At 47.2% G+C, this 68,061-nt stretch overlaps 10 protein-coding genes and 1 pseudogene across 13 annotated transcripts; 5 read left to right on the top strand and 6 right to left on the bottom strand.

Moving 5' to 3' along the window:
* Window positions 1–3,493: 3,493 nt before the first annotated feature.
* On the bottom strand, window positions 3,494–4,302 carry LOC120642728 (14 kDa proline-rich protein DC2.15-like). The gene has a single exon (XM_039919299.1). The coding sequence runs from the start codon at window positions 4,207–4,209 to the stop codon at window positions 3,811–3,813; it is 399 nt and encodes a 132-aa protein (XP_039775233.1). The 5' UTR covers window positions 4,210–4,302; the 3' UTR covers window positions 3,494–3,810.
* A 3,526-nt stretch (window positions 4,303–7,828) lies between these two features.
* On the bottom strand, window positions 7,829–13,459 carry LOC120642731 (14 kDa proline-rich protein DC2.15-like). The gene is made up of 2 exons (XM_039919301.1): window positions 13,391–13,459; window positions 7,829–8,454 (listed from the first exon to the last, which is right to left on the bottom strand). Exons 1-2 carry the CDS (start codon window positions 13,402–13,404, stop codon window positions 8,076–8,078), a joined length of 393 nt encoding a protein of 130 aa, XP_039775235.1. The 5' UTR covers window positions 13,405–13,459; the 3' UTR covers window positions 7,829–8,075.
* LOC120642729 (14 kDa proline-rich protein DC2.15-like) lies at window positions 12,767–13,478 on the bottom strand. The gene has a single exon (XM_039919300.1). It carries the CDS (start codon window positions 13,402–13,404, stop codon window positions 13,012–13,014), a length of 393 nt encoding a protein of 130 aa, XP_039775234.1. The 5' UTR covers window positions 13,405–13,478; the 3' UTR covers window positions 12,767–13,011.
* Window positions 13,479–18,272: 4,794 nt separating this feature from the next.
* Window positions 18,273–18,976, bottom strand: LOC120642726 (14 kDa proline-rich protein DC2.15-like). Its single transcript, XM_039919297.1, has one exon. It carries the CDS (start codon window positions 18,897–18,899, stop codon window positions 18,507–18,509), a length of 393 nt encoding a protein of 130 aa, XP_039775231.1. The 5' UTR covers window positions 18,900–18,976; the 3' UTR covers window positions 18,273–18,506.
* Window positions 18,977–23,004: 4,028 nt separating this feature from the next.
* LOC120642725 (14 kDa proline-rich protein DC2.15-like) lies at window positions 23,005–23,742 on the bottom strand. The gene has a single exon (XM_039919296.1). It carries the CDS (start codon window positions 23,641–23,643, stop codon window positions 23,245–23,247), a length of 399 nt encoding a protein of 132 aa, XP_039775230.1. The 5' UTR covers window positions 23,644–23,742; the 3' UTR covers window positions 23,005–23,244.
* A 3,166-nt stretch (window positions 23,743–26,908) lies between these two features.
* On the top strand, window positions 26,909–27,633 carry LOC120642724 (annotated as a pseudogene).
* Window positions 27,634–28,067: 434 nt separating this feature from the next.
* On the bottom strand, window positions 28,068–31,066 carry LOC120642723 (vesicle-associated protein 1-3-like). 4 transcript variants are annotated; one of them, XR_005662716.1, is made up of 8 exons: window positions 30,930–31,066; window positions 30,145–30,808; window positions 29,994–30,064; window positions 29,817–29,898; window positions 29,619–29,734; window positions 29,384–29,533; window positions 28,882–29,263; window positions 28,068–28,482 (listed from the first exon to the last, which is right to left on the bottom strand). XR_005662716.1 is itself a non-coding variant. In XM_039919294.1 (8 exons), the coding sequence occupies exons 1-8, from the start codon at window positions 30,191–30,193 to the stop codon at window positions 28,369–28,371; spliced, it is 681 nt and encodes a 226-aa protein (XP_039775228.1). In that variant the 5' UTR covers window positions 30,194–30,794; the 3' UTR covers window positions 28,068–28,368. The 4 variants fall into 4 exon arrangements, 3 of the variants coding, with proteins under 3 accessions (XP_039775228.1, XP_039775226.1, XP_039775229.1); XM_039919294.1 differs by lacking the exon at window positions 30,930–31,066 and having other exon boundaries at window positions 28,882–28,959; window positions 29,216–29,263; window positions 29,411–29,533; window positions 30,145–30,794; XM_039919292.1 differs by lacking the exon at window positions 30,930–31,066 and having other exon boundaries at window positions 28,882–28,959; window positions 29,216–29,263; window positions 30,145–30,777.
* Window positions 31,067–31,642: 576 nt separating this feature from the next.
* On the top strand, window positions 31,643–36,407 carry LOC120642722 (putative glucuronosyltransferase PGSIP8). Its single transcript, XM_039919291.1, has 5 exons — window positions 31,643–32,328; window positions 34,033–34,288; window positions 34,625–34,826; window positions 34,911–35,058; window positions 35,496–36,407. Exons 1-5 carry the CDS (start codon window positions 32,054–32,056, stop codon window positions 36,031–36,033), a joined length of 1,419 nt encoding a protein of 472 aa, XP_039775225.1. The 5' UTR covers window positions 31,643–32,053; the 3' UTR covers window positions 36,034–36,407.
* A 4,005-nt stretch (window positions 36,408–40,412) lies between these two features.
* LOC120642720 (probable pectinesterase 68) lies at window positions 40,413–42,806 on the top strand. Its single transcript, XM_039919289.1, has 4 exons — window positions 40,413–40,903; window positions 41,039–41,228; window positions 41,715–42,160; window positions 42,269–42,806. The coding sequence occupies exons 1-4, from the start codon at window positions 40,644–40,646 to the stop codon at window positions 42,420–42,422; spliced, it is 1,050 nt and encodes a 349-aa protein (XP_039775223.1). The 5' UTR covers window positions 40,413–40,643; the 3' UTR covers window positions 42,423–42,806.
* A 1,468-nt stretch (window positions 42,807–44,274) lies between these two features.
* On the top strand, window positions 44,275–47,361 carry LOC120642721 (acyl-acyl carrier protein thioesterase ATL3, chloroplastic-like). Its single transcript, XM_039919290.1, has 5 exons — window positions 44,275–44,593; window positions 45,961–46,064; window positions 46,243–46,352; window positions 46,488–46,583; window positions 46,797–47,361. Exons 1-5 carry the CDS (start codon window positions 44,394–44,396, stop codon window positions 46,953–46,955), a joined length of 669 nt encoding a protein of 222 aa, XP_039775224.1. The 5' UTR covers window positions 44,275–44,393; the 3' UTR covers window positions 46,956–47,361.
* Window positions 47,362–49,859: 2,498 nt separating this feature from the next.
* On the top strand, window positions 49,860–51,009 carry LOC120640272 (acyl-acyl carrier protein thioesterase ATL1, chloroplastic-like). Its single transcript, XM_039916125.1, has 5 exons — window positions 49,860–50,170; window positions 50,262–50,362; window positions 50,504–50,613; window positions 50,714–50,809; window positions 50,893–51,009. The coding sequence occupies exons 1-5, from the start codon at window positions 49,860–49,862 to the stop codon at window positions 51,007–51,009; spliced, it is 735 nt and encodes a 244-aa protein (XP_039772059.1).
* The last annotated feature ends 17,052 nt before the right edge of the window (window positions 51,010–68,061 follow it).

Genomic DNA, 68,061 nt, shown 5'->3' with positions numbered 1-68,061 from the left:
GAAAAGTGAAAGCGTCGGTTAAACCGGTGTTAAAGACTTTTTCTGATTTTGCCTTTTCTGATTTGAGTCTTGAATGAAATCTAAATATTCTTGAGATATAAGTTGAAAACCACTTATTTGTACTTCTAGGAACCTGAGTGACCATAGTGTGCATCCATTTTTGATTGACCATGTCCATGCTCAAGTTACTTGACCTTAACCCCTCTTAATAGTGCGATCACTACAAAACTATAAAACCTATAATAACCTAAGTGTCCTTCTCAACTTTATGACACTTAGGACTAGAAAGATCCTTAGTCTTGACATATAATTGAGTTGAATACCGAGATCGAATTTTTGAATAAAGAAATTGAGGGGCCTCTTTTGACATATGACCAAATGAGCGATAATGATCTATTAAGCTGCACAATTCATTAGTCACAATAATGGTTGTCATTAATCACCGAAACATACCTTGATGGCCTAGATGCTTACAGCAGTCCTGACCGATTGACCAGATGTGGCGGCGGCCGGTCGTCGGCGCCCAGCTCATCGTGTTGCGAGGCGTTGACAGGTGCTGGTGCGGGCGGTAACTCTAGCGCCAGCCGTCGGGGAACTGCTAGTTCGCTGCACAAGCTAGGCCCCTTGGGTGCACAAGCCAGGCCCACCAACGAGCACGCGGAGGCTCCAGCAAGCCTGCATAACTAGAAACGCAGATGAGACTCGTTTCCAGCTATGCAGGCCGTACACCCTCCAGTGCACAGCGTAAGCCTGGCTAAGAGCATCTCCAGCCGGGCCTGAAAAATAAAGCCCCTACATTCGATTTTAGGAGCTGGCCTGCAAGAAATGAGGGCCCAAAATGAGCCTCAACTCCAGCCGGGCCTGCAAGTGAGGCATGCAGATGAAACCCACCAGGGCACCAGGCCACCAACGCGCGCACCAATCCGGCGAGCTCGGGTGGCCGATCCAATCCCCACACTCCTTCCTTCCTACTCTTTCCCTGTGCCTGGCCGATCCAATCCAGCGAGCTCGGGGTGGCGGCCGGTTGGGTCGGGCGGCACAAAGGACGGTGACCTCGGGCGGAGGAGCGAGGACGTGGTGGCAGGCTCGTGCGGCGGCGCCACGAGCTTCGGCGGTGGGCATGTGCGGCCTCACGGAGGAGCGGGCCAGCGTGGCTGTGCGGCGGAGCGAAGGAGAGGAGCGGGGACTTGGCGAACGGCCCATGCGGCGGGCAACTGCGGCCGCGCGGAGGAGTAGGGGCGCCGCCGCCGTCCCGGTCCATGGCGGCGGCCCGGAGGAGCAGCCGAGGAGGCGCGGTGCGCCAGGCCAGTTCTTGGCGGCGGCCGCATCCCGCTCGCCAGTGATGGCCTCAAGCGCCGCATTCCTCAGCTTCAGGAGGCGGCCTCCGCCGTGCTCGCCGTCGCGGCTGCCGCGCGCCGGACGGTGGCGGTGCTAGAGCTTGGTTCTTGTCGCGGCGGCGGACCGATTCCACGGCGTTGACGGTGCGGTTCCACGGTGGCGACACCCCCCCACCCAGTTCCGCGGCGCGGTGGCGAGTTGGAGCGGTGGCGCCGCCGGCCCGGTCCACTGCGGCGGCGTGCAGGAGCAGGGGCAACACGGCCAGCCCAGGTTGCGGCGGTTCGGCGGCGGGGAAGAAGAAGAAGGGATGGGAGGCTGGATTGGACCCTCATAGGGACTTAGGGTGCTAATTTGAGAGCCCATTTAAAATAGGAGCCCATTTAGAAGCTCTGCTGGAGTTTATTTTCTCCCTAAACTCTCAAAATTTAGAGTAGGGGTTCAAATGAGGGCCTGGGCTGGAGATGCTCTAAGGCCTATATACACCCTACCAAACACTGCTAGCCTGCATTACATAAGCTTGGATAGCCCATATGCATCCTACCAATCACTCCATATATAACTAGGTGATTCCCCGCGCGTTGCTGCGGGATTTGATAGAGATTGCTGGGCGCCTTTTATAGTTGAAGGAAAGGAGTAGAGAAGTCAGATGATGAGCTGAAAAGCCATAGGTAGTGGCCCTCGAGTTATAATCATTATGGGTGATGCTAGTGGAGGATTATGATAATTATGGTTGATGCTAGTGGAGGATGTGGGAGATAATACATGGACGGATGGATTTTAGAGGACACCAATGATCTAACGGTATTGAAAATAAAAATGATGTGGCTTAATGTGGTTGCAGAGAAATAGGAGTAAATGACCATTAGTGGGTTCCGTCTATATAAGTTATATAGATAAATACGGCTGGGAACAAATACCGAATCTAAATCTAACCTCCATTTGTTTGGGGCGGCTAAGCTCGCTGATGAACCGATGTTATTATATATGGCGTCTCGTCGGAATAGCGGACGGGGCAGATGGGGGAGTGTGTCGCGTGGAGGAAGACGGAATGATCGGCCATGGCGTACGCCTGAGACCTCTGTTAACAACCGGATATGTAATTGCGCTTTGGACCTAGAGCGGTGGAGCATGGTGAAGCTAGAGCCGTTTTAAAAAAAATATTTGGCAAAATAACTCTATTAGCAATTTAATGTACATAGAAAATATCAAATGAGCATAATATCTTTATTTTTTTCCTTCTTTATTTTTTCTTCCCTTTCTTCTCTCTCCTTGTCCGCTCCCAGCTCCCGGCCGCCGATGCCCCCTCCTTCCCCTTCGCGCCTCCTCTGCTCAAGCCCGGCATCTCTGCTCCCGCTCACTGACACCGCCTCCTTCCCCGCCATCGCCGCTCCACCGGAGCTCGCCGCCATGGCCGGCCGCCTCAAGCTCCCGCCATCCGCCACCGAATTGAGCTCCCACGTCCGCTCGGCTTCCTGCCATAGTTCACCGTTGCCAAGCCGTACGAAGCTACGATATGTGGCTCCTCGCCTCCCTCCGACTCCAGTCACCGGGTTTTACGGGGCTTCTGCGCCGGAGCCGAACCCAAAAGCACCATTTCCATTTGGCAGGGCTGTGAAGTCGATTTTGGAGTCGTACGAGAAGCCCTGTCAAACGGGCTCTGAGGCTCTGAGAGTGCAGGCTTCTGCAAGAGCGAATATTTTCTGGACTCCGATGGCCCCCCTCTCTCTTCTCTGGTGGTGTGGTCATGGTGCGTCGATGGATTGTACTCCGTGCTTTTCGTGGCTGAAGCTGAAGCTGGACGGATACCGTTTTTTTTTTTTAAACGAGCTTCAAGGAACTGTGACCAGATATGCTCGCAATTTTTTTTCCTTAAGTTTTCTCCATTTCATACAGCACTTGCCCGTGGGCCGTGGCAAGGCTCGGCGGGCGAAAAGGCCAACCCACCAAGCCCCAGTGCCACCGGCCCATCGTACTGCGATCGCCCACCATCACGCTCTCTATAGGCCGCAGGCCCAGAAAGATAACCCCCCGTCCCCGCCAAAAAAAAAGTAATCTGCTACTGTTTTGGGCAATGGAGAATAGAATTTTTGCATGCAGTTATTACGAGCAAACTAACTTAGCAAACTTTTGACACAGTACATCTGCACCTGCTCCGTTGAGAAAACTGTGCAATCTGAAGACGAATACAGAGACATAACAGATGAACAGAGAAACTTCATGCACACATACATAACGAATACAAAACGGAAACTGGATAGATAGTAAACTGGAAACGAACAATAGATCAAGCAATGGAAACAAAATAGAGCTGATCGAACGAGAGATCGATCGGTACATGCGGCGACCGCGCATGCATGAGCACGTGCAGAGTGCAGACCACCACGAATGCAGATTAACCAAACACACCAGGATTCAAACGATCAACGCACGCGTGTGCATAATAAACTCGTGACCCCGCGGCCGGACGCATGCTTAGAGGCACTTGAAGCCAGTGGGCACGGTCTTGCCGCAGTAGTTGAGGATGAGGCTGAGGTCGATGGGCAGGTTCAGGTTGATGCCGAGGATGTTGCCCTTGATGGCGGTGCAGAGGCACAGGGCGGCCTCGAGGTCGACGAGCCCCTCCAGCAGCGGGCAGCAGGGCTCCGCCGGCGGCACGCCGACCTTGGCCTTGATCAGGCCCAGCACGTTGGCGCACACGCCCAGCTTCAGCGCGTCGCGGGGGCACCTGCCTCTCGACGCCGGCGTCGGGGTCGGCGTGGATGGGGTGGACGGGGTCGACGGCGTGGGGCAGTCGCCACCGCAGGCGCTGGCCATGGCGAACACGACCATGTTGACGGCCAGGAACAGCGCGACCGAGGCCTTGCCTGCCATTTCGCTCTGCGGAAATTACTGGGCCACAGGTGCACAGAGCAGAAGTGATCAATAAACTCAATTGCTGAGTTCCTGTGATGGTTTATGGTACGATGTCACCCGATCACTGCATTTATAGGAGGAAGATTGGTGCAACGCTGGCTAGTTTTTTTTTTAAAAAAATGGATGGCTAGTTAGGTGGTGTGTTAACGGTTCCCGTGACCCTGAATGAACGTGGCAGTGATTGGATGGGTGATCTGGACTTGCTGCAGGTATAATGCTCCACAGTACTAGCGATCAAGATTCCTGAATTGGTCGATGCCTGTTGACGTTTGTTCTCGCTCCATGGTGGATCATAGTTTAGTTTAGTAAATTGGCATATGGGCTGGCTGTTTTGTACCTTGTAACATGCGCAAACGCCAAGGAAGTGGCGGGTTTAAGAATGTTGTATTGATAAGGGAGGATAGCAGAAGTACGACCGTATGAGAAAACGCCATACGGCCCATGTTCTCGGTACTTATTGAGGAACGGTACGTGATTTTTGTGTTTAGTTTGGCCATTGTAAGTGTGGAGTTGCTCAATTCTGAATAGTTCGAATTGGGTTGGTGACAAAGCCACAAATTTGCAAGGTGAGTGTCTTGAAGGTTTTGCACTAAAAAGAACATGGCACTTTTTTCAGAAAAAAAGGAACATTTACACCTATGGAATTTGAGCTTCTTTAGAAAAAGAATCTTGTAGGCTTCGTGATAGAACAATATTATTATATCTTGTTACATTGTTGTGAAATATAGTATCACCGAAATTTCTTCCACGCAGACCATTATGGATTATGACAAGCTACTTTCATTACTTATCTGAGTAGTGAAAGTTCCCATTTTGGACGAAGGGAAATAGACTTGGCTTCACAAATCGATTCCCAAAGACACTGTGATAGTTGTCACAAAATTTGTTTACTTTTGACCAAAAAGATCAGTTTAGTTTGAAGCCTCAAGTTCCAGAGTAAAATACATGGACGGTCCACAAACTTATCTCGAAATGTAATCTAGGTCTCTAAACTCTCAAAATGCATTTTTAGATTCCTAAACCTATCCGGAGGTACCATTCGGTCCCTAAACTCTCTAGATGCATCTTCAGGTTCTGAAATTTGTCTCAATGGTGTCACTTTGGTCCCTAAACTCTCAAGGTGAATTTTCGTATCCCTAAAAATTGTCATTAATTAATTGTATTCAAAATGGACCGTTCATTAAACTTATTTCCAGCCGATTCATTTAACTTAACACTAAGACCATTTTAATTTTGAATTAGCTGCTTATTAATCATGCATCATGGGTTAACCTTGATCATTTGATATCAATGGTGAATATTATAGCTTTCTCGTTTAACATGGAGATATCAATGCTAACCCTAAATATATCCTACTAACTATTTATATTTTGCATGTGCTTTATATAAATTTATTAAGATAATTTGTTCTCATTCTCAATAAAAATCAAAATAGCAATTTTATTAAATTAGAGTACAAAAGAAATTCTCATTAACTTAAAGTAGCGAAACAACATTTATTGAAAATAGCTAGTTGATTTCTGCTAATTCAATAGTGTTTTGTGAGAGAGAATAAGCTGGAATAAGCCAAAATAAGCTGAAAGCAGACAAGCTGAACATAGGGATTTATATTAAGTTGAAAATAGAATTCTGTTAGGAACCTGCATGACACCGTGGGATAAGTTTATGGATCTAAAAATACATTTTGAGATATTAGGAACCTATGTGACACCTTGGAACAAGGTTAGGGATCTAAAAATATATTTTAAGAGTTTAAGAACCCAAATGACACACCAAAACAAATTTAGAGGCCGTTGGTGTACTTTACTCCGAGTTCTGTGATATTGTTTGTGCAGAACATACACGCGAGTGGTTTGCAGTAGTTATCCCACACCCCCACCCCGACTTTGCCCTTTGCAAATTATTACCACCTCACTGGCCATACCGATTGCTAATGGCGATGCATGCATTTAGGGCTGGGCATTCTGTTTTTCGGGTACGTTTGGTTCGGCTTTTCGGGTGTAAAAAAACTTCGGTGTACCAAAAATAGGAACCGATCGGTGCTACACAAAATAAAAAACCGACGTGTTCGGTCATCATTTTTTCGGTTGAGAGAATTATTTTCATGGCCCTAAAAAGAGTTGTGCTTAGGTTTTTGGCCCTTTTTCTTTTGAATTTGACTATTTGGCCCAAAAAACGAATTTCGTTTAGTTTTTTGGCCCTTCTGTAACTTACAATTAGATTTACAGTCTAATTATATTCAAACGCATTTGTTTAGTTTTTTATCCAAGATAATGATAACATAAAGAAACTTTTCATGAATTTTTGGTATTTTTCCCACTTGTAAAATAATTTATAGGCATTTATAAATCTATTTTCAGTTTTAAATCACAAAAAATCGCAGGAACATGATAAAATAGTGAAAAATTCACTGGAGTCATATCTAAGCATATTGGATCCAACAAAAATCACTAAGATACCATTTGAGCTACCAAAAAAAGATATTTCTATGAAACTTATTTTGGGCCCAAATAGCTAAGTTGAAGAGAAAAAAGGCCAAGAAACTAATCACAACTTTTTTTTAGGGCCAATGAAATAATTCTCTCTTTTCGGTTCGGCGTTCGGTTTTTACCGAAGTTCACCGAACTTTCAGCAACCAGTGCAGATCTGCTCAGTTAAGAAGTCAGCAACGATCAAGCAAACAGCAGCAGGAAACCACGAAGCAGTAGATGCAAACTGCGTGTATCAGGCACACGCATAACAAGCAAGTAGCACAAGATAGGGATGCAAGCAGCCGTAGCAACAAGCAAATAGCAACAAGCACACGCTATCTTCCGCTGCTTGGGGCCAATCTACTGTGTGCCGCCGCTTGACCGCTCCTGCTGCTCGCCCGACGCGACGCCTGCACCCGCTGGCCGCTGCGCGCAGCCGCTCGCTGCCTCGCTCCCGCACGCCAGCGCGGCGCGTGCCTGCGCTCTGCGCTGCTCGCCCCCGCGTGATGCTGGAGCGCCGAAACGGGGAGGCTGGAGGCGGCGCGTGAATGCGCGTGATGCAGGAGCTGAAGCCCGAGCCGCCGCCTGGGATGCGCGTGATAAGGTTAGGGTTTGGCAGTGGAGGTGTTATATGTCTAGCGTCGTAACATGGGCTGGGCCGTCGGAGACCTGGGGTGGTCTGCCTAATCGTGGCAATTTTTCGCGTGCAGTACTGTATATTCGGTGTTTTCGGCTGTTCGGTTCAGTTTAACCTCAAAACCGACCCCGAAACCGACCACCGAATTCCATAAAATTGAAAACCGACGCCGAACCGAAAAAACTGAAAAACCGACAATTCGGTGCGGTGACCGGTTTTCGGTTAAAAAATGCCCAGTCCTACATGCATTTTCTTTCTTAAAAAACTTTGTTAATTAAAAATTGTAAATTCCATTGATAGCTAGAACTTTTATATAATTTTTGTCTCCATCCCTGGATTTGCTTGAAAATGTTTACAATTTCGGAAGGCAAGCTGTATGAATCGACACTTGGTATCGGTATCATTTTTTTCCTAATGACCTAAAACAAATGCACACAAATGAGAAATATCCATAGCTCAAAAGCAGTACAGCACAAGTAGCAAAGAAATTTTATTCATGCAGGCAAATCGACGGATACAAATGAATAGCCCAAAGAGTTCAGGGACACGTCCACGCATGGACAGGAATAACAGGAAACACGGAAATGCAAAATCTGATCAAACCAGCTACACACATACGTACTTTGCCTATGCAATGCATGCATGCATGCATGCAACTAGTAGCTAGCAAAAGAATCTTGGCAGACACATTGCAAATGCATCGATCGGTTCGCTTATCAGAGGCACTTGAAGCCGGTGGGCACGGTCTTGCCGCAGTAGTTGAGGATGAGGCTGAGGTCGACGGGCAGGTTGAGGTTGATGCCGAGGATGTTGCCCTTGATGGCGGTGCACAGGCACACGGCAGCCTCGAGGTCGACGAGCCCCTCCAGCAGCGGGCAGCAGGGCTCCGCCGGCGGCACGCCCACCTTGGCCTTGATCAGGTTCAGCACGTTGGCGCACACGCCCAGCTTCAGCGCGTCGCGGGGGCACTTGCCTTTCGAGGCCGGCGTCGGGGTAGGAGTCGACGGGGTCGACGGCGTGGGGCAGCCGCCACCGCAGGTGGCGCTGGCCACGGCGAACACGACCATGTTGACGGCCAGGAACAGCGCGACCGAGGCCTTGCCTGCCATTGCTACTACACACTAGCAGGTCGCTTGACCACAAGCACGAAGCAGAGTGATTAAGCTGGTGTGCCTTAATAACTCGATTGCTAAGCGTCTGTGATGGTTTGTGTCACCGTCCGTGGATGACGTCGGCTTTGAGCACCTTTTCGTGCTACCACATATCCAATATAATGGAACGGATAAGCCAATTACTTTCCTTGACTTGATCATTGATGTACAGTCCTACGTGGCCAAGGGCTATGCAGAGAGGCTTAGAGGTGTCCCCGGGTGGACCTGTGAGTAGGAAAGTTTAGAGATGTCCCCGGTGGAAACTAAGTCTCTACGCGTAAGCTAGGTGTGAAGATTTCAATGATCGAGCCATATTGGGAACGGTTGACGCGAGTACCCTCTTATCCAACTTTAGCGGGTTGGGTGAGTCGCATGGTCCTTGCGTCGTGTGGGTAAAGTAGTACACCCTTGCAAGGTTATAATCAATTCGAATTGCCGCGCTCTCGGTTATGAGCAAGCTCTTTGTCCGTTGAACTCTTCGTAGAATTTCGGCTTGGTGGAAATGGTTCATGGCACCTCTGTGACTCATTATTCTGTATACTCTTAATATACTAAAATTGTTTAGGGGTTTGGGCAACATTAATCAATTCTGATAGGTGAAAGTATATAGAGCTAATGCTTATGCAATAATTACTTAACCTTAAAGCTTTTACTTGAGCCATTGCATGATCCTTGTTTATTTAATCGCGTAAGTCTTGCGGAGTACCTTTTGTACTCAGGGTGCTTTCTAAATCTAGTTGCAGGTGAGCCAGAAGTGGTGTTCGGCCACTTCTACCCTGCTGATCCAAACGCGGGGGAAGAGTAGGTCGTGGTGGCAGTAATGATGTCCTTGAGCAAGCCGTCATTACTTTAGTAAGTCTTTATCGTAATCGAGCTTCGTGAGAGTATGTAAATACAATAAACTTTACATTTCTGTTTAATATGACTTTCGTGAGCCCAAGGCTTGTAAGTGGAGTTTGAAACCCACCTATGTTGAACTTGTAATATTAAGTGTGTAAAATTGCTCTTTGTGGAATATTGGCGATGTATTCGATTGTAAACGGTATGTGCATATGCTGATCCTGGGTGTATGTTGGAGCACATACCGGGACTACCGGATTTGATATTATTTTGGATGAATGACGTGTCGGTTATTCGTGTCTCTAGATGTGGGATAACACGTGGCACGCTCTTAGGCAAGCACGTGTTAACTCTCATCTGGATGATAATGACCGGCGATTCGTTTAAAATAGTATCAAATTGGGCAGTTCTCACAGTTTGGGATGGTGCTTGGGTGTGGTATTTATAGGACCAAACTAAAGAATAAAGATTGGTGCAGCGATCGCTGAATTATTAGAGCATTAGCGCTCCCGTGAGCATGGACCGATACATATGCATGTGAGGGTGAGAAGATGGGGTGATCTGGATTTGTTTCAGGAAAATCTGGATGCCACGCATGGAATATGGTATAATTTGTAGTGGCGCGCTAGCAACCAAGATTGCTGCGCAGATGGATACATGTTGACGTTTGTTCTCGCTTGATGGCTGATCATAGTTTAATTTAGCATCTTGGCATTAGGGTTGGCCCTAACATGCAGAAAGACCAGCAGTATATGGACTTAAGATTTAAGAATGTCATATGGTGATGATTGAAAAGGAGGGCAGCAGTCGTGTGCATCGTGCGAGACAGCAGGCAGGACGTGGATGTTTCAGGCTGCTTCAAGTTCTAACAGTGCTCAATGAAGTTATCAATGTTTTTTTTTCTAGGAAAAAATTGAACAGTAAGAGACCAAAGTTGGCTGTTGTTGATCTGTGTGAGCGTTCCAGTACAACAGTTACACATGACGCCTTTCTTTTCACAAATCTGGATAATCCATGTGGTTATTCTGCAATAATCTTACTACCGATTTTTCAGACTAATGCACGATATAACGTGGAATTCGTGAACAAACATATGCATCAGCTCTTTGTGCTAAAAGCTGCCTACTGAAACTTGATGAATTTTAGCGAATTCTTAGAAGAAACAACATATATATGTTGAGCTGTATGTTGTCCAGTTAGATTCAATTCTCTCCGACTTTGCTCGAGTGCTCATATATACTTTTGACTAATTATTCTTTCAGTGATTGTGTACATGAATTCCTAGGGGCAGATAACTATGCAGGGTATCTGGGTGTCTGTGTTTGTATAGGGAAACCTATTTTGTAGGGTGCAAGTGGATAACCCTTAGGTTCTCTTTAGTTCAAAATATTGTACTAGTTTAGTACAATATTTTGAACTAAAAAGAGTTGGAGGTGCCTATAAGGGTCACCCATTGACACCCCTACTATTTTGTTCGACGAAGAAAAGAATGTGTGTATATAGAGAGTGGATACGTTAGCCACTTTCTTCTCAGGCAAACTGATGATTCACGCGGGTGCTGCACACGCTACGAATTTTGCAAAGGCCTAATAGGTGGATGAAGGTGGTAGGTGGGCAAATACTCTTGACCTAATACAAGAACACTAGCCTAACTCTTGATTGAGTTATTCTAAAATTCTACGAAATTCATGTGGGACTATTCATGTTATTATTACTTTTGCTTCCCAAATTGGTCCTTATTCCCTATTCACTGTACGTGATGCATGTACCCTCTTCTTGGGAGTGGTCGTAAATATTTGTGCAGTGAAGAATACAATATATTTTTTTATAAAAAATAATGGTAGGAGCTATGCCTTTCTATTAAGACGAAAGGAATTATGTACAAGAAAAAGCAACCAAAGAAAGCTTCCACACTAGGCATCCGAAGATTAATCCAGACACACGACGCAACAGATCACACAACAACCCTAGATCATCGTTGCCGAGCATGGTTGCAAAAGCAGCCAGCAGCTCCGACTCCCAATGTCCGTCCCTAGACGAATATAGCGATGCCAAAAACAAGTGATTCCGAAGCAAGAGGTCGCGATAGGTCATCGTTGCCAAGCTCAAGGAAGAGTAGCTCCGACTTCCTACAAAAGGACTCACTCCCTGCCTCCGGCATTTGCCAGACCTCCCAAGCGAAAAAACGGATGCCGAAGAAAAGGGAGTTCGCCTCATGTTATCGTTGCCAATCCACGTCCCCAACTCAACAGCTTCGACTTCATGCAACAAGTCCCACCTCCTCACGTCCCCGGTGCCGAGAAGCGTAGAATGTTTGCCGGAAGTGACATTATGGCCGAGACAAGTTCCAAAAGCGATACCCTTCAGGAAGGGAACGCCGCCAATAGCTCCACCGCCACTCATCCAAGATATGGATTGCATTTTCACTTGTTGAAAACGTGCTGGCCACGACGCCCTCAACAGGGATATGGCGCCCACTGGTGTCAATGTCATTGAGTCTTTCACCCAAGGTGCCCCCAACACAATCATCACACCATGACCCCGAATTCCTAGCGCGCCGCCACCACCGCCATCGATACCTAGACGTGCCGTAGAAGCCCTTCCAGAGGGTTATCGGTGCGCCGGCTGCATGTTGCAGCCGCATAGCTATGTTGACTGCCACTCCCGCCAACTTGACCACACACGAGATGCAAAACTGCTGCACGTCGCAACCACCAAGAGACACCATCATCTCCGGCACCGGACACTTCTCGTCCAAGCCTGCGCCCGCCCGTAGCTGTTGCTAGCCCGCGCACATCCGTGCTCACCCTCCAGCGCACGCCCGCACGCAGCAGCCCCTAGGCAGCGCTGACCATGCGCAGCCGGCGCCAGCCCCTTGGAAACCAACCATGGCCGCAAATCCACCCATGGGGGTGACAGATCCAACCATGGGATGGTGGATCTAGCCGCAAAGTCGCCGGAGGATCCCCACCAGCGTTGGGTAGTACAACACCTCTGTTCGCACGACGCGCGCTTGCTGCTCGCTCGAGTCACCCCGTCGTCGCTCTCCTTGTGGGTATCGGGCTTCCCGCCCCCCTCTTAGGCGCCGGCGAGGAGGAAAAGGGGAGGAAGGAGAAGACCCAATGGCGACTGCGGAAAGAGCCCTCAGAGTCGCCCGCGGGAGGGACGCGGGTTCGGGAGCCTGCAGACGATCAAGAATACAATAGCATGTTTCAAGTCTATGTCCATATTATTTTTTCAAATATTTTAGGATTTTGTGATTGTAGCATTCTTACAATGGCATGCACGTAGTTATTATTTCTCATAACTTTTTTCTCCTATATCTTACTCTTATTTTATTTATGCGATGGCGGTTCCAAACAAATATTCAAAGAACTAAATTCACAAGCTCTTCCACGGACGCACAGAACACAAAATATAGCAAACAAATTTTATTCATACAATCCGGTTGCAAATGTAAATGAACAAAAATCCACATAACTCAGAGAGGGACATGCCAGAATAAATAAGACAACGGAACAACACAAGCAAATCGAACGCGGATACATGCGTGCGCACGTCCGATCCTTTGCCTCCCCACAGTGCATGCAAGCTTCCGATACTTAGAACGTGTATAGCACATAGCAAACCAAACCACGATGGATGCATAGCGTCTGGTAGCTTAGAGGCACTTGAAGCCGGTGGGCACGGTCTTGCCGCAGTAGTTGAGGATGAGGCTGAGGTCGACGGGCAGGTTCAGGTTGATGCCGAGGATGTTGCCCTTGATGGCGGTGCAGAGGCACAGGGCGGCCTCGAGGTCGACGAGCCCCTCCAGCAGCGGGCAGCAGGGCTCCGCCGGCGGCACGCCGACCTTGGCCTTGATGAGGCCCAGCACGTTGGCGCACACGCCCAGCTTCAGCGCGTCGCGGGGGCACCTGCCTCTCGACGCCGGCGTTGGGGTCGGCGTCGACGGGGTCGACGGCGTGGGGCAGCCGCCACCGCAGGTGGCGCTGGCCACGGCGAACACGACCATGTTGACGGCCAGGAACAGCGCGACCGAGGCCTTTCCTGCCATTTTTTGCTCTGCTGAAATTACTGGAGCACACGCGCAAATTAGAGCAGAAATAACTCGATTATTGCTAAGCGCCTGTGATGGTTTATGGCGTCGCCTGGCTGCGGAATTTATAGGAGGAAGACGGGGGCGATGCTTGCTAGTTGGTGGTGTATTAAGGTTCCCGTGAGCATGTATGCATGTGCAAGTGATCTGGATTTGTTTTACGATGTTTGGGTGCTAGTCCAGAAATAAGTTATAATGTTGTTGAACGGTACTAGTGACCAAGAATTTCCAAGATTGCTACATTGATTGATTCATGTTGACGTTTGTTCTCGCTTGATGGTGGATCATAGTATAGTGTAGCAACTTGGCATACTGGAATACTAAAAAACCTGGCGCATTGGTTTGGTTGATTGGTAGTTCTGAACCTTAGCTTGTGACTTCCTCAAACACCTAAGACGAATTGGTTTATGGATGTTGTGGTGCTTCCTTGTGTGGTGCTTGATGGAGAGCACCAGAGTTTTGTGCTTGATGGTGCTTACTTGTGTGGTGCTTGACTTCCTCAAACACCTAAGGCTCAATTGCTTGTGTGGTGCTTGATGGAGAGCACCAGAGTTTTTAGGCAAAATTGCTCTCATATATATACTGCACATCACTATGTCTCTAGATGTGAAGGGGTTCGCTCCCAAGCCACAGTTTTTTTAGGGGACTTCTCTCACAGCACTTTATCCTATTTGAAACATCTTCTCCATCTAGCACTAAGCAGTTTGATTTGGAGCCAATGGTCCAGATCACGCACTGATCAACTCCCCAGTTAACCTGCTCCCTCTGGTGACCCCAACGCCCCCTAGCGGCCTAACTAGTGAACAGCGAAGGTGATGCAGCTTCACAGAGGAAACTAGTGACTAGCGGCCTTGGACCAGCATCTAAAGAACCATTAAATGAGTATATGGCATCTTATATTACTGACTGCAGGCATCGCATAAAGCCACCTAAGATTCTAAGTGAATACTCAAAAATAATAGAGAAATTCACAAAAACTAGAAACATTTGACCATCAATCCGACAACTCTAATCATAATAGTCACTGAATCTTATTGTTTTAAATAGCGGGCTATAGCGGCGCTATAGTGGTTTTCGCGGAGCTGCCGCTATGATCACTGCAGTATAAAATAGCGGGCTATAGCGGCGCTAATAGCGTTTTGAGGACCCTGCCGCTAAATCCTATAGCCCGCTATTTAAAACATGGTCGAATATGTTATCTTCCTAAAAAATTAACCATCACTGCCATTATGAAAGTAGATTAAAGTAACCCTAAACATGTATCTAAATTACCCACCTCTACCATTTAATTTTTTAGAATAACCCCCTAATATTTGTGTAAATTACCCACATATGTCCTTATAAAATAATGCAAATAACCCCTAAATTTGCATATAAGTTATCTAATTATTATTAAAAGATAAAGTAACCCCTAAATCTGAAACTGAATTATATAATTACAACAAAATATTAAAATACACCAATATAAATTTTAAATTACTATTTATCATTATTAATATATTATTTATATTATTGTCTATATAAAAAATACTGCACACGATATGTGTCACCACGTATTCATGTATGATGGAAGAGACAAGAATACCAATTCACAAACACACATGGAGGTGTGATGCAAAATAAAATCCATTACAACTAGATAATAATAAATATGTATTTTAGAGTATGTGTTAGAATATTTAATAGACAAAAGGGGGCGTGAGATAGATTTTTATAATTATTAGCTATAAATCTTATTTTTATATTAATTTTAGTTAGTCCGTGCAGGAACACAGGTTGATAGACTAGTATATATAAAGAGTGGAGAATTGTATCTTCATGAAGAGGGGTCACTAGCACAAAACCACACTTTCACGATGTGACAGAAAAATGAGGTTTAGTATGCAACACACCACGCGGAATAAGCAAATCAATTTCAGCAAAAAGGGATGTATAACATTTTGCCCTTAGGCCCACCTGCCAGCTTTGCTGTTATGCTCTCTTTCTTCTTCTCTTCTCCCCGTCTGACCGTCTGGCTGCTCGGCACGCCAGCAGCCGATGGCCACCACCTGTTTGGTTAAACTGAATCGCGTGGATAATGTTGAAGTCTCACCCAAATTATTTCGTTCATTCGTTCAAATATCGTACTCTCTTTCTATTATTTATATACACGTGCCACATGCCATGCATAGTGTAAGTTTGTTGCCATGCATGCTAGCTGTCACATGGGCTAGTGATATCTCGTCATCTACATGTTTTGAAATATGAACCAGCATGCATGCATAGCGTAAGTTTGTTGCCATGCATATATGCACAGAGCTTACTAGCTTATATTTTTTTTCTCTCTGTACTAGCTCCTTTTCCTTTTTCTTGGTCGTCTTTTTTAGATAAGTTTTTCTTGGTCGTCTGCAGAACCGCCACACGATTGCAGAAGCGAAGCAGCAGCGTAATGGTCCATATGGTGGGAAAAAAGGCTAGAGAGAGAGAGGCTGGTACAGGGGAATATAGAGGATCAAAGAAATTAGAGGGAGAAGGTGACAAGTGGGTCCGAGGGTAAAACTGTATTTTTTCCACTTCTTTCAACTGAAAATGGTAAGTTTATTCAATGCAGTGTGTTGCAGACCAAACTGCTCTTTCACAATGGGTTGGAGACTAAAATAACTTTTACAATGTGTATCGCACAAAGCCACACTTTTATGGTGTGCCATAGTCAAATTTCCATTTGAATCTTTTTATTTAGGGCTTGTTCGGTTGCACATGGATTCATTCCAAGTCAGGAATGATAGAAATAATAAGAGACATAACAAGAGATCAGGTTTCATTCCATGTCGAAAACTACTTGCAACAAAATAAACTCATATTAGGTGCAACAAGAGACCAGGAACCAGTTTCTAACTTAGAATGAAACCCGGTCTCTTGTTATATCTCCTATTATTTCTATCATTCCCGGCTTGGAATGAATCCATGTGCAACCGAACAAGCCCTTAAGTTGTGCTAGGTAGGACTCCCAACCAAATACCTCTACACCATGCTAAGTGAGGGACCGAAACCGGCGACCAGGGGGGGTGAATGGGAGCCGATCAAAATTTCTTCTGAAAACGATCCGTCGGCCTATATCCCAAAATCACCACAAGCCCTCAAGAGTTCTAGGTGAAGTTTGGAATAGCTATGAAAGAGCTAAACCATCACAAACAAGCCCTAGAACGAGCGAGCGAAAACTCAGAGGCAAACGAGAAAATCAGCAGACCTGGCAGACGCAGACCGGTCAGACCGCTTGCACAGACCGGTCAGACCGGTCGGGCTGGAATTGAAATCCCAGACCGATCAGACCGGTTTCACCGACTGGTCAGACCGGTTGCTCCCAGACAGCCCGCAAACAAAGCTTCAAATGTTGAATCACGAGTAAACGAAGTCCAAATCCAACAAAACTTGGAGGATACCTTCACATATGTCCCGTGAACATATCCCCAAGAGATCTCTCCCAAAAGATTAAAGGATCTTGAGAATTCGGGGGAAGATCAAAGTGGATTGGGGTTTTCTCAAGAACACAAAAACTCCAATTCGTGAGAACTTGCGATTTCAGAGGGATTGGCACTAGGCTAGATGCATAGGAATCGTCACAAAGAGTACAACAAAGCACGAATTCAAAGGGTTGTCTCCTCCAAACACAAAACAAACCAAAAGAGGAGAATTCGAACCCAAAACGCAAGAGAGGAGGGAGAGGACGAGAACTCAGCACACAAAGGCGAATCTCAAACGAATTTCATTCATTAATCTCAGAGGAATTCACCTATACAAAGGCTAGAGCCATCCGCCCATCATCCTACCCACTAATTTGAGAGATTAGCTAAACCCTAACCCTCTTTTGCGTTGGAGTCCTTGGCCCTAACCTGTAGCAGGGGCAGGGAGAAGGAAAAACGAAGAAGATATAAAAAGACTCAAGAGACTCGCCCAGCCACGGGCTGGTGGGGGTATTTATACCCAGTTGCTGCGGCCAGACCGGTCAGACCGGTCCAAAGGACCGGTCAGACCGGTCGGGTCTGCAGCAGCCCTGTACACGTCCTCAATCAACGGTGGAGTTTCTTTCTTCGACTCGAAGTCTTCCCTGTGATGCCTCCACATTGACGAAGATCCGGTCCGCGGTTTTGGAGGGTCCGCGAAACCCGGGTAGATGGCCGGTTTTGAGAAAACCGCCAAAACTCCACGTGCGGGAAGATTCCCGCCTCCACGCCGTGGCCCTAGACGCCGTTCCCGCCTCGGCCTCCTGACGGCCCTAGACGCCGCCCGACGCCCGTCACCTCCTCTCCCGCAGCGAGGCCCTAGACGCCGTCGACGCCCGTCGCCTCCGCCAGTCCCGAGACCGACGCCCGTGCCTCCACGACTTGGCGTCTTCGACCGCCGTCCGCTTGCTTGGTTTTGTGGCGCAAACCAAGAAACCCGCCTTCCGTCGCCGCTTGCGCCCTCGATCCAGGAGTGGATGCCACAGCTGCCGCCCGGCCTGAGCTCCTCCACGGCAACTCTCCGTCGACACTCGACGCCCGTGTACCTGCAATCCAAAGACTAAGCGCACGATCACACCGCACGGTTGACAATTCATTCATCACAGGCAGGATAGAGTACTCAACATTCCTCACTAAGATCATTTACCAACGGTTCACCCGAAACGCTAACCTAATAGGAAAATAATACTGAAAATTGATTTTGGATATTATTGTCAGTTTTCAACAAAAATGAAAGAGTTCAGAACTTCCCAAAGTAGCGAGCGTTCAGACAACAGAGTTTCTCAAAAAAAAAATTGCAAAGGATATTGCTGCAGCTGTAACACAGCAAGAAAATAAATAAATAAATAACAAACTAAAGAAACAAAATTTATTCATATAACAGGTGGATTGCCGAATACAAAAGAATAATCCAAGTAGTTTAGGGACTAGTCCATGCAAGGACTTGCACATTAATCATCGAAAAGCGAAAGCTGGCCAAACCGGTTACATGCGTACATAGTAACCGATAAGCCTGCACTAAACGAACAGATAATAAGCAAAAGAATGCTGGCATGGTCGGCTCATTCATCGATCAGTAACTTAGAGGCACTTGAATCCAGTGGGCACGCTCTTGCCGCAGTGGTTGAGGATGAGGCTGAGATCGATGGGCAGGTTCAGGTTGATGCCGAGGATGTTGCCCTTGATGGCGGTGCAGAGGCACAAGGCGGCCTCAAGGTCGACGAGCCCTTCAAGCAGCGGGCAGCAGGGCTCCGTGGGCGGCACGCCGACCTTGGCCTTGATGAGGCCCAGCACGTTGGCGCACACGCCCAGCTTCAGCGCGTCGCGGGGGCACTTGCCTCTCGACGCCGGCGTCGGGGTCGGCGTCGACGGGGACGACGGCGGCGGGGGGCAGTTGGCGCTGGTGGCACTGGCCACGGCGAACACGACCAGGTTGACGGCCAGGAACAGCGCGACCGAGGCCTTGCCTGCCATTGCTGCGCAGCAACAGTTGCTTGACCACAAGCTCGAAGCAGATGAATGATTAAGCTGGGATTTTATTGCTAAGCGCTTGTGATGGTTCGTGTTGGCGCTGGAGTGTTGTATTTATAGGAGAAAGATGGGTGCAATGCTGACTAGTTTTTTGGGGCGTTAGCATTCCCGTGAGCATGGTTGCATGTGCGGGTGATAAGATGGGTGATCTGGATTTGATTTACAAATATTTGGGGGTATAGGTTCCAGTGTAGAACAGCACTAGTGGCCGAGATTGCTGCATTGGCGATGCATGTTAACGTTTGTTCTCTCTTCATCCTCTTGATGGGTAGTCATAGTTTAGTTAAGCAACTTGGCATATGAGTTGGCTGCTTTTGTACCTTGTAACATGCTCGGGTGCCAAAGAGATGGGTTAGAATGTACTCCTGTACCTGTACTGAACACTGCTGGTCAAAGGACAGCAGAGTTACCATGATGACGGACGCGCAAGTTGCTTGAAGTGGTTAACATGACACCATTTATGCCATTTCGAGTGATTTTGGTAATCGAATGACAACACAATCAATAGGACTAATGGTATTGTTAAGTAAACATTTCTAGATTTCAGGGATGAAGTAAAAAGGCCATGCAAAGCAAAACACGAAGAAAGAACTCAAAAAAAACGCTGAATTGGACGAGTTCTACTGAAATCAGTAGCACCGGAAGAACCGATGATATAGGCATCGGTGCATCCGATGGTTGTCGGATGATCCGACGGCCTGGCTATTGGCACAAGTCTGTGCGCCTCTGGAGATCATATGAAGATCAAGTGAAGCACCGGTTAAACCGACGGCTTCAAGATAGACATCGGTGCATTCAACGTACCATGTTCCAGAGACGATGTCAAGCGCGCAGGAGCCAAGTCTTCAGCACCGGTTGAACCGGCGAGGCATTGGAGCATAGCATCGGTGCATTAACGTCAGCAGAAGAGGGGGGCCCAACGGCTAGTCCAGTTGCTGTGTGTGACCGGTTGAACCGACGCCCTAAGCATCGGTCTAACCGATGGTCCCTGGTCGCTGCAACTGTGTCAGTGAAGCCAACGGCTACTTCAGTTGCTTAGAGTGACCGGATGAACCGACGTCATCCCTGGCATAAGCATCGGTTCATCCGTTGGTACGCAGATTTTTGCTGATCATTGGAGCAACGGCTCCACGACTTGGAGGCCTATATATATGGCATCCCCCGGCCATTTGAAGCTTGCTGGAGTTCAAGGAAGACACATACACACCCAAGAACCACTGAAGCCATCCAAGAGCTTAGTGTTCATATCCTTAGCCCTTAGCACACTTTGAGAGTGTTGTGTAAAGGATTAGCTCTTAGTGAGTGAGATTGCAAGGCCTTGAGCCCTTGTGCTGTGGTTCTCTAGTGAACCAAAAGAAGAGCTTGGTGTGCCGGCCCCTTGGAGCTGTGAAGCTCGCCGGCAACGTCATCGACCCTCCGACTTGGTGTGGAGCGGCGACGACACTTTGTGCGGGGGACGTGGAGACCCCCATCCTTTGTGGAGAAGCTCCTTAGTGGAACCCGGGGCCAAGGTGACTGTGATTGTGTTCACGGAAGAGACTTGGTGGCCGAGTAGCAATACTCTTAGTGAGTGCTACAACAACGTGGATGTAGGTGTGCCTTTGTGGCTAACCGAACCACGGGATAAACACCCGCGTCAAGAGTTTGCTATCTCCTATCCCGCTCATTAAGCTTCCACATTTCATACTAGCAATTTGTATGTCTTTACTTTCATAGAGTAGTTTCTTGATAGGAAAGGCTATAGGTTGCTAAACTCTTTTGGGATAGGGGTTTCACACTAGAACAACCATAGTTGCACATCTAGATTGCTTGTTTTAGTTTAAGTTTTGTGCAAACTAGTTGGAGCCATAGGTCTAAGTTTTTAGAGTGCCTAATTCACCCCCTCCCCCTCTTAGGCTAGAGCACCCAATCCTTTCACGGTACTCGAATGGCTCAGCATCTATTACATTCAGTTTTGGGTATGTAAGTTTCAGAGGTCTGAATTTGCTTGAAAAGAATACCAACAATAACAGTGGGTTGCCATTCTTTTGTAGCAACTATTTGCGTTAAGTAGTTTTGCTGTTTCTGTTCGCATGTCCTAGTGGTTATTCTATGAAATATGGGACATGATATCCTTCATTTGCCAGTTCTTTTGTCTTTCTAGGCGGCCAACGTGAGATGTCTGATCAATATCTGACCATTCAGCTTCCTTCTTCTTCCTCAGGCAGATCTGAAGCGCAATTTCTTCTTCCTACCCGACCGCGCTTGCTACTGCCAGCGGCTCTAACGCCTACAAAGATACCTCCACCACCACCATTCGACCCATTGTTGTGTTCTCCCGTTGCCGGCACCGTCGGTGTTCCCCACCTCCCCGCTCGGCACCGTACCTGCCTTCTGCGCATGCCTTGCGGTAAATATTTTTGCTACTACATAGTGATCATATATGATAATATTGGCATTGCCGATCGTTGAAAAAATGGACATGTAAATTTTCACCATTCATATATGGAGATTTAGTAATAGGATTTATAACTAATTTGTCTCATTCAAAATTTGGTGGAAGCAATGTTTCATGTTGTTTTATTAAGTTTGTTCAACCATCACGGTCTAGTTTATAACTTTCTGTGTTGTATAAAGTACCATAATATCGGTAAAAAGCATATTTATCACTTAACCAAATTTAAAGTGAACGAAATCACAAACAGTAGCTTGGTCCATGTACCAGTGTGCCGTGTCAATATGGAACAGTTCATACAACAATAGACAAGTTAGATAACTGTCTAGATCAAAATAGCTAATGTAGCTAGTCGCATGGTATTGCATAACTTTTATTTTCTAATATAAATCAAAATGTTTGATTGTCACTAAGATTATTTTGTAAAGATCTCGCCACACATACATTACTAAATTAAAAAACAATTTCGGGCGCATCTTATCCCTCCATTTTTTCACAAATTAAGCAGAAACCATACCAAATGGCAGGACTCAACAATATATTAAAAATAAGCGGAAATTCAAGAATGAACTGAACAAGCCAAATAGATGGAATCTAATTTTTACCAGCTTTTCCAAAAACAGCTTTCCACACAATCGCAAGCTAATGCCAACAGATCTATATATAATTGGTCCAAGATATTGTGCCAATATAGCCTGCTGCTGAACGAGGTTGGGAACGATTGTTCACTCAATATATAGCTGCTTAGCTGAGCCTTGTATGGATGATTATTAGTAGTAGAATCAGATGCATTGCTAGTCATCAAGAAGCATGCTCTCGAATGCTCAAAGTATGAATTGTCTTCGGTTGGTGGAATTATTTGTGGGCAAAAGTTTTTTTATATAGACGAACTTCATCAGTTCTGAGGTTTTCAGCACATCCCTAGCTAATCTATTATCTTATTATTTGACCAACAAACGGAGCCTCACGTTCGCTCTCAAGGTTTAAAAATTCCCACATTAATAGAAGAAAAATAAAAAAATAAAAATTACCCACCACTGTCATTACGATAAAAATTAGCCTAAAATACCCCTATGCCTAATTAAAAATCACCCACCAATGCCATTATGAAAAATTAAATATAAAATACCATTTAGCTATGTATCAGTTACAAATATATATTATTAATAAAAACTAAAGCTAACAACAATCAATCAAAATAAAATGAAAATAAGAATAATTATCTGCATAATATTATTAAAGTTCAACAAATCAAATTGTTATTATAGGTAGATCATAGTTGAATTGTTTTAATCAATAATAAGACATAATTTACGATAATGAACACGATGATGTATGGTTAAAAAATAGTATAACCTTTAAGTAAAAATACAATGAAAAACAAATTTTTGAATTTTCAATACTAGCCGCACAAATGCGCGGGCTATACGCCTAGTTGTAATAGGGATGTGCATGCTAGTGGTACATATGGTCGTGCATGTCCAGGTTGTGGCTTGGTGATCAGTGATTTAGCAGTGCACAAAAGTTAGTGGAATTTGTGATTCATGTCAAGAAACAAAACATAAGTTTGCAGACTGCAGAGCTGAGATCGCTGGAGCCGATAAAAAATGCAGCTAAGAGAAAATAGGAAGAAATTTAAACTTTATTCGTACAAGCAGATTGCCGGATACAAATAAAAGAATAGTAATCCGATCCAAATAGTTCAGGGACATGAGCGACGCACACAGGAAACACCGACAAGCGAAAGGTGGTAAAACCGGCTACATGCGTATGAAAATCAAATTAAAGAACTCGTCGGCATGCTCTGCTCATGCCATGCCATGGCATGCCAGACACGAACGCCACGGTCAGCGCTTAGAGGCACTTGAAGCCGGTGGGCACGCTCTTGCCGCAGTGGTTGAGGATGAGGCTGAGATCGATGGGCAGGTTGAGGTTGATGCCGAGGATGTTGCCCTTGATGGCGGTGCAGAGGCACAAGGCGGCCTCAAGGTCGACGAGCCCTTCAAGCAGCGGGCAGCAGGGCTCCGTGGGGGGCACGCCGACCTTGGCCTTGATGAGGCCCAGCACGTTGGCGCACACGCCCAGCTTCAGCGCGTCGCGGGGGCACCTGCCTCTCGACGCCGGCGTCGGGGTCGGCGTGGATGGGGTGGACGGGGTCGACGGCGTGGGGCAGTCGCCACCGCAGGCGCTGGCCATGGCGAACACGACCAGGTTGACGGCCAGGAACAGCGCGACCGAGGCCTTGCCTGCCATTTTAAGCAAAGTAGCCTGACCACAAGCACTGAGCAGAGAGAGTGAGAGCTTCAAGAGGAGCTCCTGAGGACCTGATCTATTGCTCGGTTGCTGAGTGCTTGTGATGGTTCGAGGCGGTGTTCGGGTGCCGTATTTATAGAGAAGGAACGAAGCAGCGACGCTGTGATCAATTCGTGAGCGTGCATGTGAGGTTGCTGAGCAGGCCGCTGAAAAATTGAGGTGCCATACAGACAGGATACATGTTCAGAAACGCGAAGCGGCACTAGTGAACAAGATTGCTGCAGCGGTGGACGCATGGTTACGATTGTTCTCGTCTGGCCGTTCATGATTACTCTATTGGGCGATCTTGGCGTTTAGGATGCTCGGTGTCTATACTTTATATACCTGGTAACATGCAGAAATGCCAAACACCACTCGTTTAAGAATGCTGTGATGGCGATCGATCGTTCGCCGACCGGGAATGAGAGAGCCATCGCCGAAGGGGGCTCCTATACCCCTTCCAGAAGATGAATAACAAACATATCTATAAAGCCCAGTACAGAGAGGAACAGTTGGTGTCGCGGCCCATCGGAGGTAGTGACGCGCCACGGCGTAGTGCGCTGCTCCGTTTGTCGAAGCAAGCACATGCAATAAGCATGTGCAATTTGCACGTCACCACTCCGTCACCACTCGCCAAAGCAGGTGGTGGCAGACATCTTTCAATCCCCCCTCCAGCTCAATAATGAATACTTTCACTAAACTAGTACCGTCAATATTTTAAAATACAAAATTCAACATTCATTCAAGTTTAATACACCATTTCTTATAAACTAGTTAAACATTTTATATGAAAGAGAACATATCAGATGCAAACCAATTTCTCCGTGCAAACTATGAAAACTTCAATTTGGGCCATCAGATCAACATCCAAAGGGTGGGGCGCAGAGAGGTGGGAGGGGGCATTTGCAAAAGTGTGATTATACAATCCAATGGCGGGTCCAGATTGTAAAATTACTCAATCCCCCATACCCCTTGGATGTTGATCTAATGACTCGGATTGAAGTTTCCATAGTTTGCACGGAGATGTTGGTTTGCACTTGATACATTTCCTATATGAAAATGTTGAAACTGTATGTACAAAATGTTGAACATGCATACTCAAATATTGCAATAGTATACTTTGAATGTTGATTAATTAAAACATATGCATACGTGATCTTGTTTTGTTGCATAAATTTCAAATAGCGTCATGGTTCAAATGGAATCCAATATATTTACGGTTTGAAAGAAAAATAGGATTAAAGTTTTGAATCTAAATGGAGTCCGCACATCTATCCACGACATCTAGCCATGCACAATGAAGCCGCACATGCGCCATGCAAGCGCTGCTCTCTTCAATCTCATCCGCTCGATATACTTGCACGAATCTCAAACATTAAAAGTTTCATACTCTTCCCACATTCCGGAAGATATATAGGATTTCTGATTGCCGAATCGTATGACCGCTAAGGCCTAAGGCGCTAACCAGGCATTCTTTGAGCCCATGTAAAGGCCCACTTATTTAAGTTCTCGTTGAAAATTTTTCCGTGGGCTGAAACCATATCAGGCCTGGACACCGGCCCGTGAAATCTGGGCTGAAACCAATCATCTGCCGCCCTCTCTGAATAAAAATGAAAAAAAAAGAACACATAAAAAAAAAAGAAAAACGATGCGTCGTTCCGGTTCCCCGAAAAAAAGAACACCGGATCTCGCGCTCTTGGATGCCTCAGAGTTGCAGTTACTTCCTATCCAGAGATGTGTGCTACCGGGGCCTTGCTAATAAAAGCCGCGCGCTAGGATAGATTGCAACAATCGATTTCCGACAGGATATACTTTCCCTTTTAAGTATAATCACCCATTCCCTTTCCGGCAACTTCCCACCCGCAGAGCAATCCCGCCGCCGCCATATGCTGACTGAAGGCATGCGCTCCCGCCCAGCGAGTGTCCGCATGCGCTCAGCTGTTGGTCCCCGCCTCCCTATTCTCTTTCGTCTTTTTCCTCAATCTCACTGGCATATGTAATGTATATACATAAATTATATACATAAAATAATATAAAGCAAAAAGAATTATATACGAAAAATTAAAACAGATTTATATTACAAAGAAGCAAGATATTTATACAACAAACTTATATAGCTAAAAATATGAAAATCATGTTTATATGCTAAATTTATACATATAAATTTTATGGGAAAAATTATATAATCAATATTTCCAGCAAAACTTTGTCGCAAACCAATCTGAGCGAAAAAAGTTATGCAAGATATTTTTCTAAAAGAAGTAATATTGATATAACTTATGCAAAAGAAGCAAAAAAGGTTATATAAAACTAATGTATATAACTTGTGCAAAGAAAAACAAGACAAAACTTATATATAAAAGAAAAGTTATATACATAACTTCTCCAATACAAAGAAGTAATATTGATATAACTTATGCAAAAGAAGCAAAAAAAAAAAGTTATATAAAACTAATGTATATAACTTGTGCAAAGAAAAACAAGACAGAACTTATATATAAAAGAAAAGTTATATACATAACTTCTCCAATACAAAGTTACGTGTCTGTTGCATTAACTTTATGGAAGAAAGAAAAGGAAAGGAAAAAAAGCACTCCCACCTCCACAAGCTTGCCAGGCTCCTGCCTTTTCATCTGGTTCGCCACTCTGCCGAGATAGTGCGCGCGAAGCTCCGGGCCGCACTGCACCGACCACCGTGGGCAGCGTGCAAGGCTGCAGGCCTCTGTACCCCCGCTGTGGCGTTGTGAAGGATAATGATGGAAAAAAAATATGTGAGAAAAATATAAGACACATCCAGCAGAGAAGGGAAAAACATAAATGCAAGCTGGTACTTGGTAGGGTTCACGCACGTGGAGACTGGTCGGGAAATCGCGCGCTGGAACTCGCTAGGGCTCGCGTGTAAAATTAGATTTGCGGTGCTACCGTGCCATCTCAGTATCTCACCACTTTCACAAGGCCCAAAGCGATCTGATGAAATCGAACCCTGCACACTCACCCTGACAACCGTGCAGTGTGCAGTTACCCAAGCGAGCCAGCAAGCGCGCGCACGCTCAGGCGAAGCGTCGGCCCAGTTGCCACCACTCCTCAAAACCTCACGCGCGGCCGCGCCCAAGGCCACAAAGAAACCGCCACGCCCTCTGCCGCACGAGTGCTCGATCGCGGTCGCGGCGTTGCCACCACGCCTCTCCAGGCACGCGCACGGGAACCGGCACCCAGCGCCGTGCCCATGGACACGCCGCCGGCGACGCAGGGACGGCGCGCGAGCACCGTTGTGGAGCGGAAGCTCGACGAGCTCTGCGCCTACCTCGAGCACGCGCTGTCGTCCAGGCCGCCGCGGCGGAGCGGCTCGCCGCGGAGATCAAGGCCAAGACCGACTTCCTCCGGTCGCTCCTGGCCGCCGAGGCGGAGTGCCACGGCGGCGCGCGCCCGGAGCACCTGGCCGAGGCCGAGGCGCGCTTCGCCGTCCTCGAGACCACGTTCGACCAGTGGGCGCGGCGCGCAGCGGCTGCGCCTGAACCAGAGGAGGAGATGGTGGTGGGGCAGCCTGAGAAGGACGAGGCCAAGTGCTCGTGCACTGACTCGTGCCCGGAGGCGGTTGCCGGCGACGCCGTCGAAGCGCGCAAGGAGGCGGCGGCGGATGCCATTGCCAGCAAGGGCCACGACGCCGGGCGCGAGGACGCGGGGGCACGCGGGGAGGCGGCGCCCGGTGCCGTCGCCATGAAGCGCGAGGCCATGGGAACACGCGATGACGTGAAGCCGATGGACGCCGAAGGCAAGAAGCGCGAGGCCGCGGCGGAAATGAGGAGGAGGACCGTGCAGCGGCGCCGCTGGAGGCGCGGCGCCGCTTGGTGCGGTGCCGCCGGCGTGGTCGCGGTCGTCGCCGTCGGCTTGGCGGTGGAGCTGGCCGCGGAGGCTCATCACAATGTAAATGTTTACGTCGTGCCGACGTAGGGTGGTAGGGTACTACCAGATCACGGAAGCTTCATTCGTGCCCTTGTTCTTCTGCCTACTGGTAATTTGTCACGAAACTTGCTTAGATGGGGCTAGCTGGATGAATCACATTATCGTTGATTCAGATCGACATTGAGCATCCGGTTAAGTTCTGACGGATAATTTCAGTACAACAGTTTGTATTAGGTTTGACCTGACGCATTAACAACCTGCAGTTCATCTATTTGCATCGAAACGTCTCAGAACAAATCAGAAGGGTTCAGTCCCCTGTTGTCAAGTTGAACCATGTCTATGCTAGCCTGAAAATCTTGCTTGGGAATGAATTCTTCGCTCTGGCCTAGCACAAGGCCCTCTTTGGATGTAAAGTATTTTTAAAGTTTCTGAAAAAAACATGGTTTTGCGAAAGACTCTTTTTTAGAAAGTTATGGTGTTCGGAGGCTACAGATATAAACTGTTTTATTAGCTTCTAAAACTAGTATACAAACTAGCCTTGTCAGGAAAACCTCTATAAACCTATTGATGCAAAACTACAATCAGAACATACATTTGAATGCGCAAATTAACTACAGGTTCCTGATCAACCCTTTCTGTTTCTAGAATAGTCATGTTACATGGAGTGAAGCTATGCTGCAATGTGAAACTAAGAGAAAATTTGTATGGAGAACGTGACATCGAGTCTCTGACAGTGTTGGTAGAAATGCAGATCCTTCTTTCCCTTTTACAACTGTTATTTGGCTAGACCTTGATTTCGTTCATCAAGTGTCCAATGAACATAGAAGACATGAAGACAAACACTACAAACATCAGTGAGAATCCCTGTTGAGATGACCTTGTCTCCCCAAGCAGTTCCTGAAACAACAATTAATTTAAATGTTTACATACTTGACAGTAAAATAGATACCTAGACAACCGTTCAAAAAGAAAAAACAGAACATAAAGATATATCCATCAGCATTCAAAAGTTATCAAGCTTGCGTCAGGAGATTGTTCATGTAATAATTCAGGCGACATGCATATCGTGTGGCAACCAGACTCGGTGCTTAAAGCACGTTACTTTCTGTTTGTGAATTTGTACAGCGTGGCCTACGAGAACTTTCCTAGTTATGAGAAAACAATGTCAGGAAAATCTAACCAGATCTTCATTACAAGCTTCTTCGATCAAGGTGAGTAATGGAATTGTTAGCTTTGTTCAGAAATGAACTTAGCTACATATTCTTTTAATCTGGGTTTGTGAAGGGATAATTTTACCATTTCTTGCTGAACCTTCTGATTTTTATCTACTGCGAAGTCTCTCTCTCCAGCCAGCCCTGATATTACAGAGGTACCCTGTACAGCCAAAATAAATAAAAGAGAGTGAAGTAGTGAACTAATGGGTAGCTGTATTGCATTCTCTCTCATTCTTTGTATTCCAATACAGTGAATAGTATTTGATTAATTGACAAAACAATGAGCAGATATACACATTTTCATTACAATCCAATCTGACAATGGCATGGCACTGATTCCTCAAACAAAAAAGATAAGAGAAAATGACATGGTATCGTAAGTCCGTAATAAGTAATGCTATACTGAGCAGAGTTACCTCAGCACAAGAAGGTTCTGCTGCAGAAGCACCTATACATCTATGTGCCTGAACAATGAAAGAAAAAAAAATCCTTACATTATAATGTTTTTTTAAGGTTGTAGCATCCTGAGAACTTTTCTTGAATAGCCATCAGGCCCAAAGGACAACGTTAATTGCATTACTTACAACATCAAATGTAGATGAGCTGATCACCTCTGATCGAGGGGATGAATCCTCTTCCTCTTCTTCCTCTGGAACTGGTGAGGGAGGATTAGCAGCAATATACACCACTCGCAGCTTGAACTCCTCAATTAGCCTACCTGGTGTTTTAGTGAACTACAGATGGCAACGGTAATATTTCACTCAGGCACTAGAGAAACTGAAAACAATTTACTCTAGTTCTGGTGCTGCAAGAATGTACCAATTGAGGACCAAAGTCTTTCATCGTCGCTCTGTCCTGCACCACAACGCTTTGCACGAGAAACTTGTCCTTGCAGTGGTGGTCTGATAGCATCTCCATAGGTGCTTGCATTGTAACTACATCGATGACAGCACTTCAATGACAATTTTATGCAAATAAACCAATCAAACAATTGAACACACGCTGTTCAAATAAAACCTGTTACATTGCACGAGCCCCGTGGAAGCAGTATGCCGCAGCTGTGCCTGACCGAGTACTTCCTCGGGTTCGTTGTTTTCACCTACAGATTTGGAATATCAAAATCGACCATTCTCCGTCCCAGTGCATCGTATTAGCAGGCTAGCAGCACGGAACAGTAAGGACATGGAATTTCACCTTGAAGGCCACAAACTGATCGGTCCTGTTCGTCAGCTGCATGCAGCAAGATCGCTGCTTCTTCACCTCATCTTCTCATGGCAACAGAAGCAAGACCAGAACAATCAGCCCAGAAAAGCACCAATAAGCGACTGGTTCTTGAAAAACTTACAGGGGATCTTGAGCTCGGAAGGGTAGACCCGAAGCAGCGCGCTGCTCATGGCGCAGAACGAAGAACAGTGGCAGCAAAAAGCTTCGATCTTCTCCACCTCTCTCTTGGCAAGAACACCAGTGAGCTGGAGGGCTCGAGAAGTGGTTGGTCTGGTTCCTGGCTCTGGAAGCAAAGTACACGATAGCTCGAACAAAGTGCAGTGATAATGATGATCTGGATTCGGTGGAGGAGCAGCTGGGGGGAACGGAGGAATAATATGATACGGATTAGGACTTTGGGGTGGGGTTTAGGAACTAGTTTAGGAATCTTTCTAGCTGGTGCTTGATCGGTTCTGATGGACTGGGTTTGGGATTAGCTGGATGTATCCTTTTCGTTTCGGGGTTCTCCTTTCATGAATTCTTTGCGATATGGTGCTTCTCCAAGGCGATATTTTCAATAGTGCTCTGTAGCTGCTGGAGGAAGCAATTTCTCTTGGGTCCGTCCTTCCTTTAATAAAGCCCATCAGGCAGTGGTTGTGCAATCAATAACCGGTGAGATATCGGCTTCAAAGCTTTCCCACGGAATCCAACTTCTTTTAGAAGTATGCTTTGATCCAGACTGGACCAACGAAAAGTTGCGTCATGTTAATACAACTAAATTTTGCCCATCGCCATGCAAAAGAGGCCTGTAAAAAGAAGGGATGCAGCATACCTTTCAGGCTTGAAGATGTACAGAAGGATCTCAAGTTTCATATGGGTATCACGTCCAAAAGCTCAAACGGAGAATTGCAGAAGGCGAGCACGAACCTGCCGTAGGAGGAACTCGCAGCCCACGCGAACTTGCAATTTTGCAGAAATAGGTGCTGCAGAGAACCTCAAGGATCTGATCCACGCCGGCGCCGGTAGCCAGGGCGCAACGGAGTTACGGAGACGCCCCGTGGCCCGGGCCACTGACCCGTGAGGAAGAGGAGACCTTTCGAGGCGGCCGCCGGAGCCGGCACTGGAGCCATTCGTTGATCCACAAAACAAATAGGGGTAGTAAAGGGTTAAGTTTTTGAACTAGAAAATCTAAAAGCCAAGTTTTAAAAAAATCGGACTCTAATCTTATATAATTTTGAATTAAATAATTTAAAAATCTTATTAGACTGTGAAGAGTCCACTAGAGCCATGACCCATTACCACCTCTATCCACAACTGGTCCGGGCCCATGGAGTTACGGACCTCAATTTCTCAGCCCATCGTGGTGGATCGCCCTGAGTAGCTGGGCCATTCAGTTCGCTTCGTCCCGAGGGTTGTATAACTGGGCTGGCTGTGCATTCGATGTGACAGGCCCGGCCCAGCCGCCCAACCATTAGTGGCAGTGCCACCGTGATTACACAAATCCAACTGGCGCTACACGTGACCCACAATTATTAGCGGAACGATTCAAAAAAAAAACAATTATTAGCGGAACCAAGTCCACGCCGCGTAACTATACAGTCAGGCAGGTGCGCTCCGTCCTGAGCACTAGCAGCTCAAGCTCAGCTGTGGTCACGGTCGCGCGCGTCTTCTGATCGAAGAAGCGCGGCGCCTCCCCCCGGCCGGTCGTCTCGCGTCTCTTCTACTGCCTCCTCCCTCCACTTTCACAGTTTCACTCCGGCACTCCGCCTTTCCCATTCCCGTTGAAACGAGCCAAACAGATCAAAAGCAGAGCGAGAAATACAGAGGAAAAAAAAACAAATCCCGCGGCTCCCGAGGCACGTCGCCGGCGACTGGGCGAGAGGGAGACCCCTCCGGCTCTGCTCCGCCGAGGCGACGCCCGTGCACCGGCCGCGCCCGCGGATGCGCGGCGAGGGCCCGGCGGTCCACGCTCGTAGCCAGATCTGAGGGAAGGGCGCTGCTGGGAAGCGGCAGGAGGTGGTGGTGTGGGATTCATTCAGCCCCCGGCGGGGATGGGGTGGTCCGTAGGGCTGTGCTGGTGGCTCGTGGCGGCGGCGGCGGCGTGGGCGGCGGCGGCGGCGGCGGAGGGGGAGGTCGGCGCGGTGGCGGGGGCGGCGGCGCCGAGGCGGCACGCGTACGCGGCGATGATGTACATGGGCACGCCCCGGGACTACGAGTTCTACGTCGCCACGCGCGTCATGATGCGGTCCCTGGGCCGGCTAAGCGCCACCGCCGACCGCGTCGTGATCGCGTCCCTCGACGTCCCGCCGCGCTGGGTCCAGGCGCTGTAAGTTCCCCCGACCTCCTCCTCCTCCTCCTCTCGCCTCGCTCTCTGTGTCGTCCACGCCGCTCGGCTCCGCGGGTGGCGCTTGCTCCGATTGCTGCCCATTCCGGAACGGATGCCCCTGCTGTTGTCTGATGCAAACGTTGCTGCTTCCGATCAGCTTGGGATGCTTTTTTGAAGCGCTCAGGGGTTGACTTTATTCCTGTTTAGTTCGTTGGAGCAAAACTCGCGGCTATTTTCATGCTCTGCTTGGTCAAATTCACGAACCCGCGCCGAACTTTGGTCCTTTTGGTTGGTTTGCTCAGTACCTTCGTTGCTATTCAATGCCTATTGATGCTTGTTTCGATAGATCAATATTGCCTCCTTCCTTGTTCCGTTCAATTTTGATTTTATTCGTGGTGTTCCCTGTATTTTAGGTGATTCCTTTATCTTCCTGGATCACGCCATGCTTCACTGTCTTCCGCGTACTTAACTGAACTTCGTTTTCAAAAAAAAAACAAAAACAAAAACAAAACTCAACTTCTCTGACGCGCCGAACCTTATTACTGTTCCGTCCCGTACTTGTGTGAAAGGGCCAGATGGCTGTGTGCATCTTAGGAATGGTCTCTTTAATTTAACGGTCTTTTGGGTGTGTAGCTCCCTTTCACGTTGACTTACTAATTAGTACTAAGGCCATGAAGTTTGTTGAGGGGAGCACCGCGTACAGGTTGTGAGATATTTGTTGACAGCTTAGGAGATTTCAGCTGCGAATTCTTATTCCTGTTCTGCAAATTGCACTGATTGCATCTGCTTTATTATATAAAAGGATAGTTGCGCTGGACTACTGACTTGGCCTGTCTAAAATATTAGGTGAGCAGTTGTGAGATTTGACCTGGTAATTTCCACTACCTTACATTCTGCTCACTACCTAGCTGATTGGGACTGCATGTGCCTATAACAATATTTCAGTTGGTGGACTAACATGTAAAATGCTGTATTGTCCAAATGGCCACATGTGGATGTCGTCTGGAGCTGATTTGTCTGTGTTATATGGCTGTCGTTGATTCTCAAGTGTAGCTTCAGCCGATGCTTGTTTTTTGGAACTTGTCTGGTTTCTTTGTATCTTAGTGGTCCAACGGTTCCTCCCTGTTTCTTAGAATATTAAATCTTGGATTTCTTGCTATATTGAGAATTTTATAAATTCTGAACTTTAATGAATGAACATTTAATTGTTCTGCTATACCTTATTAGATTTAAACATATGGTTCTGGTTGAGGTTGTTGCCCTTGAGGGCATCAAGACATAGCACTGTAGCATTTCTATATGTTGTCGTTGACGTTAAAAAAGTGGAACTAATCGTGAAATGGAAGTAGTGCAGTAGTGCTTGTACAGAGTGAAACAAAAGAATAGGTAAAAGACCACAGAATGTCTCTGAAGTTGAAGATATGATTGTTGATACCAATTTATCCTGTGGCACTGTTCTTTGAAACCATGAATGAAGCAGCCCCTTTTCTTTCCGATGAGTGCTTTTTGTTGGATGTTGCTACAATTTACATATATTTTGAAGCATTGAACACACATTTACAGATGCTAAATATATTTCAGATGCTCTAAAGTATGTCTTCTTTCTGCAAAATTGGACCTGTTCATTTCAGTAAAGTGTATTTTTGTTTGTTTACATCATGTTTCCCTCTGTTAGTAATATATGCATTGAAACTGTTTCTTTAGGAAAGATGATGGTGTGAAGGTGGTCTCTGTGGAGAATTTGAAGAATCCTTATGAGAAACAAGAAAATTTCAACATGCGATTCAAATTGACTTTAAACAAGCTGTATGCATGGAGCTTAGTTTCATATGAGCGAGTTGTTATGCTTGATTCCGACAACATTTTCCTCCAGAATACTGATGAGTTATTTCAGTGCGGTCGGTTTTGTGCTGTCTTCATCAATCCATGTATCTTCCATACAGGCCTCTTTGTACTAAAGGTAGGGCTACTGATTTTGCAGGCATTTTGTTTTTCTGCAAAACTTTTGAATTCTTGCAAACCAAAAAAAGGTTATTTCTGTCTTTGGAGTGGTTATAAACAATCCTACATCACATCCAGTGGCATTCTTTGATGTTCATTACTTCGTAGTGGAAATCTAGCTGTTTGATAATTGATAGCATTGATTTTTTTCAGATGGTTCAGTACTTCAGGAGTTTGTTGCAGTTTAGTTTGCCTGAATACTTATTAGCATTTCTCAGAAATCTGGTGTTTTTCTTTTACCTGTGAACTTGATGTCCTCTGCATCATCTTTTTTTCAATTTTATTTTGTTTCCAGCCTTCAATGGATGTTTTTAAGAACATGCTACACGAGCTAGCTGTTGGACGCGAAAACCCAGATGGTGCAGACCAAGGCTTCCTTGCTAGTTATTTCCCAGATTTGCTTGATCAGCCAATGTTCCATCCGCCAGCTAATGGTACCAAACTTGAGGGTACTTATCGCCTCCCTCTGGGCTACCAGATGGATGCATCATACTATTGTGAGTAACAGTAACAGTATGATTATTCCACACTCTCATCCATTTTGTTGGTTCATACTTCAAATACTAACAGATTACTTTCAGATCTGAAGCTTCGTTGGAGTATTCCATGTGGGCCAAACAGTGTGATTACGTTTCCAAGTGCTCCATGGTTTAAACCATGGTATTGGTGGTCTTGGCCAGTTTTACCTTTGGGGCTCTCTTGGCATGAACAACGTCGTGAAAACCTAGGGTGAGTGGTTTCTTTAGCTTTTCCTTTTTGTACTTCTTATTTCTATGGCATGCTCAAATAACTTAGCCCATCCTACAGAACCAGATAAGGATGTCATGATGGATGATGGTATCATCCATGTTATTATATCCCGATGTGGTTGGTGACATGTCGTGAAGAAATCTTTAGAATAAAGATGAATGGAAAAAAAAGCACTATCATGCCCTTTATCTTTAGGATAACGTTGCATAAGTCAAAGCAATTGTCGTGTTCTTTATTATCTTTGTTAATATAAAGTTCCACAAAGTAGGGGATTGCCATAATTAAGGATAAAATATTATATTACTGCATTAAGTAGGGGGGTCATGCTGGTTGAGGATACTATTTTTTACCTTCTGTAGCACTGAAAATATGTTTTTTTTCAGTTTTTGATGACATGTTAATGTGCTGCAAAACAGGTACTCGTCGGAGATACCAGTGGTATTAATCCAGGCTGTATTGTACATTGGAGTCATAGCAGTTACCCGACTGGCACGGCCTAGCTTGTCCAAGATGTGCTACAACAGAAGAATGGAGAAAAGCACTATGTTCTTGCTCTCCCTGCTCAGAGTAGTGGTGGCATGGTCCATACTCGCAGCATACACCATACCCTTCTTCATCATCCCAAGAACTGTGCATCCGCTGCTTGGATGGCCTCTGTACCTGCTGGGTTCTTTCTCGCTTTCTTCCATTGTGATCAACATCTTCCTCCTCCACCCGTTCTCTGTCCTCACGACATGGTTTGGGATCGTCGGTGCTCTCTTTGTGATGTCTTTCCCTTGGTATCTAAATGGTGTCGTCAGGGCCTTGGTGGTGTTTGCGTACGCATTCTGCTGCGCACCCTTGGTCTGGGCATCTTTGGTCAAGACAATGAGCTCCTTACAGGTTCTGGTTGAGAGGGACGCATTCAGGCTTGGAGAACCTAACCAGAACGCCGAGTTCACGAAGCTGTACTGAGGTGGGAAGTGCAGATACATATGATTGATCACTTCAGTTGTGGTTCAGTTTGAACAGCTAATCTCCATTGACGTTGGCAATTCTGATGGCCAATTTAGTTGTACAAGTAAAACTGCAGGATGTGGGAGCTAGAGTTGTTGTACCTTTGGAACCACCTGGAAACCTCTGGAACCCGTTATTGTTATCTTAGACATATAGGTGATATACAAGGGGGGAAGGAGGGGTAGAGGAACTGCAGAGGAAATGACCGAGGGACAATTTTTTGTTATTTGACTTACTGTTCCTCTGAAAAGCCAACACAATTTTTGGCTTTGCTGTAATTGATATGATCAGTTCCATAACCATTACCAATCAAGAGAAGGGTTCAAAGTTCAGACTGCGATGTTGGAAAACCTACTCGTTTTTTTATTTACTGTGGTGTGCTGGATATATCTTTTTTTTCTTTCTTTTGGGAATTGTGAGTTCAAACGACGACATGCTGCTGCATGGGTGAACCTTCCATTTACCAAGATAAGGTGTGGTGTCTGGTAGTCGAATAGTATCTGTCTGACTGGTTCACGGGATGGCGACGCTGCAAACTACAAGCAAAGCTTTTGCATGTACTGTGGCTGATTGGCTGCACAGCATCCGATCACCTGAGCTGGTTGCTTAGCTTCATCTTGACAAGAACGTTAGATGTGACAAATCTCTTGTTTTTTTGAAAGCTTGTGACAAATCTCTTCTGAGCTACTTCGATCCCATTCCTCCAACAGCGCACCATGTTTACGTTCAGCTAATCAGCTCTATCATCACGATGTTGCGCACAGCAGCTAGCAACTTCAACACTGCATTGCATGTGGTTCTTGCACTTTTCAGTGTACCTTATCTGAGAAGATAGGACGTGATTTGTACAACTAATAAGGGTTATAGCATTTTCAAATGGCATTTGCTGGAAACAGGAGTAGTAGTGCATCATCATCGACCAAAAGTGAGGCCAGCAGCGGTGTCATGTGGATGTGGCCCCTCCCCTCTTAGGACTTTGTCTGCATCGGGGAGCTCCGATTCTCTCTGGTCCGATGTGTCATTCTCGCCCCCGGCGCGGGGGCCCGGATCGCCACCCCCGACACTCCCCAACGTTTAAAAACCTCTCGGCTAGGACCCCCTGGTGACGCAACGCGACGCTCCGCTACCGTACAAAAAAAAACCCCGCACGCGAGAAGCCCGTCGCGTCACTGTAGTAGGCCACGGCGCGGCGGCGCCCGTTCGCACACCGGCGCGCGCCTGCCGCGGCCGGCCGGCAAGTGACCGTTGCTCTTGCCTAGTAGCTGCCGCGCGCGCGGTGCAGGTGCGTGCCGCCCGGCCCTGCCCTGCTCTAGCTGCGGTGCACCGGTGGTCACTCCCCACCCACCCTTACGCGGCCCAGACATGCAGTCGTCGAGAAGCGGTACGGGGTCGCGCGTCCTCTTGCGAGGATTTCCGGCCATTTCCGCGCCCTCCTGCTCGGCTGCATGTCTGCATCTGCTGCTGCTTGTGTAACGTTAGCTATTCTTGGAACGCAGCTGACAGAGCTGCCGCGTACAAGTCTGGAGCAACGCACGCAGCTGCCTTCAGCGGTGGTAATTAACGCACGACTGCTAGTAGATGCAGACAGCCAGTCATGCAGCAGCTTCGGAAACATAGTAGGCTACAGATGAATTTGTTGGAATTTATGGTCTTAGCCCATTTATTTACAATAATTTAAGAATTAAAAATCCACTAATAAATGCTAGGGAATCAAGTGCTTAATTCCGTATTGATATTTGAGGAGGATCTCAACTGACTTAAATAGTGGACCTTGAGTACACCCCTTGAGAAGCCGGTAAGAGAAGATACGTGCTCGCTCGCCTCGCCGAGGCCGTGGGCGCGGCAGGACGGTGCGGTGCGACGAGATGTGCTGAGATGAGAACGTTTTTGTTGTTGAATGCAATAATTCTGAGACACTAAAACGTTAAACTCATCAAAGCTCGTGCGAGCATCCATGTTCGTTGAATCTATATAAACCAGCCCCCTCTCCTCTCGTTCTCACACAACTTAAGCTCACTCAGGTAGATTTGGGAAGCGTCTCGACGCGACTGCTTGCAAGGCTTCTGAACGACTACTTCGTCTACTTCCTGGTGGTCTGAACGACTACTTCTTCCTTCTCTGTTGCTTTTTGCATCTCCATCGCTAGCACTGCGCGTACAGTACGGGCGAGAGCAGGCCTCCGAAACCGCTGCTCGCTGAAGATTTGGGAAGCGTATCGACGTGACTGCTTGCAAGGCTTCTGAACGACTACTTCGTCTACTTCCTGGTGGTCTGAACGACTACTTTATCTACTTCCTGGTGGCTGTTCGTGGGACTGCACTGCTAATATCGTCCTGCATCGACGTCGTTCGGCTACATAAAGCAAGGCCAGTCGAATAGCATGTCTATTCCAGCTAGCTGGTGACGGCGCAACCGGTGCTTCTAGCACTGGTCCCGCCTTGAGGTACAGTCTGAAACTCAAGTATTTCATTCTGTTTATTTTTGTGTTAATCTTTAACACTTGCACATGCTTTTTGGAATTACATATTTAATTACATATTTAATTTTTGTATTCACTCACTATAGTCATGAAAATAATGTTTAATTACATATTTAATTTTGGAATTAAAATATGTCCGAAATTGTCTATATTTCTAATAGAGTTCACCGAGCCAAAGTTTACTTTCTCTCTCACGCGCGCGCGCACTGAAAGACTGAAATGGCGTTGTGTAAAAAAAAGCAGGGTTGCATGCATGCATGGATGTGGATCCAACCCAGAAAATGAGAAAGGCAAGGCACAGTGCAGCCTGCAGGTACCGGCCGCTTTCTTTCTTGGCACAGCACCATGCATCTGTGGTCCTTATCATCAATCAGATCATCAGCAGACAAATCAGGTAGTATATACCGGACGTGATTAGGAAGCCGTAAATCCAGAAGAGAACAAGGATGAACGATGAAAAGGATATCCTTTTATACTGCCACCCCCGGCTTCAACGACTGCTACAAAGATAATGATAGGTAGACGCTCGGAAAGTGCCTGGACTTCGCTATTTGCGGGGCGTGGGGGCCGTGGGGCGGCGGGGCGCACACCGTCGCCATGCCGAATTGCCGATGCCGGCCGGCACGCCGCGGCCGCGCCCGCGCCCGCGCGCGGCTCCCAATGCGAGCAGTGCAAGAGGCCTTTTTTTTTGGTTCTGGCGTGCGGCCCTCGCGTGCCCGCATGTGCGCGCAGCGGCGGCGTGCATGGCCACGGCGGCCGGCCGGCACGCGCGCGCGTACGTTAACCCTTGGATCATTGCTGTTGTTTAAGGTTCTTTCGCAGATTAATTAGTTTATTACTCTGATCAGCCCGGTTCCAAGCAGAGCTCTTGTAGTATCCCGTGGCCGCGAGCCTGCGGCCGGTATGTGCGAAGGCGGCAGGGGGTGTGTCCGTACGGTTCCATCTCGTGCCTTGCGGTGGCATTTCTCGATCGGGCTCCTGCTGCCGTGACGACCTAAATCGGCGGCACGCCGCAGTCGCTTTGTTCCGCCCGCGGCACGCGGCGGCGTGCCCCGCCTTGGCCTCGCTGTCTCTTTGCCCAGCTGCATGGCTGCGTCATAATCCATTGCATATTCCATCATCTGATCGATCTACCCTTTATTTCCGGCGGGGCCCCGCGCCCACCGTCGATGAGGACCATCGCCGCCTAGGGATTTGGTAAAGTTGATACGTCACACACGCACACGTTCTATATCTGATCTGATGCACGTACTGCACGATCTATATGTTGTATACGGTATGGGCTTGGCTTGGCTTGTTGCTCTCGCTAAGTTTACGTACTGAAGTGACCGATAGACTGATAGTCTAAGTCGTCGTGACGTGCAAGAATGTACCGACCAACACATGTTCAGGGCAGTACACCAGTAAAAAATGCAAGGCTCTCGGAAGCTCGTGCCACTGGATGAAGGTGACTGTGTAGTGAGTTGTGACAAACACAATGACGATTAGACCCGAGTATGCAACAAAAGCTAAGGTGCGACGGCGATGTGTGAATGGCTGGAAAATCTTCGGCCCTGTAAATGCTGCCGGACACTAGTAAGACAACTACTGTCAATCTTAATTAATTACCCCTCCTATATCTCAAGTGCATACTAGTACCATTAGCTAGTTAATTAACCTCTAGCTAGCAGGTGAAACTTGGAGAAAGCATGACCGTTGGCATCCGACCAAGACAAGTTCTTCCAAAAAAACACCTACCGGCGGCTGCAAGGTAGCTAGCATGTGGAGCGTTCCCGTCCTTCGCCTCCATTGTTTCCGTTGGCTCCTCGCCTGCCTCTCCCTCACCTAGTCACCTCTATATATTCCGGCCGCGCCCTCTCGCCCGTGTAGCACCTCGCTCTGCTCTCACCATATGTTCTGCATGTGAAGAGAGAAATAAGAGGGTGAGAGCAAGAAACATATATAGACTGCTAGCTAGAGTGTCAAACACAAGCTAAACGAGAGACCACCTTGTCACTCTCGCACGGAGATTATTGTCAACACGAACCAGCATTATATTTAGTTCGTCGATCTTTAAAGATTCGCGAGAGCGAAGGCGCAGCAGCAAGCAATGGCTCGCGTAGTCTCGCTGGTGTTGTTACTGGCCACGCTCGCGAGCATCCTGCCGCCGTCCGCGAGCCAGGCGGCGGCGGCCAGGTGCGAGTACCCGAGGCACGCTGGGCACGGGTACAAGCACCCGGTGGGCGTGCGGAAGGTGGTCGTGGACGCCGGCGGCGCCGGCGACTTCACCTCCATCCAGCAGGCCGTCGACTCCGTGCCGGTGAACAACACCGTGCGCGTCATCATGCAGATCAACGCCGGCACCTACAGGTAATTAATATAAGCCAGAGATGACTGTTTAGCTATCTGCAGCAGCTGTTTAGCTCCTTCAATTCTTCTTCGTGCTAGCATGACTGGCTTAATAACAAGCTCGCTCGATCGACCATTGCATGAACGCGCGCGCAGGGAGAAGGTGCTGGTGCCGGCCTCGAAGCCGTACATCACGTTCCAGGGCGCCGGGCGTGGCGTGACGGTGGTGGAGTGGCACGACCGGGCCAGCGACCGCGGCCCCGACGGGCAGCCGCTCCGCACCTACAACACCGCCTCCGTAACCGTCCTCTCTTACTATTTCACCGCTAAGAACATCAGCTTCAAGGTGAGCGCCCCGTTCGGTTTGCCCGGTGGTCCATGAATGATGAGAGCGTCGCCGTCGTACGCGAGGTCACAAGACGCACAGGGATACGTGGCCTGGTGCATCATATCATGCAGCCTCGCAGGGGCAGCACGGTGCAGGAGCAGGCAAAGTGACAACGCTTCAGATCAGTCACAAGTCTGACCTTGCAAACGCTGCCGTCTCCGTGAACCCTTGCTATCATGCCTCTTTTGTTCCTTTCGAAATATTGAATTCGTGTGTTTTCACCACAAGATGTTAGAGTTCTTGTATTTGCTGGAGTTCTGCTTGGAGCAGGCTGCACGCAGGTCATGAGAGGATGGCTTCAGCTTCGATCGGCTGCAATAATAATCTGCCTGGGCGAGACCAACACAATTTTGCGTTGGTAGATTATTCCTTCCTGTTAACTAGCTAGTTACATGCATGCCACTAACTGGGTCCGTGTTGCGTTCTTCGTTTTTGTCATGGCAGAACACAGCTCCGGCACCAATGCCCGGCACGCAGGGGGGCCAGGCGGTGGCGTTCCGCATCTCCGGCGACAAGGCCTTCTTCTTCGGGTGCGGGTTCCACGGCGCGCAGGACACGCTGTGCGACGACGCCGGCCGGCACTACTTCCGCGACTGCTACATCGAGGGCTCCATCGACTTCGTCTTCGGCGACGCCCGCTCCCTCTACAAGGACTGCGAGCTGCGCTCCACGGCGGAGCGCTACGGCTCGGTGGCGGCGCACGGCCGGCGCGACCCCTGCGAGCGCACCGGCTTCGCCTTCGTCAACTGCCGGGTCACCGGCACCGGCAGGCTCTACGTCGGCCGCGCCATGGGCCAGTATTCGCGCATCGTCTACGCCTACACCTACTTCGACAGCGTCATCGCGCCCGGCGGATGGGACGACTGGGACCACACCAGCAACAAGAGCATGTAAGCCCAAACCAAGTTCAGATCAGCTAGCTCGATCTCTGCTCATCAGTTCCCTGGCCGGTCGGCTAACCTGTACGGCGGTTGCTGCCTCTTGACGGCGGCGCGCAGGACGGCGTTCTTCGGGATGTACAGGAACTGGGGGCCCGGCGTCGACGCCGTGCACGGCGTGCCGTGGGCGCGGGAGCTCGACTACTTCGCCGCCCGCCCCTTCCTCGGCAAGAGCTTCGTCAACGGATACCACTGGCTCACGCCTGACGTCTGAACAGACGCCCGCCCCTTCCTCGGCAAGAGCCGCCACAGATCTGTCTGTCTGATACAACAAACCAGATTTATTCATTCGTACAGCACAAACACAGAATATATATTGTACACCACCATTTTTTTTTGCAAGCTACTTCATATATATAGAGAGAAAAGCTATTTATAGAACCCCATTTTTTTTGCAAGCTACTTCATATATATAGCGATAGATCCAGCAAAATATATATAGACCGATTCGTATTTGTCGATTCCAAAGTGAAGCACGTTCAGTACAAGACTTGTAGAGTTACCAAAACTTTGCCATGTTTACTAATGTAACTATATATACAGTGAGCAGTGAGTTCGCTGTTGGCCTGTAAATGACACCACAAAAACTGTTTCACTCTGCTTGAATACTGTAAAAGGAGTGATACACCACGATGCTTTGAGCCTCTGACCATCTCACAGTATGCACCCTGCTTGGTCCTTCCCAGGAAACCCGCAGAGCAACATCAGCCCAGGGAAGTCTTGAGTCTTATTGCAGGTTCAAAATCCTGGAACCGACTCAAAGGTTGATAATATGTATGGGTATGGGTATTCTAATTCTGAACCTAACGCTTTTGACTTTGCCAACAAATTCTGAATCCAAACCAAGCACATTTGTATTGTATACGATATAAAGAATGGAATGGGTTGTCCATCGCTGCCTTATCCTTAACTTTTTGTTCGGTAGGAAAGTGAGGAAGTGGGCCAATCTAAATAAAATCATGAATCCAAAGTTTGTGATTTCGGCTTCTGCCTTGTCCCGAGTGCACCCTAGAGAATTTTTTTAAGCAAGTATTGGCGTAGGAGGAGCTTGTTAGCGTACTAGTCCTGGGGGCAAACCCTTTGCTTCAATTGATGATTCGTATTAACGCTCTAGCTCGTCTCTATCGCTAGGTCTAGGAATAGCTCTAGCGCAATCCGATCTGTTTGGAGGGGTGTTCCATTATTTCCGTTAAGCCGTGTAGCAATCCGATGAAACCTTAGCTAATGTGCTTTGCCCGAGGATACGATGCAAATAGCAAGTAGAGGCAACCGTTCCTGTGTATTAATCCCTGGCCGTTGATTTGCGTCTCCGATAGTTTTTCTAAAATTTACTCTCTAAATCATCATTTAGATAATTATTTGAATAAAAATCATTACTTATATTGCAACAAATATTCCCAAAAAGATTCATTTGGGTAGAAATTGGATCCGATCTCATCAAAGTGTACCACCGTACCATCTAAAGCAGGATTCAGGGTGTGTTTAGATCTCCATATTTTTTCAGTGCTACAGTAACTTCGAATATTTGACCATTAATTTTTTTTCTAGAACTATTTGACCACTAATTAGGAATATTAAATGTAAATAACTGACAAAACTCATTCCATAACCCCTAGTTGTAATTGCGAGACGAATCGTTTAAGTCTAATTAGACTATAATTAGACAATATCGTGCTACGGTAAACACCTCTAATGACGGATCAATGCTAATGACGTATTAATTAGACTTAATAGATTGTCTCGTGATTTTTCATTCATCCGTGTAATTATTTTTATAATTAAATGATGTTTAGTCCTTCTAATCTTTGGTTGAAAATTACCACAGTAAATTTCGTTCAAATTTTTATATGATCTAAACACCCCTTCAATCAGCAACCACACAACCACAAATCATCAAAAACTCTAACCTGGTATGTGTTTCCGGGACCATGGGAGGACCTCGCGGAAGAGAGCCCGGTCGGTCGGGAGGAGGAGGAGGCGACGGTTAGCGGCGGCGCTGTCTCGGGAGTGCCGGCGCGTCGTGGGGGTTTCCGCGGAGAAGGGGACAGATCACAATGAATAGAGTTGGTCGATTGGGTGGCAGGTTGGCTGCCTCCAGCTACAGCTAGTACTAGTACCTTGGGCAAGCTGGCAAGCGGCCGCGCCGCACCAGCCCACGTCCTCGCCCGCCCGCCCGCCCGCCGCAATGCCGCAGCCGTTCGCGCACCTCGTGGCCGCCGCCCGTCCCGCGCCCCCGAAGATCCACGCCGGAGCAGCCAGCCCGAGCTATCCACCCGTCCACCGGGCCGCGGCGCTTCGCCGGGCGCCGCTCGCCGCGGCCGGGCGGCGCGCGTACCGTCCCCTCGCCGTCTCCGCCCAATCCGCCAGCCCCGCCGCCGGCTTGAGGTATATGAAGCTCTCGTACTTGATAGAATTTTCCATTGCCGTAGTTTCTTATTCCTCTGACACGAAATAGATTTTGCCAAATCGAGTTCAAATAATTTACTCTGTCCACGGGATCGAAGTAGGAATAGTGAAGTTGTGGGCACCCTGCCGTGGTGAATTCTGTAGATATTTGGGAAGGGGATCCACTAATTTTGCCGATGCTGTAGTATAAGCGTGGAGGTTTGTTACGGTGCTTGGCAGGAACCGGTGGTTCCTCCCCACCTAAATTTCCTGGAGCGTTGATTTTAACTGACAGTGTTTTATTTAATTAAGGACAATTTGGTCAATTTGCTCTCAGCACAAATACGTCTTGTTCATCCCTCCAATAACCAGTTTTTCCCAATCGGCGGTCTGCGTGCGGCTTTTGCCCGGCGGCGGCGGCCTGCTCGCTGCCCTCACTCGACCAGCGGCCATCCATGTACGGCTCTTCCCTAGCGGCGGCGGCCTGAGCACGGTCTGACTGGCCATCTCCTTGAAGCTCCGGCCAGGGTCTCTTCTCAGACTGTCACGAGTCATGACCTAGGCCTCTGTACGCGTAGGGCTCGCTGGCCAGGACCTCATCGCGTAGGGTCTCGGTGTCCTAGGCCTCGGTCTGCTTAGGGGCTCGCCGGCCATACGCCCATCGCATAGGGGCTTGCCGGTGCACCCTGCGCCGGTGCACCCTGCGCCAGGCATCAGGACCAAGATCGGCCACTAAATTGGCTGCCAATACGTCAGCGAACAACACAGCCAAGCTAATAATAGGAAAAATACTAAAATGTCCCTATCATTATTTTCATGAGTGGTTCCTGGCCCACATAATAATAGGTTCTGGTCCACATCTTTAGTTCTTCGTAATAGGTTCCTCCTTCTTTCTAACCATTGGATGTGAGCCTCTCAACGGCTCCTAAAATCTCCAAGCACCGTAAAATTTCTCATAAGCGTGAGCTAACTCATTCCGGAACTAAGTGATCTTTGCCATTCTGTGTCATCTTCAGCTGGAACCTTTGACAGTAACGTTAATTCTTGTAGTATAATTTTGCCTATGCTGTAGTATAATAATTTAGCTGGAACTAAATGATTCCTTCAGTAACGTTCATAATCTGGAATTTTGGTTGGTATTTCATTTGCAGAAAGATATAAGGGCTTGTTTGGTTTTAGCCTTGGATTTGCTGCTTGGACCAGGCAGTATCCTCAGGCCGTCGATTTTCATAGCCTGAGGTCCAGATTGCTGCCTGGTAGCAGTTGCCTGGCTCAGGACTCCAACCAAACAAGTCCATAGTGTTAGTTCAAAGTGAACCTCAAATGCACATGGATGCAAAACTGTTGTTAATTCTTGTGATTTTCAGGCTGGAGCATGAATTCTACCAAGTGAAGATGAAGGTGCGCGACTATGAACTTGACCAGTACGGTGTTGTTAATAATGCAGTCTATGCTAGCTACTGCCAACATGGTGAGTTTCATGTCCGTAGCACAAACTCAGAAGTCAAAATGAACTGGTAGCTTGTGCTAATACTATTAGTCAGTGTACACATGATTTAGATAACACCTAAAAAATTCACGTCCTGTATCCTGTTATCATGGTCTTTTTTTTTCTTATGAATCTAGTTCTATGACTTGAAATTGAGCAGGTCGCCACGAGCTGCTTGAGAGTGTAGGCATCAGTGCAGATGCAGTGGCGCGCAGCGGTGAGTCATTGGCCCTCTCTGAGCTGCACCTCAAGTACTTCGCTCCTTTGAGGGTAACTTTCCCATCCTGTGCAGAAAACCAAAATTCAAGAATTTGATGGAATTCTGTGAAATGGAAACCATATGCATATCACTTCATGGCTGTTTATCTTAATTATGATGCCCCCTTGCCTTCTTTGGACTACCAGACTGGTGACAAGTTTGTTGTTAAGGTGAGGCTTGCGAGCATCAAAGGTGTACGGATGATATTTGAGCACATCATTGAGAAGCTGCCTAATGGTGAGGTATGTAGAACACAGTTACATATTCAGAACAGAAGAATTAGGAACTCTGCATTTCAAGCACTACTGCAAAAATGTTACTACGTAGCCGCAATCTGGGTGGAAATGTGGGATTGTGTCACCAGTTACCACATGCACTTTGCTATTTTACACAAACCATTCTACACAGAGAAAGATGCATATATTAAAATTTCCACATCCTGTTTCTCTTTGCAGCAAATTCTGGAGGCAAAGGCAACAGCTGTTTGTCTGAACAAAGACTACCGTCCTTCCCGCATACCTCCTGAACTATTGTCCAAGCTGCAGCTCTACTTATCAAAGGACAGCGAAGGTTCAAGTGACGATGCAGACAATCGCAAAAACAGTTGCAGCTAATTTTGGAGGCAAAGACAACGGCCGTTTGTCTGAGAAATAGAGTACCATCCTATCTCCAGACTTGTTATCCAAGCTGCAGTCTTTTCATACAAGGACAGAAGAGTTTGGGGGTTTCAGCAATTGCGTTAATAATCGCAATAGCAGTTGCAGCTAATCGTGGAGGCAAAGATTCAGTCATTTTGTCTGAAGAAAAATATTACAGTTCTACTGGTGCATCTCCAGAATTGTATCCAAGTTACAGCTCTTCAGCACATTAGCAGAGGCTCGTAGTAAAAGAAGAGCTACAGTCCATGTGCACTATAACTTTGTGTGTAATTGTTGTCTGATGCATTTGATTTGGGGGACTGCAATGGATATTTTTAGTAAATAAAGTTTGTTTGATACTGGTGGATGCAGTATTTCCATACTTCCATGTGCTTCAGTACACATAAACCTCCTAGAATACAAAATACGCAGCGCCCATGGATCAGATGTGGGAGCAGATTGTGTAAAACTGTCAACACCTAAGTGATTTAAGGATCTTCTATACAAATTACTTCTCCCAACAAATTATTTTTCTCGCCAAAGTCTTAATAACCCTTAGAACTATTTGTTTACTTGAATAATCCCCTCCCAACTATATCACTAGTTTAATGTACACCTTTTTATTTTTTATTCACAAGAGGAATTTTAAGTTAAAATTTCGTGGGGTCATAGCGGACAGCACAACTTATGTTAAAATGCATTATAAATTTTCGTCGTAATTTTTTCGTACAATTTTGTATTGTTATGTTAATTTATCATTATATGTTCTGGCCTATCAAAATAATGATAAAAAACCCTAAATGTGCAAAAAAAGAAGAAGATTATTTTTCTTTCTTCTTCTGTAGAATATTTCTAGCTCATCTCATGACGGTCAACGTAGTGGCTAATAATACTAAGATGGAAGTGATCCAATTCTTGCTTGTTCCAGGTTGCAATATCTTTGGACTTTGTCATCTATATGAACAGACTCTGCCGCTCGCAACGTACGGCCTCAGCAGGGCACTCGGCATTTTCAAATCGCAAGTGGTGTTGGAACCGGCCAAAACAAATGAACCGCATGCTTCCGCTTGGTTTGTACCCCCTACAAAGCAGATGACGTCCTTAGAGCTCCCTTGAATTCTTCTATTTACACGGAGATGATCAAAGCAAAGGCCTGTCTCTTGTTTGGTAGAAAATCATTAGCAATCCAAAGAAAGAAAGTTTCTATCAGAAGTTACCAATAGGACTAGACTTGAACGAAGAAACAAAGTAAATTACACTTCACACCACCAGTAAATCGATTTCTGCGTGCTAGAGTTTTGACGTACGTAGAGGTCAACCATTTTGCTTGCAGAGTGTTTCTACTAAGAAAGGCGTGGAGCTTGCCATTTTCATCGCTAAAGTGTGTTCACCACGATAGTTGCCATGTTTGTGCTTCTTCGGTTATATATTTTGGTTGCATTTCCAGTAACTTTTTTTACGCGATTTAATTTCCAGCAACTTTTTTGGACCTACTACGAAAACCGAGCGTGTGAGATTTGTCATTTGTGAGGCGTCGCCGATAAAATCCAACACCATGGGACACGACTGACTGACTAGTTTAATCCTCCTGAGCGCTTTCGTCGTCGTTACTCATTAGTCATGAGTACCCCTAACTAATCAAGACGAACCTTCTGCACGTGATGTTAACCCTTCACGCTGCATGACACGGCGGGCCCACTTCGAGGTGTCCCCACCCGCCATCCACTCCCAGGAATTACACGGCGACGGCCGCCGCACCCAACAAACTCATCGACGGTCAAGGCCACGCGCCTCCAACTTGACCTCGGTTCGCACACGCCTCCTCCTAAAGCTCAAGCGCTCGAGGTACTTGAACAGTCGGAAACCCAACTACACGACAAGTACAATCCAGTGGTCACGGGCTCCAGCAGTCAGCACGTAGCCCAAACTCGCAACTGGTCTTTGTTGGGTTAGGTAGAACGAGCAAGTCATACCCCCAATTAGTTATGTTTATTTTAGAAACCTGTTCACTCGGGTTTCATCTAGGCTTAGCATCAGCATAATTTTGAATTTATTTTAGAAATAAATGATATCAATCTTTTACATGTTTCCATTCCTAGCGAGACGTTGGTGATGACTTCTAATCATCCAATCGGCAATAGTTGTAAGCATTAGATGATGCAAAAGGTCGGAATATATACTCCCTCCATACTCGTAAAGGGAGTCGTTTGGGACAAGATTTGAGTCAAACCTCGGAAATATAAATCATGAATAACTCTCACGTTGTTGAGTTTGAAAATGTGAGAATTATATGATTATAGATTTGTCTTAAAAAATACTTTCATAAAAATATACATATATCACTTTTCGATAAATATTTTTATTGAAATATAAGAAGTCAAAGTTGTGTTTTGGAAACCGTGTCGCTGTCCAAAACGACTTCCTTTATGAGCATGGAGGAAGTATATATTTATAGGATAAATATATATCAGCAGTGAGACATCTATAGTGATTTCTACTAGTTTAGTTTCTCAAGTAAGTAAACATAAGTACATACTATATTATAGGATAAGTGTACAGATGTGTGTGAGCATTTTCTTATATACTATATTTTTTGGGGGGAAAATGTTAGAGCAAAGATAATAGCAAAGCCCAATGGCGCGGCATAGCCTAGCCCACACACGGGATTAGAAACTTTTCGGAGTAAAACCCCACGACGAGGACAGTTGAATAGCCGGCAATTTCCTGATTCCCTCTCACCTATATAAGACCCCACGCGTTGGCACAATGGCATCAACAAGATCAGTGCGATATCTAGCGCTGGCCAGCCATAACCAAAGGTGACCAGAGTTAGGCGAAGAACGTGCCACTGCACCACCATTATTCGATCGCAGAATTGCAATGCAGCAGCAGATGGCCGGCCTCGTTCGTCAGGTCATCACCGGCCTGTCCCCTCGGCCGCGCGCCGCCGAAGGGAGCTCCGGCGCCGTCCATGGCCAGCACCGCGTGGTGGTGCGAGCCGGCCGGGCGCGTTTCGGCAGGGTCGTCGCGGCGACGCACGTGGCTTCCCGGCCCAAGTACTGCCCGCTCCGGGGCGCGGCTGCCGTCGCCGTCCCCGAGACGACCAGCCGCCAGCAGCTGCTCGATCAACAACGCGTTCGCCCCGGCAACGGCAACACCGCATCGAACCAGCTAATTGCTGCTACCGTCAGGTTCGCTTCGATCCTTGCTTGGTTTCCGGCCAGGAGGCCGCCATGCATGTTCCCTAGCTGAACAATCCTGATGATTTCTGAACGCATGCAGGAAGGACAAGTTCTTCGAGATCGAGATGAAGGTCCTCGACGACGAGCTCGACGAGTACGGCGTCGTCAACAACGCCATCTACGCCAGCTACCTCCACAGTGGTGAGCTATCCTTCTTCATTCCTAGCCACAGTAGCATCTCTGCAAAGATTTTCTTCATTATCCATTCCTAGTTAGACACGTGGCACATGCATTTCTGCGAGTATCTATCAAATCAATTCACTGATGTGCCGTACGTACCAGGTCGTGACGTGGTGCTGGAGAAGCTGGGCATCAGCGTGGACTACTGGACATCCACGGGCAACGCCATGGCTCTGTCAGAGTTGAACCTCAAGTACTTCGCGCCTCTCAGGGTACATGTCTATCTTCATTATTCATCCGTTGCGAACAAATTAAATGCATGGAAAATCTCACAGAATTTACTTATATTTATATATCTTGCGTTGTCGTCAGAGCGGTGACAGGTTCGTCGTCAAGGTGAAGCCCGTGCAAATCAAAGGCGTGCGAATGATCGTCGAGCACAGGATCGAGACCCTGCCGGATCGTAAGGTGAGATGAACTGGAAGAATGCTGTACATGTTAGGTTAACGATGTAGAAATCTGACACCTTTGTTACATACTGTTGCCAACAGCTCGTATTGGAAGGCAGAGCGACCGTTGTTTGCCTCAACAAAGACTTTCGTCCAACTCGGGTGTTCCCAGAGTTATCCGCAAGAGCAATAGAGGTCTTCTCTTGCAAGGTTGCCTAAAAGGTTAAGATTGTATCATTTAGTAACAAAGAAGAAGAAGAAGAAGAAGAAGACAGAAGTGACTATATTCTTCTTTTTTTTGTTTGTAATAAAAAGGTGACGATATTCTGCAGACTGCTTTCACGATAGATCATAGATCTTCTAAGCGGTCATGATGTACATGGTTCAATTCAATTCGTTTTGCTAAACTTTGTATCTTCAATGTACAATATATGCAAATAAATAAAAGGAAAAAGTCTGATTTACACTCTTAAAAACTATCCCAAAAGTCTGATTTTCTACCTTCAACTACTAAACTGAGGTCAACCAATTGTCGAAACCGGGCAAATTTGGCCTTTGGATGGTTTTTTATTTTTTAAAAAAATAAAACTCTAATTAGATCTAAAAAAATAAAAACTAGTTCATTTTAAATTAGAAAAATATGAAACTAGAACCAATTTTGTTTTCTAAAAATGTAACCTATTTATTACTACTTATTTGAATATTGGTTGTTAAAAAATAGTAAGCATAACTACAAGCAACAAATATTACGAACATAACAAATTGGATCCGAATAACTGATAAGTATCGTTCCAATAGATTAGTTACACTTTTAGAAAGTTTTTTATACCCATTTCATATTTTTTTTACTTATAATTTTTTTAGTTTAAATTTGAATATTTTTAATTCTCACAAAATGAAAAACCGCATTCGAAACCACCTAAAGGGTCAAATTTGCCCAGTTCAACAGTTGGATGGCCTTTGTTATCCGGTTTCGTAGATCAAGGTTGAAAATAAGAATTTGTGATAGTTCGAGGGTGTGAACCGGGTTTTTTCTTGAATAAAACAATAGCTCCAAAGTCTCAACAATGTGACCACGAAATGGGATATATACAATATAAGGTTCTTTAATTTGGAGCTTCTTCTTTTTTTTTCGAAGGAGAGCTTCTCTTAAGTTAACTTGTTGGTGTTGCAAAACAGAATACATAATATTTTTTTATGCCTCTCTTCATTTATTTTCTTGCAAAAGTAAAACATGTCATGGTTCTTAATGGTTTGTCTAAGTCAATGCTGTAGTTGTACAGAGATAGTGAGAAACTATTCGAAGCAAAACCAACGTCTGTGAACATACACTTGAACGATACCATGTACTTGTCAACCAACCAACGGGTTAACATAGGCTTCACAGTCTGCACCCACAATGATTGTCTTTGTTAATCCTCAGAAGCGGCAGATTCTTATTATAAACAAACGTCACGAGATGATTTGCATACTTCAAGACGTATTTGTATCTTGTCGTGGGGTGGTAATTAGAAGTATTCCTGGGGCGAGTGGAACCTACTTGCCTGACAAACAAAAAATTGGGAGTGCTAACTGGCATTGCTACTATCTCTGTTCAGAACAGAAATATATGAGGTTCTAACTTTGGAGGAGTAAATGTAGTCAGAATCTCTTGTATTTGGGAGCAGCTACCAGCTAGTGATATGAATGATGCTATAGCTGCTTTCTTGTGAGGATGCAACTGAATGAACTGATGGATGATACAGTACTGCCGTCTCGAGTGAGAACCGGGGCAACAGAGTTGTGTTTTCATGGCTCCAATGATTCAGAACTTGGGAGCGTAATACATGGCCAGCGATTGCGAATTCCGTGGATCCAAACACTCAAACTATGAAACTACGCCGATTGGTCGCTGACCAATTGAGCTGTAGAACGCAAGACTGCAGGAGGACTGGAGGAGCATCGGCGTGCGCTTTGCATGTGTGCCGACCGCCATGCCTGCCACTCACCAGATGCCGTGGTCCTGCACCTCCAGGCTCCTGCGTCACGAGCCAAGGGTGCGCTGGCCTTTCTCGAAGGAAGAGAGGGCAGCTCCGAGGCTTTAAGAAGGAAATTAAAAGGACGAGATCAACGAACGCCCGGCGGCCCGGCGTGCTGGCGCTCCGCGCTCGACGGCGCTCTGGCGAGCCCTCTCGGCCTGAAGCAGAGAGAGGTGGCCCCAACACCGGCCACCCCCACCCGATGCAAACAGGGAGGGCGGCGGCTGCAAGGCTGCCCGGGCCAAGGAGGAGGGGAGCGGCTCAAGGGAATGCTCGATGGCTGCACGGTGGCGCTGCCGGGAGCCACGGCTTGAAGCCGAGGCGGCGATTTGCGCGACCTCAAGGGTGGGCGGAATACCGACCGGGTGGACGGTATTTGAAATACCGTCCACCCGCTGGGTACGTTTCAGCCGTCCGATAGTACCTTTGCGGCCCAGATGAGGCGCATCGTCTTCCTCGTCAGGCTTGGCTTGGCAGCCGGAAGAACAGAGCGGGGGGATCGGCGGATCGCATGGGCTGCGAGCAGCGTCAGCCGTGGCGAGTGGCGTGAGCTGAGCTCGACTGAGACGTGTTCACGCCGATGCCGTGCCTGCTCGGGCCGCCGGCATGGCTTGCCCTGTTCATCTACAGCGGCGGAGCTGTTCTGTTCATGGCTCCGATAGTCCGATGATTCAGAAATTGGGAGCGTAATACATGGCCGGCGATTGCTAATTCCTTGGATCCAAACACTCAAACTACGCCCATTGGTCGCTGACAAATTGGGCTGCAGAACGCAAGACTGCAAGAGGACTGGAGGAGCATTGGTGTGCGCTTTGCAGCATGTGTGCCGACCGCCATGCCTGCCACCCACCAGATGCCGCGGTCCTATGCCTCCAGCGCTGGCCTCGCTCGATGGAAGAGAGGGAAGCTTCGAGGCCATAAGAAGGAAAAGGATCAGATCAACGAATGCCCGGCGTGCGCCGTGCGGGCGGCGGGCGCTCGACGGCGCTCAGGCGAGCCGCCTCGGCGGCTCGGCCTGATGCAGTCTTGCGGAGAGAGGCGGCCCGACAACCGAGCACCCCTACCCAATGCAAGCAGGGCGGCGTCGGCGCGGCTGCCCGGACCAACGTGTAGGGGGGAGCAGCTCAAGAAATGCACGGCGGCGCTCCGGGGAGCCACGGCGTGAAGCGGAGGGGGTGATTTGCGCGACCTCTAGTGTGGACGTTATCTCGAATACCGACCGGGTGGAATACCGTCCCACCCCTGTTGCGTTTCAGCCGTCCGATCGTACCTTCGCGGCCTAGATCGTCCACCCCTGGTGCGTTTCAGCCGTCCGATCATACCTTCGCGGCCTAGATGAGGCGCATCGTCTTCCTCGTCAGGCTTGGCCAGGCAGAGGTAGGGGTGGTAATGGGCCAGAGGCATAGTGGGCTCTTCACAGCCCAACAAATTTTTTAAATTATTTAGTTCAAAATTGTATAAAATTAGAGTCCGACTCCTTTAAAATCCGACTCTTAGATTTTATAGTTTAAAATGTTGAGCCCTTTTTATCACCCCTAGGCAGAGGCCGCGGCGGTCTGCAGGCTCACGGCCCAGGAGAAGCAGAGCGGGGGGATCGATCGCATGGGCTGCGACTGCGAGAACGTGGCGTGAGCTGAGTTCGACAGACACATGTTCGCGCAGACGCCGCGCCTGCTCGGGCCGCCGGCATGGTTTGCCCCGGTGCTGCTGTTCATCTACGACGGCGGAGCTGTTCTGTTCCCGACGATGGCCCCGAACCCGACGCTGCAGGTGGGCCAACGTGGCGCCGCTGCTGGTGGTGCTCGGGAAGATGATGCCGTACTGCCGTTCGCGGTGTCCGGCGGCGGGCTGTTGGCCTTCTTACTACCTGCCGGAGACGATGAACATGGGCCTGGTGGAGGAAGGGGACAAGAATGAGCAAGTATTTAAAACCGATGCCGGAGGCAATGATAGATACTTGCCTTCGGTTCAGGCCTTGGTGTGTGCTTTGCACAGCATGTGTGCCGCCGACCGCCATGCCATCCAGTCTGCCACCCACCAGATGCTGCGGTCCGACGCCTCCAGGCTCCTGCGTCACGAGCCAAGGGTGCACTGGCCTTGCTCGATGGAAAAGAGGGCAGCTTCGAGGCCATAAGAAGGCAAAATTGAAGACAAATCAAGGAATGCCCGGATGCCCGGCGTGCGGGCGCTCGACGGCGCTCTGGCGAGCCACCTCGGCCTGATGCGGAGAGAGACAGCCCGACAACCGAGCACCCCTACCCGATGCAAGCAGGGCGGCGCCGGCGCGGCAGCAAGGCTGTCCGGACCAAGGAGGATGGGGAGCAGCTCAAGGGAATGCATGGTGGCGCTCCGGGGAGCCCCAGCGTGAAGCGGAGGCGGCGATTTACGCGACCTCAAGGGTGGACGTTCCATATCACCCTCACCGCGTCCGAAGGCACCGCCATCGGACGTGCTAGCTTGTCACGAGAGCCGAGAGGGGAGGCGCAAGGGACCCACGGGGCGCAAGGGACTGTTGGACAGCGGCGGCACTCCGGCGAGCCGGCGAGGTACGACATGAACGCGAGGGAGGTGTTTCTCAGAGCCCAGGGGGGTGGACGGTATTTTGGATACCGACCGGGGTGGACGGTATTTCAAATACCGTCCACCCCTGAGTACGTTTCAGCCGTCCGATCGTACCTTCGCGGCCCAAATGAGGTGCATTTTCTTCCTCGTCAGGCTTGGCAGACAGGCCGCGGCGGTCTGCAGGCTCACGGCCCAGGCTCACGGCCCAGGAGAAGCAGAGCATGGCCTGCGAACAGCGTCAGCCGTGGCGTGAGCTGAGCTCGACCGAGACGTGTTAGCGCCGACGCCGCGCCTGCTCGAACCGCCTGCATGGCTTGCCCCGGTGATGTTGTTCATCTACGACGGCTAAATTGTTCTGTTCCCGACGATGGCGCCGAACCCGACGCTGCAGGTGGACCAACGTGGCGCCGTTGCTGGTGGTGCTCGGGGAGACGATGCCGTACTGCCGTTCGCGGTGTCTGTCGCATCGGGCATCGTCGGTGGGCTGTTGTAGCGGTGGTAATGAGTCATAGCCTTAGTGGTATAAAAATTGTATAAGATTAGAGTCCGACTCTTTTAGAGCCTGGCCTTTAAATTTTCTAGTTTAAAATGTTGGACCCTTTATCACCCCTAGCTGTTGGCCTTCTTACTTGCCGGAGACAATGAACATGACTTGAGGTGTGTTTAGTTCACTTTGCATTTTGCGTTTTTGTGTTTTTGCAAAGAAATCTTCAATATTTGAAGTATTAAATATAGATTAATTATAAAACTAATTACATATCTCGTATGTAAATTACGAGACGAATCTAATAAGACTAACTGGAGGATCATTAGAGCATGTTTACTGTAGCATTACTGTAGCAATTTTGTGCCTAATCGCGTCCTAATTAGGTTTATTAGATTCGTCTCGCGATTTACAGTCTATTTTTGTAATGCGATTTATTTTTTGACTATATTTAGTATACCTTGCAAGCGATTTATAAAAAATTTACGTTTTGCGTTTACAGGATTTAAACACGGCCTTGGTGGAGGAAGGGGACAAGAATGAGCAAGTATTTAAAACCGATGTAGGAGGCAATGATAGTTACTTGCGCAGCTTGCCTTCGGTTCAGGCCCTGCTTCATCAAGCGGCAGTAACCTGACAAGCCCGACGCCCTCGCCTCTCCAATTGGCAACCAGCAATGCACGATGCGATGTGGCTCGTCGTGGTGACCAAGCGAAACCATAGCTTTGCTCGGATGGCTGCTCAGGTCGGCCCGGAGCAATCACCTCGCCGCACATTATCACCGACCATCACCGCATATGTTCACCAGGGCATGTCGCTGCCACAACACAGATGGTGAAGGTCGCTGTTAATCGTGACCTTAATCAAGATGATTTTTGCAACCGTCTCGGAGTAACCGAGGCAATTTCTCTGCCCGCCTCGATAAATAAAATAAAAAAGAAAAAAAACCGCCGAGTCCATCCACAGCCTGCCAAGCCTGTCGATGGGTCCGCCGCTACTGCACAGCCGCCCGTCGGGACTGGATCTGCCGGCATGGGTGCTCCTCCGCCAAATTCGCCGTTGTGGGGGGCCCTCCTGGCCGGATCCGTCGCCCGACGCTCCGCCGCCGCCGGGTGAGAGAGGAGGGAGTGAGGGCGAGGAGTGTGAGAGGGAGCGGCTGCGCAAGACAGGAGTGAGGGAGGGAGAGGAGAAAAGAAAGGAGAATGAGAATTCCAAACTCTAACTCAGGTATCTTTAAAAGACCTAATTTGGGGGCCAATTTTTGCCTCCCTATTGAGCCACGTCTACATTTATTAGCAGCCGTCTGATTCCTATCCAACATATGGTATAGTGCCAGCAAAAGTTCCATAGAGAGCTTTCTATAGTGGACTGGAAGATTCGTAGGCTCCGAGAAGATCGCGTCTTCATAAGCGAAGGAAAAAAAAAAGTAGAGGCGGAGGCAAGACCTTTTTGCGCAACCACACCCACTGCGACATCCGGCCATCGTGCATCGACGAATCGAAGAAGAAGACGACTCCGGGACCCAAGATCTGTGGTAAAAGAAATCTTCCACCATTCTTTCGTGATTTTTACCTCCCGTCCCCTCCTCCGCTGTATACCTAGATTGTTTTTTTCCTGTTGCCTCTGCTACTGGCGGCCACCCTCGCACCGTCGCGCGCACCAGAGTCTCCGCCCCAGGCCGCGCGCTCGATGGCCAAGCCGCCGCAAGCCAGCCCCGCCTGAGGCCGCACGTGCCGGCACCGCACTGAGCCGTCTGGCCGGGGCCTGGGGATTGCCGTGCTGCACCCCGTTGGTGTCAGGATCTAGCAATACCGAGCAACAGAATTTCTCAAAACAACAACAAATAGGGGAAAAATTCGGCGAAGAGAGGAATTCACGAACACAGATATGATAGAACTAGCAGCTGTAGTAACTGATCGAGGGATAAGCTCAGAGTACCCTGATACAGAGGACCGCCAGGGAGACGGCCAAGTCTACAACTAAGCTAAGTTCTACCTAGGGTTTCTGTTCCATGAACTCGATGCCTGTTACAGACGAGGACCGCTGCCTAAATAGCAGATGGCAAGGTCGGAAATTAAACAGTGTTTAGGGGATTAAGTATTGTAAAAAGTAAGATAACAGAAGATGACGTTGCCAGCTGTCGGATGCCGCCCGAATGGTTGAGGTGAAGTCGTTGAAACGGTATGCTTGATGCCGACTTGTCTTCTCTAAATAAACTGAATGCACCATTGCTTCTGAATGATAAACATGATTGCCTGACAATGCCTCCCCCTTAAGAATCCTTGTCCTCAAGGATTAAATGAAGGAAATACTTTTTGGATAAATGATGCGTCCTCCCATGTTGCTTCAGAATCTGACAAGTTGATCCAACATACTAGCCACTGTACCACCGGCTCATTGTTACGGGGTATCAATCTTCGCTGCAGAATTTTTGCTGGAGCCACCCTTATTGTTCCTTTTGTATCCACTAGAGGAAGGTCAGAGCAGGGAACCACCTGAGGTCCAATATTCTTCTTTAGTTGGCTTACATGGAAAACATCATGTAATTGGCAATGATCAGGTAGGAGAAGTTTATATGCAGCTTTGCCCACTCTTTCAAGAATTCTGAAGGGACCATAGTATTTGGAATGGAGCTTCAATGATCTGTGCGTACTGAGTGAAGTGTGCCTATAAGGCTGGAATTTCAAATATGCCATGTCTCCAATTTGGAATTCTCTTTCAGACCTTCTTTTGTCTGCTTGGTGTTTAATCCTTGCCTGGGCCTTGCGTAATGTGTCTTTCATGACTTGATTGGCCATTTGCCTATTTCTCATTTGTTCTTGCAAACTCAGATCTGGTGTGTCTGGTATAACCACCTCAGCTACCATAGGTGGAGGAAACCCATACAGAGCTTGGAATGGAGTCAAATTTAGGGAAGTATGATAAGAAGTGTTGTACCACCACTCAGCCAATGAAAGCCAATAGTGCCATCTCCTTGGGCTGTTGAAACACATACATCTCAAATAGTTTTCAAGACACTGATTGACCCTTTCTGTTTGGCCATCTGTTTGTGGATGGTATGCAGAGCTGAGATGAAGCTTTACTTCCAAAGCCTTGAACAGAGCTTGCCACGCATTGCTTGTGAATATTGGATCTCTGTCAGTGACTATTATCTTAGGTAGACCATGTAACTTGAAGACATTGTCTAAGAATATTGTGACAATGTCTTGAGCTGTATATGGGTGGCTGATTGAAATGAAATGTGCATATTTTGTAAATCTGTCTACTACTACTAGTATAACATCCTTGCCTTGAGATTTTGGCAATCCTTCAATAAAATCCATGGAGATGTGTGTCCAAGCCATGTTAGGGATAGGTAATGGTTGTAATAGTCCAGGGTAAGGAGTATTCTCAGACTTGTTCTTCTGACACACAGGGCAAGACCGGACAAATTCTTTAACTTGCGATTGCATCTTGGGCCAAAAGAATACCAATTGAACTCATTTTAAAGTCGCTCTTTCTCCTGAGTGTCCCCCAAAAGCTGATTGATGAAAAGTTTCTAATAGCTGTGTCTTCAATTGCCCATTATCTCCAATCACCAACTTGCCTTTATATCTCAAAATACCCTCTCTGAGAGAATAATGTGGTACTGCAGCTGGGTCTATGCTTAATTTTTGTAACAATTCTATACAGTTAGGATCATCTTCATAACTCTGAATTACTTGCTCCATCCAAGCAGGAATCACTACTGATATTGCTAAAAGTTGATTGCCATGTGTTGCTCTAGATAGAGCATCTGCAGCTTTGTTCTCTCTTCCTTTTTTATACTCCACTTTGTAATTGTAGCCCAGCAATTTGATCAACAACTTGTGTTGTATGCCCTCCACTAATCTCTGCTCATGTATATATTTTAAACTGTGCTGATCAGTTCTTATAATCACTGAAGAACTAGCAAAATAGTGCTTCCACTTCTTAATAGCCTCTAAGATAGCCATTGCTTCTTTCTCATAGGTAGAAGTTGCAGCTGCCTTAGGACCCAAGGTCTTGCTAAGGAAGGAAATAGGTCTCCCTTGCTGCATGAGAACTGCTCCAATACCCATCCCACTAGCATCTACTTCTAGAACAAAGGGTTGATTGAAATCAGGTAGTGCTAGAACTGGAGGTGTTGACATAAGTTTCTTCAACAGTAGGAATGCTTGCTGTTGTTTCTCAGTCTATTCAAAGGAATTTTTCTTCAGAGCATCAAATAAAGGTCTACATACCAGCCCAAAATTTTTGATAAATCTTCTGTAATAGCCTGTAAGACCAAGAAATGATCTCAATTGTGTCACAGAGTTTGGTTGAGGCCAATTCTGAATGATTGTTATTTTGGATGGATCAGTACCCACACCCTGCTTGCTAATAATGTGGCCCAATATTCAATTTCTTCCTGAGCAAATGAGCATTTACTAAGCTTGGTGTAAGGATCACCGGGGTGTCCGACCCTAGAGGGGGAGGGGGTGAATAGGGTCGCTAATCGCTTTTTAACCTAGGGCTCAAACTACTTGCATAAGATAAACCTAACACGTCCTATACATGCTAGTTATGACTAAGATTTATCTTTGCTATTCTCTACTTACCCCAAAATACTTGCAACCTGTCACACCCAGTTTTAAGGACAAAACCGAATGCATAGCTATATGTATGCCAGGATCAAATTTCATACATATAGAGACATCATAAGTGAATAATCAGTAACAATATCACGTAAAAGAGAATTACAACAGATAGAAGATTATCAGAGTTACACAGCTTATCCTGGAAACGAAGGCTCCAAACTTCACAGGCAATCGACTGGGGGTTGCGTACGCCTAGAACTCAGCAATATCTTCAACAGACTTCATACATCTTTCCTTCTGAGCAGCAGTAAGCAAGGGTGAGTACACTTATGGTTGGTACTCAGCATGGCCACAAGAAATAACCAGAATGTGATTTATATCCATCTTTATGTTTAATAATCATGTGAGGGTCCAAGCCGCTCGTGACCGTGAGCACGGTTGATATATCAGTTTTACACTCTGCAGAGGTTGTACACTTTCACCATAATCCGCGTAAAAGTTCCGAAGAACTTTGAACCCAACCACGCAATGTGCTAGCTAGGCACAATACCACACTTTCGAGGTGTGATTGCATAGGGACGCTACAAGGCCTTTACAAAGATTCCCTAACCAATGACAATCCGCTAAGGTTTCAAGCCAAAGCGGTCATAACACTGTCCTAATGAGGTGGTACCTTGCCAAAGGACCATTAAACAATACTAATTGCCCCAAGAGGACCGAGCTATATCCCGTCGATGCATCCCCTCTTGCCCTTTCGGTAAGACTGTCACAAGCTAGAGTCTCTAATTAATCAGCCAAGACTAGAGCCATATAGTATTGTGATTGTACTGTTTTCTTGGGTGGTTCTCCATGTTCCAATTAAATCATATCATCTTGTAAATAAAGCATAGATAGAAGTATGGTTAGGGTCACTTTCCTTTCTCCAACGAAAAAGGTACTCTTACTGCTCTGGTGCTTTTGCTCATCTGGAACTCTTGATCTTCTAACTTCGAACAATGATCCTTCTACTCGGAACAATCATCGGGCAAACATACAAAGCAAACAAGAAGATACATCTAAGAACAATAAACCAAAACAAAAGAAAAGCTTTAAAAGAATGTACTAAAGGATAGGGCTCGTTGCTATGGTTACGAGAGCACAAGAAACGCGAAAAACGGAACTAAAACGACGATTCTATAGACTAAACGGTGCTTCAGGGATCTAGTTGCGATTAACTAAAGGTTAAGGACTAACAGAAAAGATTTGTAAGACACAACAAAGTGTGCTCACAGAGGATAAAAAGGTTATAAAGCTATTGCACATGTCACAAGGATCACGTGAGCGCAAGAATCGCTGAAAACGGAGTTGGAACGTGAAAGATATAGCTAAAACAAGGTTCTTGGGGCTTATTTGCGATAGATTTAAACTTCTAGGGGCTAGCTCTAAAGAAACCAGGGACTAAAACAAAATTAAACCCTAAACTTGGGGGCTAGCTTGAAAACCACAGCTCTTGGACGGCGGCCTCTATATCTGGGAAAGACAGGGGCTGAAATAGAAAAGAAAGGACCTTTTCGCAATTATTTTTGAACTGCAGTGGAGTGCGGGTTGATTTGCACTAAACTGAGGGGCTCTTTTGCAAAAAGCCCTAGGGTTGACCGATATCCTGGGATTTTGACTCGGGCTGGATCTAAACTGCACCGTTGGATCTAAATCTGACGGTGTGGAGTTGGTCAGGGCGGCTCGGGCGTCGGCTGCAGACAGAGACATGGCTTGGCGAGTGGAGCGGCGGCTCGGCTCAACGCTGGGCGGAGCCGGCGACGATGTTCGACGGCGAGCAGCGGCGGGGGTCGCCGGACTTCACGGTTTTCCATGCTTCGGGACTCGATTCGGCTCGAACTTGGACGGGGAGGGAGAGAGCGATGCGGCGAACTCATCTGGGTGCTCGGGGCGGCGAGAAAACACGGCGGAGGGAGGTACGGCGGCAAGGGGCGGAACGGTTGCGCCGGCGAGCAAAACTACGCGAGTGAGAGCGGGATAGGGGTGGAGGAAAGGGGCGCGGCGTTGCTCACCCTGCTTCGGAGCTCTGGGGATGCTTAGGGCACCGAGGGAAGGCGGCGGAGCGGCGGATCCGCGTTGAGCCAGAGCTCGGCAGCTCCAAAGGCGGCGCGGGCTAGGGTTTGGGGCAAAGGGCGGCGACGCGGGTGGGAGAGGGGTTCCCAGGGGGAGCGGCGTCGCTTAAATAGGGGCGAGGTGGGGCCAACTTGGCGTGCACGCTAAGGCGCGGACGGCGCGGAAATGGGGTGTGACCGGACTCGGGGAGAGTCCTAGTCCGTCACAGGGTAGGAGAAGCCCCTGACGCGGGGGCTCCGCGCGGCAGTGAAAGGGGGAGTGAGGGAGGCGAAGCAGGCCGGGCCGCCGTTTGGGCCGGGAAGGGGGAATGTCTTGGGCCGACGCGGGATGGTTTTCTGGGCCGCGGGAAAGAAGAGAAAAGGAGAAAAGAAAAAAAAAGAAGAGATGGGCCGGCTGGGCTGAAAAGGAGAGGGGAAAAAAGGAAGGCTTTTCCATTTTTCAAAAGATTCAAACACATTCAATTTAAATTCAAACTCATACGAATTCAAATTTAAATTGAACAACAAGCAATAAAACAATGCAAAGGTGGCATGAATGCAACACAAAAGAACAACCTTATTTAATTTGAAAAACAACCAATCTATTTTCTTTTACACTAAATTCCCTATAAAGAAAATAAGTGTTGGATAAATTTTTAAAATTACAAGAAAATTATTGTTTTATTTTTAATTTTAATCACATCCTGAAATTTAAAAATTTCAGGGTGTGACACAACCTATAGCCAATCCTAAACAAACTAACTAGGAAAGTAAAGGCACGCAAGATAAAGTAAATACAGAAACGTAATAAGATAAGTAAAGAGGTAAGTGCAAGAAGGATGCAAACTCCCGAGTAGACACGGTCATGTAACGTGGTTCGGCACAAACGCCTACATCCACGGGACACCGAGGCTCTTCCGATCACCGTCTTGCACTATGCCACCAAGGCGATGCCGGCAAGCAAAGGCAAGTGCCCACAAGACACCGAGTCTCGTGCACCGCCACCGTCTCTCTCGGTCACCCGGCCGAAATCCACTACGGAGCTTCTCCACCAAGGAGGGGGTCTCCTCTTCCCCCGCACAAAGTGTCGTTGCCACTCCACACCAAGTCGGAGTGTCACACGACGAATCACAAGATGCTTGCCGCAGCAAGGCTTTCACTCAAGCTAGTTCTCTCAAGAACTAAGCCTAAACAAGCACTAAGCACTCTCACAAGTGTGCTTAAGCCTATATGATGTACAATGAAGCTCTATGGTGGTTGGAGATGATCTTTTTCTCTTGTATACTTCCTTGATCTCCAGCAACATCAAATGAGCCGTGGGGTGGCATATATATAGCCCACACACCCCAAACTAGCCGTTGGGAAAAAGGCTGACGAAATCCCTTAACGCCGGTTGATTTGACGCTCAACTTTTTGTCATCACCGGTTTAACCGGTGAGTGTATTTTCCCAGCAACTAGCCGTTACTGCTCCAACGGCTCTTTTGATCAATCGACCGACGCTCTCAAAAATAACGTCGGTTTAACCGGTGTGTGTAAGTTCAGAACCCCCCCGAAAAATGGAGTCTCTGGACAACTACACCGATGCTCACATTTTCTTTATCGTCGGTTTAACCGGTGTCTCTGGGTTTGGCTTCACTTCAAGTCATTGCACCGACGAGTTATCTTCAGGCATCGTCGGTTCATCCGGCGCAAAACCCTAGTCTCAGCTTTCTTGATCCATTGCACCGATGAGTACAATTTGCCTAACGTCGGTTTAACCGGTGATAGCAAATTGTCTCTGTCTTGTTCGTTTTGACTTGATTTCTTCACAGTCTCTTCAGTTCTTGTCCGTTGGACCGAAGAGCTTTCAGGGCGCTTTCCTGAGACCCGCGAGGGGTGGCTCCCCCTCGACCCCCGTCCGCTAACCGGGTAGCGGAACCCCCGTAGGGGCGGCCCTTCGGGCCTAGGTACGCCTATTTTCTCTTTGTCATCACTTGAACCTAAAAGCCTGAGAATGGTCATCTTAACAATCACATTAGTCCAAGTGTTGTGTTGTCTATATCAATCACCAAAACATTATATTGAAATATGGCATGAGAGACCATTTTCGCTACACTTGGCAAACAACTGATGTTGTTGTAGAACTGACAGTACTGATCTTAAATGAGTCACATGTTGGTCCAAACTTGAGCTGTAGATTAGTATGTCATCAAAGAAAACCAATGCAAATTTCCTTAGGAATTCGGCCAAAACATTGTTCATCAATGATTGAAATGTTGCTGGAGCATTTGTTAAGCCAAAAGGCATAACCACATATTCAAAATGGCCCAAATGTGTGGTAAAGGCAGTTTTTGCAATGTCCTCCTCTTTCATTCTAATTTGATGATAACCAGCCCTTAAGTCAATCTTTGAGAAAATTTGAGCTCCAAATAACTCATCCAAGAGATCCTCTATGATTGGAATAGGATATTTATTTTTGATAGTATTAGAGTTGAGTTGCCTGTAATCAACACACATCCTCCAGGATTCGTCTTTCTTCTTCACCAGAATCACTGGAGATGAATAAGGACTAATGCTAGGTCTTATCATTTCAGACTGTAGCATGTGTTTAATTAATTCCTCCATGGCTTCTTTTTGGTGATGAGGGAGCCTGTATGGTCTTTGATTGACTTGCTTAGTTGGGTCTGCTAGCATAATAGAGTGGTCCACTGCTCTCATGGGTGGGAGGGTTTTGGGCTCTTGAAAAACTTCCTCAAATTCTTGTAACAATGTCTTAATCCCAGGTGGTAGATTCTGCACTGTTGCCACCTTTGCATCAGATTGTGATCCATTGTTCAGTACTATAACTGCACCCACAGCTTTCTTCTTTAATAGATGGCATAGCTTCTTAGCACCAATTATAGAATTCCCTGTAGGCATTGTTTCATCTGAAAATGTGACAATAGTTCCACCATTCTTGGTAATAGAGAATTCCCTGGTTTTTAAGTTCAACCCCACTGGGCTGTGAGAATAGATCCAATCAGCCCCAAGAATCACATCATAACCTTGCACTTCGAGCAGCCTGAAATCGGAGGAAAAAGTGTGACCTTGAATCGTGTATGTACAGGACAAGCATGCTGAAGTATTGAACATGGTAGTTCCATTGGCTGCTGCAACTTGAACTCTTGGTAACTCAGAAATCTCGCACCCAGCCTTAATTGCAAATTTTGTTGACATAAAGGAAATATCACTGCCAGTATCCACCAGGGCTGTTGCCATTTTTGTTCCCAATTTCAATCTCAATGTTAATGTGCTAGCTTCTGACAGGGTGCCACATAAAGCATGCATTGATACATTCACCACAGGTTGAGGCTGAGCATCATGGAATTCCCCATCCTCAGAATTTGTTGCATCTTCCACTACTGCCACTTCTTCTTTTCCCTGTTTATTTTCCAGCAGTATTACTGAATATATTTGTTTGCCTTTGCAGACTTTGGCATGGCCTGGAGCCCATGGCTCTCTGCACTTGAAGCATTTTCCTGCAGCCCTCAATTCTGCTATATTGGGAACATTGGTATCTTTGACTTCCTTTTCCTTGATCCAAGGTTTTGTGACTTTAGTAGCAGGATTGAAAGTGGTATATTTCTTTGGACCCAAATTTGCTTGCTCTAATCTCTAAGCATACCAATAAGCCTTAGTTAGTGTATCTGGCTTATGACATTGCAGGTGATACTGAATATGATCTTTGAGACCAGAGATGAAACTACTGATGAAGTAGTCCTCAAGCAAAGATGGATTATCTCTTTTAACTAGTCCCATCATTTCCTCAAACTTGTCCACATAGTCTGCCACTGTTCCCATTTGCTTCAATGAATGGAATTGTCCTATAACTTCATAGGTGGAGATAGTGTTGAACCTATCTCCCAACATTCTGCAAAATTGGTGCCATGGTAATGTATTGGCATTACAGCCTGACCCCCTCCACCAATACTCTGCCTTTCCTTTGACAAATAGGACAACAATTTTCACCCTATCTTCAGTAGGAATGCCCACCATCTCAAAATATTTCTCTGCTTTGCGTATCCAACCATCAGAATCAGTTCCACCAAATTCAGGGAATGACAGTTTGGGGCCCCTGGCCACTGCTCTGTGCTGAAACTGTAGGTGGTGATTAAATTGACCCTGTTGGAGATTGAATGTATTGTTGTTTCTGAGTGGTATCTGATTTCTTTCTTGGTGCCTCTGGATTTGTGGTGGTGGTTGTCTTTCAGGGATGATAGTGTTCATCTCAGGAGTAGCTCTCTCATAAAAAGCCTATAATTCTTGGGGATCCCATGGACAATCATACATTTCCTCTTCCATAAACATTTGGTCATATTCAACGTGATGGAAATCATAACCAGTAGCTCTAGTAGACCATTCTGGTCCCTCCTAGTTCATGAATTGCACTCTAGCTCTAGAGTCTGGTGGTGGCATATAAAATTGCTTACCAGCCATAACAGAATTAGGACCACCTATCTGAGATCTATGATGACGAAATGTGGGGTTTGGTTGCTGATATACCTGCTTGTTCTTAACTTTGACAGTGGAACCTTTATCTTCAGGCAGCTCTCCACTTGGTTGCCCAGTAATCTTCTGAATTGCGAGGAAGAGATCATCAAAATTCTTTTGTACTCGCTCATTCTGCTGATCTTGGGTTTTCATGAACTCGTCCAAGGTCCTGCGAATGCCATTCACTTCTGTTGCTGTGGCATACGCCTCCTGCACGACGTCGTCGATCTTGGTCATCTTCAGCTGAATGGATTCGGTTCAAGCAGTGCTCTCCCCAATAGATCCACTCAGAAAATCTACCGCCACCCAGGATGCGGATTTGGTCAAGGAATTTTACACAGGAACCCGTCCTGCAACCCGAACCAAAGAGCACCCTCCACCAACGCCACCACGGATCCGAATCCAAGTGCAGCTACGGAATTTTATACTAGAACAATTGCCCGGAAACCCTTACTGACTTGAATTCCACCACTAACGAAAGGGAAAATTGGTTGTTTTTCTTGAATCTGGGTGGGAGGGTGGGATTTTAAGCAGGTGAGCTGCAACCACCTTTCCACCGCGCCAATCGGACAAGATTCAAGAAACGAGCTGTGGAATTAAGGGATAGCGAGAAAATTTGCCAAGGAAAGGTAGCTCTGATTACCAATTGTCAGGATCTAGCAATACCGAGCAACAGAATTTGGCAAAACAGCAACAAATAGGGGAAAAATTCGGAGAAGAGAGGAATTCACGAACACAGAGATGATAGAACTAGCAGCTGTAGTAACTGATCGAGGGATAAGCTCAGAGTACCCTGATACAGAGGAGCGCCAGGGAGACGGCCAAGTCTACAACTAAGCTAAGTTCTACCTAGGGTTTCTGTTCCATGAACTCGATGCCTGTTACAGATGAGGACCGCTGCCTAAATAGCAGATAGCAGGGTCGGAAATTAAACAGTGTTTAGGGGATTAAGTATTGTAAAAAGTAAGATAACAGAAGACGACGTTGCCAGCCGTCGGATGCCGCCCGAATGGTTGAGGTGAAGTCGTTGAAA

The sequence above is a fragment of the Panicum virgatum genome, chromosome 7K (genome assembly GCF_016808335.1).
Source record: "Panicum virgatum strain AP13 chromosome 7K, P.virgatum_v5, whole genome shotgun sequence".
Lineage (NCBI taxonomy): Eukaryota > Viridiplantae > Streptophyta > Magnoliopsida > Poales > Poaceae > Panicum > Panicum virgatum.
This window is presented reverse-complemented; position numbering and strand designations above follow the sequence as displayed.

Excerpts from the sequence above, each read along its gene's own strand:
- LOC120640272 (XM_039916125.1), top strand. The coding sequence starts at position 49,860 with ATGCAGCAGCAGATGGCCGGCCTCGTTCGTCAGGTCATCACCGGCCTG. Across the intron at positions 50,171-50,261 it reads CTAATTGCTGCTACCGTCAG|GAAGGACAAGTTCTTCGAGA; the intron begins GTTCGCTTCGAT and ends GAACGCATGCAG. Across the intron at positions 50,614-50,713 it reads AGTACTTCGCGCCTCTCAGG|AGCGGTGACAGGTTCGTCGT; the intron begins GTACATGTCTAT and ends CGTTGTCGTCAG.
- LOC120642723 (XM_039919292.1), bottom strand. The coding sequence starts at position 30,193 with ATGAGCAGCGCGCTGCTTCGGGTCTACCCTTCCGAGCTCAAGATCCCC. Across the intron at positions 29,735-29,816 it reads GGGCTCGTGCAATGTAACAG|TTACAATGCAAGCACCTATG; the intron begins GTTTTATTTGAA and ends TCATCGATGTAG. Across the intron at positions 28,483-28,881 it reads AGAAGGTTCAGCAAGAAATG|GAACTGCTTGGGGAGACAAG; the intron begins GTAAAATTATCC and ends TTGTTGTTTCAG.
- LOC120642726 (XM_039919297.1), bottom strand. The coding sequence starts at position 18,899 with ATGGCAGGCAAGGCCTCGGTCGCGCTGTTCCTGGCCGTCAACCTGGTC.
- LOC120642720 (XM_039919289.1), top strand. The coding sequence starts at position 40,644 with ATGGCTCGCGTAGTCTCGCTGGTGTTGTTACTGGCCACGCTCGCGAGC. Across the intron at positions 40,904-41,038 it reads ATCAACGCCGGCACCTACAG|GGAGAAGGTGCTGGTGCCGG; the intron begins GTAATTAATATA and ends ACGCGCGCGCAG. Across the intron at positions 42,161-42,268 it reads CACACCAGCAACAAGAGCAT|GACGGCGTTCTTCGGGATGT; the intron begins GTAAGCCCAAAC and ends GGCGGCGCGCAG.
- LOC120642722 (XM_039919291.1), top strand. The coding sequence starts at position 32,054 with ATGGGGTGGTCCGTAGGGCTGTGCTGGTGGCTCGTGGCGGCGGCGGCG. Across the intron at positions 32,329-34,032 it reads CCGCGCTGGGTCCAGGCGCT|GAAAGATGATGGTGTGAAGG; the intron begins GTAAGTTCCCCC and ends CTGTTTCTTTAG. Across the intron at positions 34,827-34,910 it reads GATGGATGCATCATACTATT|ATCTGAAGCTTCGTTGGAGT; the intron begins GTGAGTAACAGT and ends GATTACTTTCAG.
- LOC120642725 (XM_039919296.1), bottom strand. The coding sequence starts at position 23,643 with ATGGCAGGCAAGGCCTCGGTCGCGCTGTTCCTGGCCGTCAACCTGGTC.
- LOC120642729 (XM_039919300.1), bottom strand. The coding sequence starts at position 13,404 with ATGGCAGGAAAGGCCTCGGTCGCGCTGTTCCTGGCCGTCAACATGGTC.
- LOC120642721 (XM_039919290.1), top strand. The coding sequence starts at position 44,394 with ATGCCGCAGCCGTTCGCGCACCTCGTGGCCGCCGCCCGTCCCGCGCCC. Across the intron at positions 46,353-46,487 it reads AGTACTTCGCTCCTTTGAGG|ACTGGTGACAAGTTTGTTGT; the intron begins GTAACTTTCCCA and ends TTGGACTACCAG. Across the intron at positions 46,584-46,796 it reads AGAAGCTGCCTAATGGTGAG|CAAATTCTGGAGGCAAAGGC; the intron begins GTATGTAGAACA and ends TTCTCTTTGCAG.
- LOC120642728 (XM_039919299.1), bottom strand. The coding sequence starts at position 4,209 with ATGGCAGGCAAGGCCTCGGTCGCGCTGTTCCTGGCCGTCAACATGGTC.